Source organism: Trichosurus vulpecula, chromosome 4, assembly GCF_011100635.1.
Source record: "Trichosurus vulpecula isolate mTriVul1 chromosome 4, mTriVul1.pri, whole genome shotgun sequence".
Taxonomy (NCBI): domain Eukaryota; kingdom Metazoa; phylum Chordata; class Mammalia; order Diprotodontia; family Phalangeridae; genus Trichosurus; species Trichosurus vulpecula.
This window is the reverse complement of record NC_050576.1, coordinates 139,108,765-139,169,738: the sequence shown is the minus strand read 5'-3', so window position 1 is coordinate 139,169,738 and position 60,974 is coordinate 139,108,765. Positions and strand designations below refer to the sequence as shown.

At 37.8% G+C, this 60,974-nt stretch overlaps 1 protein-coding gene across 1 annotated transcript; it reads left to right on the top strand.

Moving 5' to 3' along the window:
• Nucleotides 1–2,754: 2,754 nt before the first annotated feature.
• EXO1 (exonuclease 1) lies at nt 2,755–31,346 on the top strand. The gene is made up of 14 exons (XM_036757249.1): nt 2,755–2,822; nt 4,002–4,175; nt 8,069–8,188; nt 8,644–8,767; nt 9,613–9,750; nt 10,316–10,528; nt 11,747–11,934; nt 12,740–12,836; nt 15,549–15,774; nt 19,134–19,380; nt 22,172–22,733; nt 26,985–27,089; nt 29,527–29,720; nt 31,146–31,346. Exons 2-14 carry the CDS (start codon nt 4,015–4,017, stop codon nt 31,291–31,293), a joined length of 2,523 nt encoding a protein of 840 aa, XP_036613144.1. The 5' UTR covers nt 2,755–2,822; nt 4,002–4,014; the 3' UTR covers nt 31,294–31,346.
• The last annotated feature ends 29,628 nt before the right edge of the window (nt 31,347–60,974 follow it).

Here is a 60,974-nt window from a genome sequence, read left to right as displayed (position 1 = left end):
GTCTTTGGCTGCTGTGTTGGGATCACTGACATATTGATGTATATTTCATTGCTTTAGGTTAGATTTCACACAGTCCTTGAACTGTCCCTTTCTGTCCATCTGGTGAAGTATTGTTCTCCATCAGCTCTGCACACTGTAACTTCCTAGAGAATGGTGCATTTCATGCCCTCTCATGAAGAGTATAATAAAGGATGATTATGGTAATTATGCCATGTCTATGGCATGACTAAGCCCCCAAGCCCACAATTAAAGTTCCTGTGTCACCCGCTTACATTTACCATAGTATGTAGATATCACTCTTCAGATTGTTCAAGATGCTAATGCTAGTCCAAGTCAGTTTTGGCCTCCATGGCCTATTATCTCTTTGAGAGACCTTTCACTTCCACACACCCTACTGCCTAAAATAATTGGTAATCATGAAGTAGGGCAATTAAATTTGATTCCATGGGTTATGATAAGTAGTTTTTATCATCCTTAGAATTTCTGGATTTATTTGTTGCTGTAGCAATAAAAGAACTTGTTCACTGATACAATTGGCCCCTGGAAAGTAGGGTAGACTGAAGATCTCATAGATGAGTGACATTTGGGGGCTATCAGGCTAACTGGTTACTGTACCTTTAATCTATCTGGGATAGCAGCTGTGCGCCAGCTGCCTTTTGTTTAAAACATCCTTCCTGTTTCATGTTAGGGAAAAAACCATACAGAGACATCTGGCTTTCTATTGTGTGCTGCACTGGAAAGAACCCTAGATTATAGATTTAGAATCATAGAATCAGGGTTCAGTAAATCTGTTACCAAGCATTTATTAAGCACCTACTATGTACCAGATGGGGCAGTTAGGTGACACAATGGATAGACTTGGATCTAGAGTAAGGAAGATTCGAGTTCAAATGTGGCCTCAGACACTTACTGGCTATGTGACCCTGGGCAAGTCACTTGACCCTGTTTGCCTCAGTTTCCTCATTTATAAAATGAGCTGGAGAAGGAAACGGCAAACCATTCCAGTATCTTTGCCAAGAAAACCCTAAATGGGGTCATGAAGAGTTGGACACAACTGAAACAAGTGAACAACAACATGTACCAGGTACTGTGCTAAGCACTGTGGATAAAATAAAGCAAAAATAAAAATAAATAAAAATAAAGGTCCTTGCTCTCAAAAAAAAACTCACAGTCTAATGAGGGAGACAATATGCAAGCAACTAAGTACAAACAAGTTATATACAGGATAAATTGGAAACAATAAAAGGAAAGCAATAGTATTAAGGGAGATTAGGAAAGACTTCCTGATGGGATTTACCTGGAACTTTAAGGAAGCCAAGGAATATAGGTGACAAAAATGAGGAGGGAGAGAATTCCAGGAATGAGAGACAGGCAGTGGCGGTGCCTTGTGCAAGGAACAGCTAGGATCGAGTGTCACTGGATTGGGGGGAGAGGGAGACCAAGTAAGAAGACTGGAAAGGTGGGAAGGGATGAGGTATTATTCGATCCTGGAAATGATAGGGAGTCAATGTAGTTAATTGAACAGGAGGGTGACCTAGTCAGACCTGAGCTTCAGGATGATCACTTTGACAGCTGAATGGAGCATGCACCTAGAGTGAAGAGAGCCTTGTGGCCAGCGTTCAAATCTAGAGCACCTAATTACTACCTGTGTGAGCTGCATTAAGCTGCTTAACCTGCTAGACCTCGGTTTGCACGTCTGCTAAATTGGAGGTCTAGATCTTTAAAGTCCTTTCCAGCTCTAAATCCTATTATCCTACTGCTAGTAAAGCTTTATGAACCGACAGCTTTCCCGTGTTCCTGACGAAATCACATTCAGGTAAACTGTTAGCTGCCCCATTAACTGGTGACTCAGCTCTTCACATACACTCAGGTTCTGAGACTGCAGATAACTGAAGATACAGTCTCAGTATACCTCATAGAGAGAGAGGCAGCACAGCCCAGTGGAAAGAGAACAGAGACACCTGCATTTTTCCAAGACTGAGATACCAAATTACAGATAGTTTAAATGCGCGGGCAGTATTCAGGGAGGTGCTGGAGCCAGCTCGAACTAGCAGCCAACTGCTCAATTCTCAAACACTACAAATCAAGGTTTGATTTTGTTTTCTTGGTTTTTGTTGAAAGTGATAGAGAAAATGTTGATAATGTCGATTAAACTTAAAAGTGTGTCCTGTGCATTTTTTTCCTGGAGAGCCTGTTAAAAGTTTACCAGCACACACACTTCTAGATGGAGAAGTGATGAATACAGAGGCGCACCAAATCCTTTTTGGGTTTGAGCTTTTTTTTTTTCTTGCTTAAAAACAAAACTCTAAATACAAATGAGCCATCGCGGGCTCATCTTTAAATGCACCCACCTGCATTCAGGTTTCATGTACTCTCCTGAACAGCATTTTCCTGGGGACTACAACTACCAGAAGCCCCCGCGCAGCTGAAAACTACAATTCCCAGGAGACCACTCGGGTCTTTCAGGCGCGCTAATTTCCCTCACAGGGACTAAATACTGCCTCCTTCTGGCCGAAGTGAAATCTCCCCTGACTTCCTCCAGAGAGCCTAAGTCAATCAATAGAAAACTGATCCCGGTGGATAGGGAAACAGACAAGAGGAGATTGACAACTAAGTGACCCACGGGGGGCGTAAAGAGATGCGTGCAGAGAAATTAGAAAATGATTCGCCGGCGCCGCCTTGACGTCACTTCCGTTAGGGGCGGTGCCCCGCCTGCTCTTAGACGCGCGTAAATTGAAAGCGGGCTGTGGAGGTTTGGCGCCTAGTTGTGAGTCTGCTGAGCCGCGGCCCAAGCCTCGGCTCTGGTGCCAGGCAGCGGGAAGGTGAGAGACTGGGACCGAGCCCCAAGCTCGAAGAGGGACTGCCCGGTCCCCACGCTCTGGATGATCCTGGGGCGGGGGACGAAGGCGAGGGCGGGGAGCCAGCCCCGGTAACGCGTACTACCCGGGATGCCTCATTGCAGGGCCTGGGGCCTCTGGTTCGGGCCGGGTGAGGACGTGTAAAAATGCAGGCCCGGTGACCCAGTGCATAGAGCGCAGGACCTGTCGTCAGGAAGACCCGAGTCATGACTTAGTTCCGTGACTTCAGAAAAGTCACTTAACCTCAGCCCGTTCCGAGCGTTGTGGGGATCTAATGAGACAAAGCTCTTTACCAACCTTAACTATCCGAGGCCTAGCTATTGTTATTATTAAATGCAAAATGGTACCTTTCACTGGGGTGCCCTAGCCTAATATGTGAGATCTGATTGTGGGGAGAAGAGAAACCCATCAGTCAATGAAGCCTTTGATTGTCAAGCGATAGATGCCTTAGCATGAGGCATCCTGACAAGGAGGAAACATTGTGAGAATGTAAATATAAAATTAGATGTAATATATAATCTCTACATGTTTGTGAAATAAACTATATGTGTGTGTATGTGTGAAGATATGTATAAATTCCATTTTACATATATATGTATATATAATGTAATTGTAATATGCATATGTATACTTGTGTATGCGTATGTAATATACATATGTATATATGTATGCATGTGTAATATATATGTAATGGAATCTATCACCATACTTAATTTGCAACTATAGGAGAGGCAATCTGGCCTCCGGGCTCAGGAAGACCTGAGTTCAGAGCACATCTCTTGATACACACTGGGTGGGTGACCTGGACAAGTGATTTCGCTTAGCGGTGCTCTCTAGGCACCTTCCTAAGACAAGTTGCAGAGAAAGTTCCAACCTGCCCTAGTAGAGTTTCCTCTGGGGCATGTTCCCTTTAGCAAGGAAATCATAGAACCAGTCCTCATTCCTATGGAACTGGTAGAGCCTGCTTGTGAAAGGGAAGCCCTTTTAACACATTTAAACATTGATAATTTTCGGAAGTCCAGAAAACAAATTGTTTTTTAAATGGCAACCAGAGTTCTCTCTTGTATTTCTTGAACTTTTTTTGGTAAGTGCAATATATATTTTAAAACTTTCCATGTTTCAACTTTCTTCTTTATTGTGCAGTATAACTGGCAGGATGGGGATACAAGGTTTGCTTCAGTTTATCAAAGATGCTTCTGAACCCATCCATATAAAGAAATATAAAGGGCAAGTGGTAGCTGTGGATACGTACTGTTGGCTTCACAAAGGAGCCTTTGCTTGTGCTGAAAAGTTAGCCAAAGGTGAACCTACTGATCAGTAAGTATGAATTGATCTATTTTTGTACTTATTGCTTATTTCTTAATTATAAATGATGATATTTTCTTTAAGTTGTAACATTGAATGGGCTTTTTGTTGAGGGTACCCTCTTCCTAGTCACCTAAGCTTGAATCTTCAATATCATCAGCTCTTCCTCCTCACTAACTCCACGTATCCAATATGTTGCCTAACTTTGTCTTTTCTATCTTTATAACATCTCTCATAAACTCCACTTTGTCACCATTCACACAGTTGTGACAGTAGGTCATACCTTTATTACTTCTCACCTGGACTACTGCTATTGCCTTTTAACTGGTCTCCCTACCTCAAGTATCTCCTCAGGCTAATAATCTATCCTCTCAGTTGCCAGGGAAATTTTTCTAAAGTGTAAGTTTGACTGTGTCATAAAGCTCAAGGGGCTCCCTGTTATTTCCAGACTCAAATATAGAATAGGTATTGTTATCCTCATTTCATAGACTAGAAAATTGAGCCTCAGAGATGTCAAATAACTAGTAAGCGTTAGAAGTGGAAACTGAACTGAAGTCTCTCCTGATTCCCACTTAAATACCCTTTTACTATAACATGCTTCCTTTCTCAATGTGTCCATTAACTTTGAAGATATGAGAAAAAAAAAACAGGCAGCTTTTTGTGGACAATTTTCCACAGCTCTTAACAGCTTCATAGTCACATGACTAAAGTATAGAGATAAAAGGTCCTACCATATCTCTTGTTTATTGGCCAAACCACCTGCCCCGCCCCCCAACAAAACATTTGACGTGGTAGAACAAAACACAACCTTAAAGGCATTCTTCAAACAAGATGTCTCCCACATATGATGTTAAGATTATACAAGATTCCTTGATAGATGCAACCACAAAAGCTATCTCTGTTGAATGTTTCTTTGCTTATCAGTATATATATACTGTATACATATATATAGTAACAATGTCATGGAAGATGTCTTATACAAAAACAAATAAAAATCTCCAGAGGGTATGAGCTTACAAATTTGCTAGAGTAATGTGTTACTAATGGGAAAGGGTGTGAAACATAGGAAATGATTTTTAATGTTTAAGTTAAAGCCCTTTTGGGGATCTTTAAATTCACTTCATGTGTTACCGGATTATCACATGAATTATTGTTCATTGTCAAATTATCAGCATTTCTGGATTATTCATATCCGGTGTTGTACCTTTTCTTTTGGCTAGCACCTTCACCCCAAAGGTGGAGAAGGAAAAGAATCATTAAACTAGAGAAACATTAGGGGCCTACTAAGTAAAGAATGCAACATAGTAGAGAAAGACAAACTTAGCTTCAGCATGATCCCATTATTTGGACAGCTACGTGGCACAGTAGATAGAGTGTCGGGCCTGAAATCAGGAAGATTCATCTTTTTGAGTTCAAATCTTGCCTCAGACATTTACTAGATTGTGACCTTGAACTTAGCTTAGCCCTGTTGCCTCAGTTTCCTCCTCTGTAAAATGAGCTGGAGAAGGAAATGGCAAACCGCTCCAGTATCTTTGCCAAGAAAACTTTAACTGGGGTCATGAAGAGTCGGACACAACTGAACAACAATAAATGGTCCATGTTCTTGTAAATCTAATTGTTTAATAAAGGGACAAAACATCAAACAGAGAACTATATTATATAAGCTCAGTAGAGAACTTCAAAACCAAAGTCCTATGTAAGGGATCAGGGAAGATTTCCTAGATTAGGTACTTTTAAAATGTAGGTTCAACAGGCAAAGATGGGGAACATTCCAAACATGAGCAAGGGAACAGAGAAACATGGCAGTTCACTGTGTGTTCAAGAGGTAAGGTTGTCTAGTTTCACTACAAACTACATTCACTACAATACATAGAGAGGAGTAATGATAGACACAGATTGGGTCCATAGTCAGGAAGACCTGAGTTCAAATCAGGCTTCATATAGTTACTAATTGTATGACTTTGGGCAAGTTACTTAACTGCTATCTGCCTCAGTTTACTCAACTGTAAAATGGGGATAGTAACAGCAACTACTTCGTAAGTGAGGTGGGTGCTATTGAGTTAATATTTGTAAAGCATTTAGTGCCAAGCCTGGCACATAGTAGGTGCTTAATAAATGCTTTTTCCTTCCCTAATATATAAGACAAGAGTGGAAAAATAGGATGATGCCGTATTGTGGAAGGCTTTTAATCTTTAATGCCCTGAACAAGAAATCTGAACTTTACTGGGTAGGGAATAGGGAGCATACTGAAGGTATTTGCACAGAGTACTAGGTCTTTGCGTAAGGAAAATTATTTTTGTAGCCAGAAAGATTGGAGAAGGGAGGTAGAAGAATTAGAAACACACGTAAGGTTGTATGACTGAAGCTGTGAAGAGCTGTGGAAAATTGTCCACAAAAAGCTGCCTATTCTTTTCTCACATCTTCAAAGTTAACTTTGAAGTACATGGACACATTGAGAAAGGCAGCTGGTATAGTGTAAGGGTATTTAAATGGGAGTCAGGAGAGACCAGTTCAACTTCCATTTCTAATGCTTACTAGTTATTTGACTTCTCTGAGGCTCAATTTTCTAGTCTATCAAATGGGGATAATAATACCTACTTCATAAGTTTGTGAGGATAAAATTAGATAATGTACATTAAAACACCCTACAAACCTTGTTGTTCAGTTGTGACCGACTCTTTGTGACCCTATTTGGGGTTTTCTTGGCAGAGATACTGGAGTGGTTTGCTGTTTTCCTCTCCAGCTCATCTTACAGATGAGGAAAGTGAGGCAAACAGGGTTAAGTGACTTGCCCAGGGTCACAGCTAGTGAGTGTCTGAGGCTGAGTTTGAACTCAGGCCTCCCTGACTCCAGGCTCAGCACTTTATCCATTATGCCACATAGCTACTGTCATTTATCTTTTTGTTTCTTTAATACTGTCTGTGGGGTTTTGGTGGGGAAGTGGGGAGGGTGCAGGGAGAGATGGGGAAAGCTTATATTCATTGAGATATCTTCAGTCCCTAAGTGCTTTTTAAATTACATTTAGCAATTCAAGTCAGCAATCATTTATTAAGTGCCTTCTGTGTACCAGGCAATATGTTAGGCTCTGGAGATATAAAGACAAAAATGAAAATTGTCCATGACCTCAAGGACGTTACATTCTGCTGGGAGAAACAACATATGCACAGTTAGGTCAATATAAAGTACATTAAGAAAATAGAAGCTAACTGGGGGAGAGCATTAACAGTTGGAGGATCAGGAAGGGCTTCATATAGTAGTTAACCCTTTAATGGTACTGAGAATTCCGAGAGGGCAGTAAAAGTGAGAAAGAAGATCATTCTAGAGTTGAAGTACAGCATGTGCAAAGGCATGGAGGTGGGAGATGGCATGTGTGTGTGTGTGTGTGTGGAACAGCAAATAAGCTAGTATGGCTGAAATGAAGCATTCTCAGGGGCAGTAACAGGACAAACAGTAAAAGCTTAGTAGCAGTTCCTTATGTGTATCTGGTAAGTTGCAGCTGCTGTTACTAACTTTGTTTATTTAAGCACCATTTTTGCTTCCTCAAATAACTAACACATCTGGCATATGGTATAAAATTGATGTGTTCCACTGTCTTCAGTGATTATGTATTGCTGTACAAATGCCAACAAATGTGTTCCATTTCATGTGCATTTAGTCACATGTTTTGGGAACAATCTGGTTTAGCTCACTTTAAGCTCTCTACATATTCTTTTCTTCCTTCACTTTTCACTGTTTTATGAGGTGACAATTCACAATCATACTATTTTCTTAACTTGTAAATTAATTTGCATGGCATAGTCTTTTGAGTGAAAAGCTTTTATTTTCAATAATACTTGATTTTTAAATGTGTTTTCAGTATTAAGGCAAACAGTGTATGTGCTAAGCTATTTTGTTTCTCCTTACAGGTATGTAGCATTTTGTATGAAATTTGTAAATATGCTTCTATCTCATGGAATCAAGCCCATTCTGGTATTTGATGGTTGTACCTTACCATCTAAAAAAGAAGTAGAAAAGACTCGAAGAGAGTAAGTGATTTCCTGTATTTTAGTATTTCCTTTTTTCTCCTGCTATGCTTCATTTATTTCCCCAGTTCTGATTTTGGGAGCCTTTGTCCTTTGGTTGTTCTCTCTTGACTGGGCTTAATTTAATTCCAAATTAAGCAATCAATAGTGGAACAGCAACATTGCCAGAAATAGCAGATTATTCATTGTGGAAGATGGTTGACTAATTTAGGGTCTTATTTTTTTCCTTGCCTGACAGAAAAATGACATCAAGTGATTTTTTTCCCCCTGAGATATATAGACTGTTGTGCTTAAAAGGCACTTATTGAATGTCTGCTATTTGCTGTACTGTTGTGCTTTTGAAAGATACATAAGAGATACAAGACATTGTACCTACCCTCAAGTTGTTTTCAAGTTGTTGGGCATGTTACAACCTGGTGTAATGAAGGTTATTGAAAATGTATCATATTCACCTGCAGGAGACGTCAGTCCAACCTTCTAAAGGGGAAACAGCTCCTTCGAGAGGGAAAAGTTGCAGAAGCCAGGGAATGTTTTGCCCGTTCTATCAATATCACACATAACATGGCCCACCAAGTAATTAAAGTAAGCTGTACTATTGCTAATAAATGGGTTATTATGCTGATTTAATTTTAAAATTAACAGTTTATATTGTTGGAATTTGTTGGAGGGTGAGGGTATTAGAAAAGAAGATTAAAAAGTGTCCTGGGAGTATCCTCTAGGAAAGAAAGGTTCTTCTAACTGACTTTCAAAGACAGGTGTCCAAAGAAGAAAGACAATTGAATTTAGCAAACATCTATTAAGCCCTTAATCTGTGTGAGACTCTGTGTTGTACATTGAAGCTACAGGGGCAAATTAAAGTTATTGCATAAAAATTATTGAATATTTTGGAAATCTTTTGTCCAGTTGGACAAAACTATCTGGGGTCTTGTGCTCTGGGAAAAGAGTGGGCTATAACAACTGAGGCCAAGAAGCCCCTTTTATCTTATTCTGTTTATTTGTAATTTGAATAATTAGAAACAACTTTTTATTTAATTTTCTTTTTAAAAGATCACATACTTAGTAATTTCCCTTTTCCTCAAACATATATATTGCTTTAATTTCTTCATTATTGGTGATAGAGAAAGAGAGGAATTTCCTTCTGCAGACAACAAATATGGATAATTTCTACTCCAAAGGCAACTGTCTCAAAAAATTACAATAATATTGATATCTAGACTGATAATAAAATGATCTTGTGTTTGATAGGGATTATACTATACTTCTGTACTACTATGTACTGTACTATGACCTCTCAGCTCCCTTCTAACTCTAAAATCATCTTGTACAGCTTGAACATTGAATTTTTATGGTTATTGATACAATCAGTATTGAGGACCAGGTAGGTGCATGGTGCCTTGCTAGCTCTTCACACTAATCTCTTTGTTTAGGCTGCACGGTCCCAGGGAGTGGATTGCATAGTTGCTCCATATGAAGCTGATGCACAGTTGGCCTACCTTAATAAAACTGGGATTGTACATGCTATAATCACGGAGGACTCTGACCTTCTAGCTTTTGGGTGTAAAAAGGTATTTAAAAATTCATCCTAAGATGGCTTTTATTGTCAAGGTTGATAGTATGAATATTGAAGAGAATTACTTGATTAAATACCAGCACTTAAAGCATCTGTTATAGAATGTTAATGAGGAAAATTCAGAATAGGTCTTTCTGCTTTAATTTTGTTGTTGTTCTCTTGAGAATTAGTATAGTTTTGGTGCTTTTTCTAGTATATCCTCAAGGTTTAAGATCTGTTATCTTATCGTGCTTTATGTTCTTTAAAATGTCTTCACATATTTTATTTGATTTTCAAAATAATCCTATGAGGTAAGAAGAGAATCAGCATGGTAAGTTTTAAGGAGTACTAAATGAGTCAGAACATCTGGATTCTAGTTCTAGCTAAAGCACCAGCTGTGTATCCCTAAGCAAGTCACTTCTGTCCCTTGCTTTCCCTTTCTACATTTTAGTGGTATTGTGAATGAGGTTTAATTGCAATAGGCAAGGTAATAAAAGATTGTCCCTTATGACTAGTTGATAACCTATTGAAAAATGGCTGTTTGAAGATTAACAATTTTTTTTCTTTCTGCCTCACTCAAGGTGATTTTAAAAATGGACAAACTTGGAAATGGATTGGAAATTGATCAGGCTCGACTAGGAATGTGTAGGCAGCTTGGAGATGTGTTCACTGAAGAAAAATTTCGTTACATGTGCATTCTGTCAGGCTGTGATTATCTCTCATCACTCCATGGAATTGGCTTAGCCAAGGCTTGCAAATTACTAAAAATAGCCAATAATCCTGATATTATAAAGGTATGCACCATTTTGCTCACTTCAAATTTTAGTCTATGGGACTAGTTCATTTTTTTTTTTGGTAATGGAATAAACCAGTTGAAGGAAAATACATTTTAAATGTTCAAGTACATCTGAGGGGCATTGTGATGAGCTCCATAGAACCTTGGAATCAAGGCTTTTTGGGTTCAAGCCTATTGACATATGCTGCTATATTATCCTGGGCAAGTCACTTAACCCCCTTTCCAGGAAACTTCTTAAGTTTATAAGTTACAGACCATTTGCCTATTATTAAGCAATTAGTAGAACATTAGAAAAGGGGGTTTCTTGACTGAAAAGTTCCCTGCACTGATGAAGTCATAGGTCCAGATCAGTGTATTGATAACCTATATCATTTCCTTTATTAATGTTATATATTAATTATCAATAGGTAATGGCCTTATGCATTGGAATAACTTTATCTCCTTTAGAAAAATATGGTACTGCATTTTTCTAAAGCTTCAGATTCAGGCATTGTCTTTATCAACATAATGTATCCCAAATTAGTTGTCAGGAACCCTTTAATGTTTTTAACATTAATTTATGCCTGAGTTTGAGATGAAGTGTTTTCTGTTTTCAAAAAATGTGGTATCCAATACTGAAAGGACTAAAGGTAGATAACTGTAGAATCAAGGGTAGAATTGATTCCTTTCTAATTACAAATTCTTTATTTTCTTTGCTATTTCCTCTTACCTTTATAAAAATTCTGATTTGTTAATTTTTCCCTAAAAAGACTAAATTCATCTGTCTATCCACTAAAGAAGTTTTACTATTTAAGACAGTACAAATAATCTTTGGGGATTCAACAGATTAGTTGATTGTTTTTTACCTAAGAGCTTTTGGGTATGGAAATTTTTTTTAATATGTTAATTTGTTTATTGAAGAAATGTAAACGGAGGGTAGATGTTATCATTTTGATGTTAGTTTTCATCAATTTCTTGTTATGTAATTGAGAAAGAAAGGAATGAAATAAAACATTTTAGTTCAGCTTACATTCTTTTCTTGTACCTTAGTAGAGAGTCATTTGGACTTGTCCATCTATAACTGTTTATGCAGGAATGTGTCGTTTTTATTTTCTTGTCCTTCCCCATTACAGTAAAATACAGTATTTAAAACCTCAGAGGTATTTGGAGAATGTGACATTGCTTTCTTGCTTAATTTAAGATAACTCACAAGTAATGTTTTGATGTCTATTATTAGGTTATCAAGAAAATTGGGCACTATCTTAAGATGAATATAACAGTACCAGAAGAGTATATCAACGGATTTATTCGAGCCAACAATACTTTTCTTTATCAGCTAGTTTTTGATCCCATCAAAAGGAAACTTGTTCCTCTTAATGCCTATGAAGATGACATTGATCCAGATACATTACACTATGCGGGGCAGTATCCTTTGTGATTTGAGTGGTGGAATTTTACTTTGTCCTTCTTTTATGGTATATATTTTTATGTGTAACTATTATATGTTTATTTTATTTATTACTTATAATAATATTTATTGTATTATGCATATTTACTTTTATACTTTTATGGTAATGTTTTCATTGTACCATGGTAGCACAAGAGAAGTTAGGTCTTAATTTAATTTTTATTTTTTATCTGTTTTAGTTACTCTTTCAGGGAAACATTTTAGAGGAAGCTTTTGGTTTATAAATAATCACTTATCAACAGTTGCATATGAATCATTTTTGCATTTACTTGGAATTGGACATGTAACATTTTTAAAAATGAAGACAAACTTGAGAGTAATATTATGTAGCTCTGAGGTCATTGATATAGTTCAATATATATCAAAGGCAATATTGCTTTTTAGTAGCATGGCAACTAAGATGACCAAGAGAGTTATTTGAGGGTGTGGGGATTACAGTAGGAAAGGCCACCTTCACCTGCCTAGACTATCCTTTTTCATTCAGGAACTCATATATCCGGTCCTCCAGGGCTCTAGAGCCTGACAGCCTTCTCCAGGATATCCTTTCCTTCCATTCTCCTTCATCTCACTCATTTGTAAATAAACGAACAAGAACTTGGCATAAGAAAGCAATGTTGTGTGTACTGAGCTTGGGATTTTTGTCATATTTATAGGTTTTTCAGTTACAGTCAATGCAGATAGTATTTTCACCTCTTGCATTATAGAATTTTCTGTAGTGAATAATGAGGCCCAATATTTTTCCTTAATCTGATTGACTTTTAGATATATTGATGATACCACTGCCTTTCAAATTGCACTTGGTAATACAAATATAAATACAATGGAACAAATTGATGACTACAACCCAGATACTGCTACGGTAACATTTTTTTTTAATTTAGTACTTTGCAAAAGAATACATTTCAAATACGTTTCTGGAGGTATACCATTGTCTTCATTTGGAAAATATTTACCAAAGTAGGCCCTAAGTTTGAGTGGCAGTAAAAAGCATTTGGTTTGACCTCAGTATTAGGGTAGCTGAAGGGAATATACATGTATATATATATATATATATATGTATATATATATATATATGTGTGTGTGTGTGTGTGTGTGTGTGTATGTTTATGTATATATATGTATATGTGAGTGTGTATGTATGTATATATGTACGTGGAGAGAGAGAGCGGGTGGGCACAGGGTGAGTTGAAGATGAAGGGAAGATATCTAAAAGAAATAAAATCAAATGAAGGGATGAGAGAGGAATATATTGAGAGAGGGAGAAAGGGAGAGATAGAATGGGGTAAATTATCTTGCATAAAAGTGTCAAGAAAAAGCAGTTCTGTAGGAAGGGAAGAGGGGGCAGGTGAGGAGGAATGAGTGAATCTTGCTCTCATCAGATTTGACCTGAGGAGAGATACTACACACACTCCCACAGGAAAGAAGGAGGAAGAAGATAAAAAAGGGGGGATGATAGAAGGAAGGGCAGATGGGGGTGGAGGTAATCAAAAACAAACACTTTCGAAAGGGGATGGGGTCAAGGGAGAAAATTCAATAAAGGGGGATAAGTTAGGAAGGAGCAAAATATAGTGAGTCTTTCACAACATGGGTATTGTGGAAGGGTTATACATAATGATATCATGTGGCCTATGTTGAATTGCTTGACTTTTTAGGGAGGGTGGGTAGGAAGGGAAGAGGGGAGAGAATTTGGAACTCGAAGTTTTAAAAACAGATGTTCAAAAACCAAAAAAAAAAGTTTTTGCATGCAACTAGAAAATAAGATACACGGGCAATGGGGCATAGAAATTTATCTTGCCCTACAAGAAAGGAAGGGAAAAGGGGATGGTAGGGGAGTGGGGAGACAGAAGGGAGAGCTGACTGGGGAACAGGGCAACCAGAATATACGCCATCTTGGAGTGGGAGGGAGGGTAGAAATGGGGAGAAAATTTGTAATTCAAACTCTTGTGAAAATCAATGCTGAAAACTAAATATATTAAATAAAAAAAAGAGAGAAAAAAAAATTTTTAAAAAAGCATTTGGTTTTTTACTGTAGGATTAGGAGCCAACAATTCTGTTTGCTTTGTCACATCTTGTTTTTGTAGAAGTTACATTGTCTATCCTTAGGAAAAGAGTAACCTTAAGGCACCATGTGGTTATATTATACATTAATAAAGATGTTTTTGAGACCACATTTTTACTTGAGTTTATGCTATACCACAGTTTTTTGTATTTTTGTCTTATCCTCATCTTGACTTCTTTGTGACATTTGATACTCTTGATCTGACTACTCCTTTTTGAAATTTCCCTTGTCTTCTGTAACTTTGTATTTTGCTTTTCCTTCTCTAACTTCTCTGACCAACAAGTATTTAGCACAGTTCCTGGCACATAGCAGGTACTTTAAAAATGGTAGTTGACTGACTTCTGCCCCCTTGACCACCCTTCTTATTTTCACTCCCAAAAGATGTTGCCTACCTATATTATTTTGATCTATATATTAATTTATTCATGACTTGTATCCTCACTCTACCTTCGCATCTCTGCCTCTTGCCTTCCCTGGCTTCTTTCAAGGCCCAGCTAAAATTGCACTTTATACAGAAAACTTTTCCCAATTCCCCTTAGTGTTAGTGTTTTTCCTTTGTTGATTATCTTCTCTTTTCCCTATATATATCTTGTCTCTCCATTAGACTCTTAAGCTCATTTGAGACCAGGGATTGTGTTTTGTGTTTCTTTGTATTCCTAGCATTCAGCACAGGACCCGGCACATAGTGGGCACTTAATAAATGCTTTTGACAGATGGACTCACCTGCAAAATGAGAAGAGTGGTTTAGATGATCTTTAAAATCCTTTCCAACTCTATATTGCTGTTGACATTTAGGGGGTTTAAAAGTTACTTAAGGTTTGCTCTTGCCCCAAGAACTCTAAAGTGTCTTTTTCTCCCTTTTGTAGGCTCAGAATGTCAAATTTGTAAGGACATCAAGTAGCCTGGTGTCCCCAAGTATTGTAGTTTTATTGGAGCCACAAGTATTCAGAAATCCAGAATTCTGCACTTCCTCCTCTTCTTCCTACACGGATACTTAAAAAAAAAATTCCTTCTCCTTATATATGTTGCTTTATGATGTTAGTTTTTAGAAGAATAGAGTAGTCATATTCTGAAATCTATTCCAAACTGAACTTAATATTTAAGTAGCAGTTTGAATGTTGTTATGTTTAATATTTTATCTAAATTATTCCTCAAATTAAAAAAAATATTTTCAGGCCATCTTTTTCCAATAGCATTTAAGATAAGATTCTTTCTGTACTGCCATCTTAGGCAGGCCTGTTTTTTATTTCTTAGAGATGAGCAATCAAGATCATTTACACTTCATTGAAGAGAAACAGACCTAGGAACACACGATATTTAATGGAAAGTGTAGGACTACCAAAGTAGAAAATATTAATAGAGGGCGGATGTATCCTCAACAGCTGTTCTTTATAAGGGTAATTTATCAAATTTATATACTTTATATGTAATTTATGTTGATCACAGAAGGAAATTAAGTTGAGTTTTTTCCCTTCACATGGATGTCGTGTTTTTTGTTTTTTAACTTTCTAGCCTCACCAGCCAAGAAGTCAAGGGTGGAATGACAAAACATCTAATCAGAAGCCAGTGAATGTGAATAGCATTTGGAATAGGAACCATCGCCCTACCCCTAAATTAGATGTTGTTTCAGATACTCCATCTTCGGAGAGATGTACTACTGCAGGCACCGAGAGAATTATTAGTACTAAGGGACTAAATCTGCCGAAGAAGAAGATATTTATAAAAAGACCAAGAAGTGGTAAGTATTTTGCTTTTGTAGAACATCATTTCTAGAAAGAGTGTAATAATAGTAGGGTAAGGCCTTATTGATTTTTTTGGTAACCAGTTAGTTTTCTCTAGTTGGTTGAGATTATTTTTGGATGTTTTTGTTTTACGCTTTAAGCCCCATATACCGCCTGGTCCTGTTTTCTTTCCCTGAGTGATTTGTACTTATTAACCATATAAGCACTTAAATAAATCCTCTTAGATAGCTTTTACTTTTGCTTTACAAATCTAAATAATGAACATATTTTCTATCATCATTTAACTGTATGCTAATATATTAACTTTATTATTGTTTGGCCCCAACTCTTCATCATTTATTGTAATCTCCTTCAGGACTAGAGTGCTTATCACCGTGCCTGACAGATAGCAGGCACTTAATAAAAGTTTATTGATTAGAGATCTGTTTTAGGATTAGATCATCCTTATTTAAATACTCACAGAGGCACAAACACATGCACAGAGTAAGAACTGCTATTCAAATGTTAATTGAATGTAACACAAAATAATCCAAATACATTTGTTTAGATTTTACTTCTGTGCCCTGAAGTCATTGTTAAGTCACGGAATCTTAGGGTTGGGAGAGAACTTAAAATTCACTCAATTCAGCCTTCTACTTAAAGCAGCAATCTTCTACAGTTATCCTGTCATAAGAGTCATCTGGTCTCTTCTTGAACAGTGCCAGTATCAAAGAACTATTTCAAAATAGCCTTTTTCATTTATAGGTGGCCCTAACTTTGCTAAGTCCTTTCCTTTATTGAGCCAGAATCAGCCTGCTTGTAACTTAAACATATTGGCCCTGGCTTTTCCTTCACAGAATTAAACAATGTCTAACCCCTCTCCATGTTCAGATATTTAAAAATGACAATGATGATCTGTGTCATGCCCATACCCTTTCTTCACTTTTTATCTAACTTTCAGAGCTTGTTAAACTGGTAGAAGGAGTAAAAAATAAAGGGAAAAAGCAATGGGGGAGTAGGGTTCTTCATGTATTTTTAGTCCATCTTTTCAGTGATTCAAGGGGCCAGGCATTCTCTTAGTACCAGAGGAAATCTACCTCATTCTCATTCCCCAGAGGAATCCACATGGCAAAAGAGAAGAGAAAACTTTTATATCCTGTTTCCATGAGAAAAATGTAAAAAGCTTTCATCTTGTTTGAGGGTGGAATATAATCATGATAGCTACCATTTATATTGCATTTTACAGTTTGCAAAGCACTTTACAAATTTGTCTTTATCCTCACAACAACCCTAAGAATTAGATGCTGTTATCCCCATTTTACACTTGAAGAAACTGAGGCAGGAGGGTTAAGTAACTTGCCCAGGGTCACATGTAATAGAGTCTGAGGTCCTATTTTAACTTAGGTCTTCCTGACTCCAGGTCCAGTGTTCTATCCATTGGGCCAACTGCTCTCTGTCCCCTGTGAGGGACAAAATTGAGATTTAGTTATTGTCATTAATTTGTTTTTGTCCCTGGTACTAAGTTGTACCCAGTGACCAAATCCAATTGCATTTTCTCAGTTCTCATCTTTGATAATTCAACGGTATTTTACACTGTTGGCTATACTTCCTTTCTTCTGAAACTCTTCCCTTAACTTCCTTGATGCTGAACTCTCGCCTGCTTTCCCCACCTCTGATTATTCTTTCTGACTCCTATGTCTCCTCTTTTTTTCTTCCTAAATTTCCAGTTGTGTCCTGGATATTATTTAGATGTTTCACTAATTCCTCAGATTTTATATTACAGTTACTTATTATCAACATGTTAAATGCTTTTCCTTTCCAAACTGTCTCTGAAAGGCTCCAGACCGCATATATGCATTTTTGACTAGTTTCCTGAGTCACCAAATCCTGACAGTTCTGCTCTTCTGCACATTGGTGCATCCATTCCTTCCTTTGCAGTCCCGTTACCCTGATCTGGTTTAAAGTCCCCTTATCCCAGTAGCTTGGACTACTGTAAGCATCCCTTAACTGATCTTTTTAAGTCATAGAGTATCAGTGTTGGAAAGGGTCTTGGCAGTCATCTAGTCAAACTGTCAGATTTTACAGACGAAGAAACTGAAGCTCGGAACGGTTAAGCAATATCCCAAGATCACACGGCTGGTGTCTCGTTCAAGATTCCAACCCGGGCCTCCTGACTCCAGATCTAATGCTCTTTTAACTACACGATATAGCTTCTTCTTTTTAGTTCATCCCACACCATGTTGCCAAATTATTATTTCTGAAGCACAGTGCTGATCCTTTTTGCTTCTTTATTCAAAAAATGTTTGACTCTTCAGAGTTTTCAGAATAAAGTCTAAGGTATTACTTTGACCTTCAAGGTCTTCCATGATTTAGCCTTTATCTGCCTTTCCAACTATTCAATTAAATTCCACAAACATTTATTAATCCCCTAGTGTATGCTAAGTGCTGGAAATATAAAGGCAAAACCGTAATAGTTTGTATCCCAACAATTTCTTTCTTTGCCTCCTCTGTTCCCTCTGCCTAGAATTCTCTTTTCCACCTTCGCTATCCCTACTCTGTCCAAATCCTACCTAGAATCCATGGTGCAGCCTAAATGCTACCTCCTCTATAAAGTTTTTTCTGATCTTTTCCCTACCCCAACTAGAAGTAATCTCTACCACTTTTTCCCATCATACTTTATTTGTATATCTTAAGATGTTTACTCTCTTTCTTCATTGAGATAACAGGTCTTTATATACATGTCATCTCCTCCATTAGTCTATAAGTTCCTTGAATCCAATGGCCTTATCTTGATATCTGCCTTTTACCTTTTCACTGTTCACTTGAGGTCAGTGCACACACAAATAAATATTGACAAATGAATAGATTTGAAATTGGAGGTGTAACTACATGATGTAATCATACTGTGTACTTTCCAAAGAAATACACTTAAAATACAGCATATGGCATCCAAAGCTGCTGTTATGAAAACCGTCCCATTTAAATTAACCAGACGTTTGCTTGTAAATTATTATGTTTGTGTTTTCTTTATTTAGACTTCTCATTACCATGGAGCCATTTATTTGTATGTGGAAAGTTGCCTCCAACAGAGTGCCTAAAGGATTCATTCAAAATTTTAAAATAGTACAGAATTAATTATGTATTCAGTTTTGGCTTGGGTCATTCATTATGTAATTGCAGATATAGTAGGCATTAAATGTTTATTTACTCATTTGTGAAATTCAGAAACTCTTGGGACTTTTTATGTAATCCATTTAACTTAGCTGCTAGAAGTGGGTCATAAAAAATTAAGCAAATTCATTCTAAGAACATTTTTTTTACAATGCGATATTTTTGCTCCAAGTTAAACAAGTGCACAAATTATGTTTGTATTTAGAGGAACTATCAGAAGATGATCTTTTATCCCAGTATTCATTTTCAATTACTAAGAAAACCAAGAAAGAGAACTGTGAAAATAAAGAGCCACAGAAGTTTTCTGAAGCATCCATCCCTGACACAGGACATACCATTTCCTGTAAAGAAACCTCGAATACTCTGCCTAAAGTGAGAAACAAATTTGCATCCTTTTTGCGGAAGAGAAATGAAGAAAGTGGTGCAGTTGTGGTTCCAGGAACTAGAAGCAGGTATAATCATATTAACAGAATCAGTTACCTTTTCAACTCTACTCTGTTAATCATTAACAAGCATTAATTAAATGCCTCCTACGTACCAGCCACTATGCTAATAGCTAGGGATACAAGGACAAAGATAAAATGGACTGTTGTCCCCAAATCACTTACAGCATGCATATTAAAGTGTATACAAAATAAATACAAGGTAATGAGGGTGTCACCAGCCCCTGGGAGCATCTGCTGGAGCAGAATTTTGAAGAAAACTAGGGATTCTAAGAAGAGAGGAGAAGGCACTGCATCCCATGTATGGGAAAGAGTAGTACAAAGGCACAGAAATGGGAGGGGAGGATCGTATGTAAAGACCAGCAAGGAGGTCAGTTTAGATCAAGAGTGTGAAGACTTGAAAGATAGGTTGGAAAGGACTATAAATACTAACAGAGGAGTCTCCATTTGATCCTAGAGGTAATAGGGAGCCACTGGGGTTTATTGAGCAGGAGAATGCCATGGGCAGACTTGCACTTCAAAAGAATTTCTTTGGAAGGTATGTGAAAGATGGATTTGAAGGGGAAGAGATTTGAGGCAATAAGAACAGTTAGGAGCCCCTTGCAACGCATGAAGGAAGAGGTAATGAGCACCTGAAGTAGGGTAGTGGCCCTGTCAGTCGGGCAGCAAGCATTTATTAAGCACTTGCTGTGTGCCAGGCACCCTGCTGAGTGTAGGGTATGCAAAGAAAGACCAAGAAAGGGTGAGGGGGGACTCAAATTTTAATGGTGGGGGAGGGAACAATATGAAAAAGAAATTCTGTAGAGACAAGCTATGTATGGGATAAGTGGGAAATGATGAACGGAGGGAAAACACAAGAATGAATAAGGATCCTTGGAACAGGTAACTATGAAAGTTCTTTTGTAGTACATGATACTTAAGCTGGATCTTTAAGGAGCTTGGGGAATTTGAGAAGTGAAGGTGAGGTTATAGAGGACGGCCAATACAAAGATGTCAACAGAGCCAAGATAGAGTCTCATACATGAGAACAGTAAATAGGACACTATGGCTAGACTGTAAAGTACAAGTACATTGGTGAGGTCAGATGGGGGCAGATTCTAAAGAATTTTAAATGCTAGAGTTTATATTTTATTCTAAAGGTATTGGGAGCCACAGGAATTTACTGAGCAATATTATGTTTATTTAGTTCTAGATGCCACATTTTAGAGTATTGACAAGCTAAAAAATATCCATAGGAGGGCATCCGGGATGGTGAAGCACCTTGAGATTGTGCCATGTAAGGATCGGACAAAAGAACTAAATATGTTTATCTGGGAGAAGCTAAGAAGAACGAGAGGAGGTGGGAGGCATGTGACATCTGTGTTCAAATATTTAAAGCATTGTCATGTGGAATATGGATCAGACTTGTGTTTGACCCTTGAGCGTAGAAGTAGAATTTTCAGTGTAAAAATTCCAGAGAAATTTGTGCTTCATATGAGGAGAAACTCTAGTCAGAGCTGTCCAAGAATGGAGTGGGCTACCTTCAACACAGGCTTGTTGACCACATGTTGGGGATGTTGCAGACAATATTTTTCATCAGACACAGATTGACTAGATGGCCTCTGGGATATCTTTCTACTCCTAGATATAGTGATAGCAACAAATACTTTCTGCGAACAACCACATGCAAAGCACTGGGCTAGACATTGGAGGATACAGAGAGAATTATTAAGTGCTTACTATGTTCCAGGTGCTGTGGTAATTCTTGTCTTCTACTTAGGAGGCAGAAAAACAGTTTTGTATTGAATAAGATAAAATGTGTGTTTTATTCATTGGAAGTAGACAAAATACACCAAACAAATTTATAAATTGCCTCGAGACATAAGAACACCACCACCAACAACAATAACGTCATAACAACCCAGTCGTGTAAGCAGTGAAACTTGCATTAGTCCCATTTTACACATGAGGAAACAAAGGCTTAAAGAGGTTAAATGATTTACTTGTGGTCACATAGATCAAATATCAACCAGGATCTGAACCCAGGTCTTTTGACTCCCAAGTTCCACAATCCTTTCACCAAACTACCCCTCTTCTCAAATGATTAGTTGTGAGAAATGACTCAAGTTTTATTTTTTTTCCCTTCTCTAAAATATATTTCACTTCAGAAAGTCCTTGATTTTATGATTGTGGGTGTCCCCCACCCCATCAGAAGAGATAATCCCTTCGAAGGCTTAGTCTTAATGATTTGATGTAGTGCTCAGAATTCATCAGCTCATTACCAGGCTTCTGAACTTGGGTAGGCTGATCTTCTTATGAGACGATTAGCATTTACTCAGATGCTTTCCATCTTTTTAGAACCTTCCAGAGCCTAAATTCCCCTGAAATAACATCTGCAGTGAGGTATTGGCATGGCAGAGGGAAAGGAACACTAACTGGATTCAAAGGACCTGAATTCTAATTCTGACTTTGATAGATAATACTACTGTGAACTGTGAACAAATTCATTTAAATCTCTCTGACCTTAATTGCCCTATCTGTAAAATGAAGGGTTGGATTAAATGGTTTAGTTCTTTTTTTTTTAATGGTTTAGTTCTATTCAACTCTAGATCTATGATCTAAAAATGTAACGCTCAAATAGTCATAAAATATGTTTAGTTCCTAGAACTATATAAATTAGAAGAACTAAAGTTCAAACTTTGAATGTGACCCATAATCACTATTGCTGTTATTTTCCTAGGACTAATAAGTACAATGAGTTTTGCTATCTGTTGAGAAGGAATTTTGCGATAAGCCGGATCTCATGTTTCTAATCTTTTAGGTTCTTCTGTAATTTTGTGGATGCAGCTGACATCACTGAAAAAAACAGAAGCAATCAACCTTTATGTGAAACTACTGTCCTAGATGTACAGACTGAGCAAAATGAATCAGATGATACAGGTAGCCAGAAGCCTGCTGATACAAATGTAGCTCAGGATCCAGGGGATCGGAATGTGGATGATCTAAGTGAAGCATCTGATCCTGATTCTCAATCTTCTGAGAATAAGTTCACAAGGACAGTCTCACCACCCACCTTAGGAACACTAAGAAGTTGCTTCAGTTGGTCAGGAAATCTTCGGGATTTTTCAAGGACTCCTAACCCATCTCCAAGTGAAGTTTTGCAGCAATTTGCGAGAAGGAGTGAACCCTCAACCCCTTTGATTAAGAATAGTAATGAAATGTCCAGTTTGTCCCAAGAAAACAGTAATGATTCAGATGGTGAAACATGTCCCATTCCTGAAATGGAATGTTCTTCACAATCTCAGGAAACCTTGGAACTGTCACAAAACAGTTTGGATTCCTCAAGGCTCTCTCAGCTATCAAGCAAGAATTCTGATTCAGAGGTATGTCATTTAATAAAGCCTTTCTTTTCATATTAATCCATGAGAGAATATGATTTCGTTGTCTATAAAGACTCATTTCTCTTGTAGTTTTCCTATGGCTTCCTTTGTGTGAAAGACAGAACATTTCTTAATACAAATATATGTCTGTTCTATGGAAAGATATTAAGAATCCTAGAATGAGAAGGATATGGTGTGGGTGGTTTGTGATCTCCATTGGTAGATGGAGTAACCATGTGGATGAAATTGTAATTCCGTCAAAGTATTCTTCCTAGACTAGCATGTGCTTCCCTGTTTTAACTGCTTATACGTTTCCAGAATTATGAAATCATTGGATACTAAGCTGTGTGTGAATTTTTTGTTGGAAGATTATTATGTGCAGATGGATGCATAACATATTTTATTTAGTTAGCATTTGCTATTCCACAGGGGCGTGTTACTGATAATTTTATGTTATCTTTTGTAGCTGCCAGAACTTTAAAATTTATTTTCACCCATTTGTCTTCTTTTGTAATCCTTCCGTCAAAGAACAAACATACTAGTTCTGGTCATTTTTCTTTTCTTTACCCCATGTGCGCAAGCGTGTGTGTGTGGGGGGGGGGGTACAGTTTTCAATTAAGCTTATCATTGTCTCATTCCTGGTAATTATATAAACAGAGAGCATAGAGTATATACAGAGTGCCTTACACATTTTGTTTTTCAAAATTGGAGTGACTTAGTCCATTTTTATTTCTTCCAATACAATATACTTTTCTTCTATATAAGATGATTGAGAAGAGAGGTTTTTTGTAAATAAAATATTCTATTTAATTTAGTTGCCATACATCAGTCAACTTCCATTTCTTAAGCTAATTAAAATTCAATAAAGTAAACCTAACGTTAAAACTATACTCAACCTAAATTTCATTGATTCGCATGGCACATAAGTATTATTTGTTGTCTCCATATTGTCATTGAACTTTTTTCTTTTGACTATCTTCTATTTTTGTCTGTTTTGTCTTTTGTCTATTTTCTTTTTGTCTATTGTTTTTATTTTCATTTAACAAGTTTTTGTTAATCTGTACCTCACAGTTTCCTACACCGAGCAGATTTTTAGAAAGCAAACCAGAGTACATAGCTTTATAGTCCTACCAAACAAATTTCATATTAGTTTTGTCCAAAAATACATGCTTTCTGTATTTTAAGTTCATCTCCTCTCTGTTAGGAGATGAGTGGTGCATTTCATCTTCATTCTTTTGGACTCATGGTTCATCATGGCATTGGTCAGTTTTCAAGTCTTGAGGTGTTGTTCTTCTTTGTAATGTTATATGATTATGTAATTTTTTCTCCTACTTCTATTCACTTTGCCCTTCATTAGTTCATAAAGATCTATCTAGTTGCCTTCAAAATGATCTATTTCATCATTCCTATGGTACAGTAAAAATCCATTTTGTTCACATACCACAATTTGTTTAGTTATTCCCCAATAGGAAGATAGCTTAGTTTGCAATTTGGGGCTACCACCAGAAAAAAACTATCACTTTAATTTTTTTTAAACATTTAGCTCCTTTTTAACTTACTTTTGATTTCCTTGGGTCATATATCTACTAGTGTTACAGTCTATATAAATGGCTATTGTCCCAAATTGCTTTCCAGAATGACTAGATCAGTTCACAGCTCCACCAACAGTGTAATGTGAAGTGGACTCTTAAAGTTGTATGAATTGCATATTTCTAATCATTGATGATTTAGTACATTCTTTTATCATTGTCGATAGCTTGGATTTCTTCTTTGAAAACTGTCTCTTCATATGTCCTTTGACCATCATTCAGGAATGGTTATTAGTCTTATAAATTTGAATCAGTTCCTTATGTATCTCAGATGCAAGGCATTTATTAGAGAAACTTGCTGCAAAGACTTTTTTTCCCCCAGTTTTTGGGTCCCCTTCTAATATTTACTACATTAGATTTGCTTATGCAAAAACTTTTTAATTTTATGTAATCAAAGTTGTCCATTTTAACTTGTGTGATCCTATCACTTGTTTGGTCATGAATTTTCCTCCCTTTATATATTCTGTATCAGTACAACTGAAAGGTAATTAATTACCTTGCCCCTCTAAGTTGTTGGATGCAACCTTTTTTATCTATGTCATGCATCCATTTGGAATTTATCTTGGTGTATGGTTTGAAGCATTGGTCTAAACCTAATTTCTGCCAGATTTCTGACCTGTTTTGTTAGCAGTTTTTGTGAATCCTTTGGGTTTATCAGACATTATGCTACTGTGTTTATTTACTTCTAATCTATCTCATTCAGTTACCCCCCATTCTCTCTCTCTCACCAGTACAAAATTTTAATCATTACTGCTTGGTACTTCAATGAAATAAATCTTCCCACTTTTTTCATTATTACCCTTGAGATTCTTGACCTCTTGTTTCTCCATATGAATTTTGTTATTATTTTTTTCTTTTTATTTTCAGTTTTCAGCATTCATTTCCATAAGTTTTAAATTTTCTCCCCCTCCTTCCCCAAGACGGCATGCAATCTGATATGGGCTCTACACATACATTCTTATTAAACTATTACTTTTTTTCCTTTATACTCTTTTGGAAGTTTGTATAGTATTGAGTAAAATTGAAGTAGTATTGTCATTTTTTTTTTTAAATTGACTCACCAGTTAATATTTCTCCAATTTATTTAGGTCTGTCTTTATTTCTGCCTGTTTGTTTATCCCACAATCACTGTCATTGTAAAAACTTTCGTCACGTCGTATAGCATTGGGAAAATTTTAATTATTTGAACTTTCTGATGGCTTAGATTCTGGACAAAAAAGAAATAGCAGAGGCTATAGATATCTTCAAAGTAATGATCCTACTTGATCTGAGTTTTGTAGCAGTTTTTATCAACCATATTTTATGATTGAGCGTTAATTTTTTTTAAGTTTTATTAGCATTTCTAGATATGCTTCTCATCTCACCCCCACCTTCTTTTCACATCACTCATTGGTTCATCTTGGTAGGTGTGTGTCTTTCTACTCCCATAGTCATTCAATCAACAAGCATTTGTTAAGCATTTACTATGTGCTACACTGTACTAAGCACAAAAAAGGGCAAAAAAACTCTGCCTTCAAGGAGCTTACCTTCCCATCCTTTCAGCTTAAGGAAGGTGGTACATTTCACTGGCATGAATTTATTCCCAGCCTTTCTTTTTTAAATATTTAGTTTATCTTTATCTCTGAATTCCTCTCATGATATTATTGGGACAAGTAATGGTATAACTTCCCTTGCTGTGACTTTTGTTGGTAAGTTTTCTTTGGCAGTGAATTGTGCTGCTCTGTTTGGAGAATTTAGATTTAGATTTTTGTTTTCTAGTGCATAACATTTTACAAAATGTTATGAAAATTAACATGTGCCCAAGGAACAAGGGGCCAGGCCCCATGAGAACCAAGTTGTAAAGCTAGGAGAAATTTTGTGAATTCTGATCATTTCAGAAACTTTTTTTGTTTTGGGAACTATTTTAGGACTCTTTGTGAAAACATTTCTATATATTTGCCATAGGTAAATACTTATATTTTCTTTTTACCCAGTAACATGACAGACAGGCAAAAGTAGTTTCTTGGGGCAAAACTAGTGACAATTTTGCAAATTTGGTTATTTATGAAAACTATTAGCCAGGTTGTAACAAAGCAGCAGTAAATGCAGAAGGCAATATTGTTCTGAGTAGGCATTTTAGCAGCCTGTTGAAATAGAACTGACAACAGAATTGTATAAGAGAGCTTTCACATTTATGGAGAAAATATGCTCTTAGGATTTACAATTTACTTCTCCATCTAAGACTTCTGCCATTTCCCTAAATGAAATCACTAGAGAATGTCTTTTTTCTTTCTTTCAGATATTCCTTCTCCACTATTGTTATTTTTTATAGCTTTTCTTATGAAATTTCATGCAATTGGGGCCTCTAGGTGGCGCAGTGAGTAGAACACCGGCCCTGGAGTCAGGAGGACCTGAGTTCAAATGCAGCCTCAGACACACTTACTAGCTGTGTGACCTTGGGCAAGTCACTTAACCCCAATTGCCCTGCCTTCCCCCCTCGAAAAAAAGAGAAATTTCATGCAATTGTTACATGAGAGTTTTCACTTTTATAGTTATATAAATTACTCACATCATATGATGTTTTTGAACTCCTTGAGTAAGGACTGTCTTGCCTCTTTTTGTATTCCCAGTACAGTGGTTGGCACATAGTAGGTGCTTAATGTTTGTTGACTGATTTTTTTTTAAGGACTCTGACTGTAGTTCCAAGCCATCTGATAATCAGAGGTTACTGAGCTCGCATCTACATTTGTCTTTGTTTGCAAAAAGAAAAGACTCAACCCTGGAGAACAAGGTAAGTTGCTTTTTTATTCATCTTATCCAGATTCTTGTGGCATTGAATAAATGAGGGCTTGAAAGTCTAAGAAAAGAGGAATAAGAATCAATATCAGCTTGTTAATGCTAATCATTTAATAAGGTAGTTCCCTAGGTTTTCACTTAATGAAAATTTAAAAAAGCTCTTTAATAATCAAATGTAGCTGTCATAGTAACCTTGCATTATGCTCTCTGTATACTCTTTTCCTAGTTAGAGATCTTGGCTTCCACACTAATGGCTTAGACCAGAAATATCAAACACTAGACCTGCAACACTCCCAAGTACTGCTGGAACCAGATTACAATGTAATTGGGAAATATTTAACCAAATAAACAAAACTACAATAGAACATATATAATATTAATATGTGGTTTTGTAAATCAGTGTATGACCTGCAGGGATTCTTGTGTATTAGCCCATTTCTATTTAAGTCTGACCCTACTGCCGTAGACTATCAACACCATGTGACTTACTCTCAAATCTACTGTAGCTCTGACCTATTTCCTGAGTTTCAATACTGAATTTCTCCACAATTCAGCATGTTTAAAACCAAATTCATTATCCTTCCCATAAAATCAGATTCCCCCACCCCAGAAAACTTCCCTATTTTTCAAATATCATATTCTCCCAGTCAGCAGTCTCAAAACCTTGGAGTTTGCTTCTCTTCCTTTCTTTGAAAGAACCTTCCCATCCCTCTAATCCGGTCTATTAGTTTATATCTGGTACAATGGATCACCCAGAGCCCAAGGATTCAAACAGTCTTTTTATTAAAATCATTGTAATACCCTCAGGTATAAGCACTTCTCCAAGCAGTTAAAATGCAATTCAGAAAGATAAAAAGATATAAAAACTGTTAGCCAGAGTTTTAAAAAGGTCATGAGCTCCCCACCAAAATCCCAAAAAACTGCTTTTATACTCTTCTTGCCCAAGTGCCCTGAAACTGGGTCCCAGATCAATCCACCAGTGGATAAAATTAACACCAACCTGCCCCAGATATATATTTGACATATAAAAAGTCCAAGAGATATAATTTCTGGGTAATTAATCATTTTATTAATAATGCTAACGTATTATTAATAAAAAGGGTCAGTGACATTCTTGAATGGCAAAGACTCCTCATGGAACCCATTCAATACTTACATGCCCTTGGATAGTGGGTGCCCCTGAGGGTGGCAGTTGACTCTGATTGGTTAACAAATAGAGAGAATGAGTGTTATAATGAAAGGTGTATCTATTCTAATAAGGGGCTGAGGGATGTGACTTTGATCATTTACTTCCAAGTCACCCCCAGCCTTGGGCAATTTAATCAAAGAATTTATCCCTACCCAAACTTGAGTAGAACACAGTGGGCAGGAATTCACCTATATAAGATGATCTAGGAGGGGTAGATTTTTGGCAGAGTTCACCAAAGCCCTTCAAAGGCTAAGACAGGTGAAAAAGACTGGATTTCCCCCATAATTGGTTATTAATAATCATTTCTCTCAAAGACCTTCCACGATTCTATCTACCTGTTTTTCCTCTCACTATTTTCTGCTTCAATCAGATTAGTTTTCTTATTGCTCTTCAGGTATGCTTTATATTCCCACCTCTGGGTTTTTACTCATTCTGTTCTTATCTAGAAGGTGATCTCTTCGTGTCTTGTCTGCCTTGTTATTTTCTCAAAGCCTAGCTTAAGTAAGCTTAAGCTTCTTCCCTGACTGCCCAGCCTTTAGACATAAGCATTCTTTCCTCTGAGCTTGAGTATTTCTTTTCTGTACTACTTATTTTTATGTTTGTATGTATCCTATCTTCCTCAGCATAATTCCTTGAGGGCAAGGATCATATTTTATGCCTCTATGTTTCTCCTAACAACATCATACATTGATTTACAAAACCACATATTAACATTATATATGTTCTATTGTAGTTTTGTTTATTTGGTTAGATGTTTGATAGTAGTGATGGTTGTGTTTAACTTAAATGGATTTATTTTTAAGCAAAATATTAAATGAATGCAAATACTAAAATCCTAACACCGGAGCACTCCTTTCCTGAGAGAACAGTGACATCTTGTGTTTGTTAAGTTACTCTTTCTGAAGAAGCCTACCGTATTATTTTTTTTTTGTCTCCATCTCAGAATATGACTTGAAATCCAATTTGTTAGGAAATTTGCAAAGACCTAATGAATGCTGCCTTTTAAAATTTGTAGTCAAGTAAAATGAATCATTAGAATGTCTATTTAAAACAAAACAATATATAAAATATTAACTTGACCTTGATAGGATTTATAAACAGTTATGGCGGCTTTGCACACAGATTATGAAATATATTTTATCTCTTTGCTAGCCTGTGAAGTATAGTATGAAATAGATTGAAGGTAGTTATAGATTTTTAGGAAGGAGCTATTCCTAATATTATGTGTCGTTTAAAACTGTAGGTTCTTGGGCTTTCTAAATCCAGTTCAGTGGGATCTCTTTCTACAAATAAGATCAAGCCATTAGTGCCAGCCAAAGTCAGTGGACTGAGCAAGAAGCTCCTGAGTGTGCAGAAGAGAAATCATCACGATACTGAGAACAAGCCAGAATTGCAGATCAAAATCAGCGAACTCTGGAAAAATTTTGAATTTAAGAAGTAAGTGTATATCTTCTGTCCCTCGATAGTATTTTGTCCCCTTTTGTTATTAGGGAAATTTATTTTTCTTACTTTTTCTAAGAAGCACCTGAAAGGGATACAAACTTCCATAGTGACACTACCATCTAGGTAAAGATCACCATCAGAAACTTGACTCCTTATCCTCGCTCTTTTTAGACTTTTGCAGATCACTTATAGTGTTTATAAACCAGATGAAAACTAGGGAACAAAATAATTAATGCTTCTACCTTTCTCATGGTGCAGCTAGGTGGCACAGTGGATATAGTGCCGAGCCTCAAGTCAAGAGGACTCATTTCCCTGAGTTTAGATTTGGCCTCAGATATTTACTAGCTGTGTGGCCCTGGGCAAGTTACTTAACCCTGTTTTCCTCAGTTCCTCATTTATAAAATAAGCTGGAGAAGGAAATGGCAAACCATTCTAGTATATTTGCCAAGAAAACCCCAAAAATGGGGTCACAAAGAGTCAGACACATTAAAATGTGAAAATACCTAGAAAGGGGAAGTACTATGGAAATATAAAATTATATTTATATCTTATTGCTGTGACTCAAATAATGTAAACTTCATTAATCATTACCTTCCACTTCACCTCACATTTTATGGAATCTAACAGTGGATTAGCAGATGTAAGCCTTTTTCTAATATTTTAGAAGAACATCTTTCTGATGCTGAGCATGTATAGACTTGATATGAAAATAACATGCTACCTTCATTCTAAAATTGTGTGTTTTAACATGTATTTGAGAGGCAGTGTAACATACAGCGCTCACCTCACAACCAAAAGGACCTAGGTTTAAGTTTCGCCTCTGGCACATACTGGCCTGGGCACTTAACCTCTCAGTTTAGGTCTAGACAACTCTCTGAGACTATAAATTACAGAGAAGGTGCTGACCTGCATTGGTTGTGAGTACTTCCTCAACCAGGGTTCCCTATCCCAGTGAAATTCCAAGTCCAGTCCCTCTACCATCTGGGTGTTCTTCCCCTTGTGATTATAATTCTCAGAGAAAACCACACAAAGAATGACAGGGTAAAAAACTAATGCCTGAACAAGTAGCCCGAAGCAAGATTCATGGTGGTATTTAAATATGTTCTTCAATAGAAAGAGAACCAAAAGCCCTTAGACCTGTCATTCTGTGCCAGATCGTATGTGCTGTTTCCCAAGAAACCTGAATTAAAAGGTAAACTCTTAGAAGCAGACCAAATTTGTAGGTTCGCAATGAGGAGTATTCTTCCAGTGAATCAGATGGAATATAAAGTACAGATCATGGATATGAGTGGAAAATTAGTTTTACCCAATTTGTGTCCCTTGATTTTTCTAACTGATCAATATCTTTTAAGTCATTGATTGCCCTCTCTAAAAATCTAAATACACATTGTCATATGATTATGTTCTTTTATTTTACAGAAATTCTGAAAAGCTTCCTTCCTGTAAGAAGCCAGAGCCACTTTCTCCAGTCAAAGATAATCTCCAGCTCACTCCAGAAACAGAAGAGGATATATATAATAAACCTGAATGTAGTCATGTTCAGAGAGCAATATTCCAATCAATATAGACTGCTGTTTGGCTCTTGTATGCTGTGAAACCTTAATGTATTGAAGCTGCCTGTTATAAGAACAGGGAAACTAATACACAATAAAATGGACCTATTCCAGGTTAAAAATGTACATTTTGTGTATGAATTATGCCCTTTGTCTGAATTAGTATTTTGGGGTGAGGCTAACTCAAAGAATAACTTAATTACTCAACAAATTAAAAGAAAAATAAAAGTTTTCAAAGCCAAATCCTTAAAACTTTAAAAATCTGCTCTGGGGGGTATGTCTTCCTTTTGGGGTGATGATGGTTTGAAAATTCCTACTCAGAGCTATATTTGAAACCTTTCCTTGATAAATTTTTAAAAATAGACTTCCATTTTTCTAAATGCAATATTCCAATGAAGCGTGTAATTATAACTGTCAAATACTCTTCAACACTTTAAACTATTTGATGTCTCAATTAAAATTCTCTCAGGCTCAGGTGCCCAGTTCAAAGTGAATGTCATGTATGCATAGCAAATGAATAGGTAAGTACTTAGAAACAGGAGCACCTGCATAATTAGAGATTTGAAAGGTGATCCAGGAAGAAGGGAGGGACAAAAGTATCTGAGGGATCACAGATTGATGAAAGTTTGTATATGGTTGATTATAAAGAGCAATGTATTTTGAGTTGGCAGACTTCAATTTGAATCCTGGTACAACTGATCACCCAAGTCTTTTAGCTTTTTTCGTTCCTTAATCTTGAACCAGATCTTCCAGGTTTTCACTGTCCTGAACACACTTTTGAATTGAAATCACCAAGTGTCACTAAGAGCTGACAATATAGAACTGTTGGTGGAGCTACAAATTCTAGAACTAACTTCATTTACTTCTGAGAACCTGTAATATCAATTAAGGTGGGACTTTCTTACTGTTTTAAAATGATTAAGTGTCTTTGATTGAGCCTTACTAGGTGCAAAGCCCCAGGCCCAAACCCCTATCTACTAGGTGCTTAAGCCTATGTGGGCATGAAGCCCTCAGGATCCTAAGGGGATTTGCTAAGACCAAAGCCAATAGTAGGAGCCTCAGTTCTGGTCCCTCAGATGATGTTTGATGACAGCTAAAGAGTGTATAAAAAGAGAGAACAGAGCTATTTGTGAGGGCGAGGGGTGGCTCTCACTCTTGGCAGAGTGCTGATGTGAAGACTCTGGGCAGCTGTAGTTAGGAGCCCTCCAGCTTATAAACCCGGATGTTCGGACTTTGTTAAATTCTGGTAACTATGAATCAAGATTTGAATTAGAGGAGATCTGTCTGTTGATGTTTGTAATTTGTTTGTGTTTGCTCTGAAGCTCAGGGTGCTCGCTTTTCCCCCTGAGCTGCGTGAATAATATATGTTGGATTAAAGTAAGATTGTTAACCACTTAACATTGCTTTCCTTAGTAAAGCAGATCAAAAGAACCTGTGTTGGCAGCTTTCTGTGAGCCTTCCATCTATCAGCAATATCTTTATGCTTGGTTTATTTTATAGGTGGTCTAATTTATAGTGACTGTTAAAAGAGTTGTGGTTCAGTACTTCTGGTAGTATAACAGTTGTCAGACAAAAGGTGGCACATTAACTCCTCGTGGCTAAATTGTCAAAGGGCTAAGAATTGTGATTCTTAGGCCTACTCTTCCCTCCCTGCTTCCTGCCACTGTCGAAGCAGAAAGGAGCCATACAAGATTGAAGAATATTCTTTATTTGTTTAGAGTGTTGGGAAAGTCACCTGGTTGCCCACCGAGTGGTGAGCAAGCTTTGCACACTTATCTAGGTTAGTCATCAGACAACAGGGATGTAGTCTTAATTACTGGGCCTTTGGGAGTCTTGGGCCACTTCTACATGATATTGAGTCATTAGAAGAGGAATTTCATCTTTTTTGATGGTAAATCCATATGTTCCTAAGGTTCTCTGGGAAAAAGTTATCTTGTTTTGCAGTGTCTTCCCTTTAAATAACAGCTTCTGCTTTAATAAATTTACAAACTACTTTCCTCAACAACCCTCCAAGGTAGTTATGACAGATATCATTACCCCCATATTCTAGATGTGGAAACAGGTTTAGTAACCCTAAGTGACTTGCATAAGGTCATACAGGTAGCAAGGGGCAGAGCTGGCATTTGAACCAAGGGTTCCCCTGACTTTACCTTCTCCTGCACTGTCCACTACATCATGCCTGCCTCCAAAAAATTAAAATCAGACTATTCCCATCTTCATGGCTTTGACTTAAAAAATTCCTCCAAACAAAAAACCTATGTTTTGTTGTGATTTTTTGATCCATATAATTTTTTTAAGCTTTTGCACAGAAGCCTCATACTTCATAGAATGGTTAGGCACTGTGTGTGGTGGACACAGTTGAATTTGAGATTTGGAAGAGGGTACAGGAATAGGCTAGAATGGGAATATGCCACAGAAAAATGTAGACTACCCTGAGTAAATGTAAAAAGCAAAAGAAGCTCCAGCTATCCCAGGGGAAGACTTGCACATGACCCTGGGCCATCCTGGCACTATGCCTTCTTTGTTCTATTTCTATATAACCTATTTCTATATTTCTATATAACCTATTTCTATAAGACCTGGCTCAAGTTTGGTGCAAGGATCCACAATGCTACTTTGTCCTGCCCAGAAAAACTAGCTTATTGTGAGTATATTCCCCTAATTAAGCCTAATATCTATTGATAACCAAACTGGTGTGAGCTCCTCTTTGGTATCTCAGTATTCTCCCGGATGGTATACCACCCCATAATTGGCATATTTAGAACAGAACAGATCTTGCCCCCTTACAGTTGGCATCGTTGGCAGGATAGTCTGCCCCCTTACAAAGAGACTTCAGCTTCATCTAATTTAAACTCATGCCTGAAAAGAAATCTCCATTATAATCTATCCTCTACTTGAAGACCCCCCAAAGGGGAGGATCCCACAGCCCACTCTACTTTTGAGCAGCTCAAATTGTTTCCTCTTCCATCACGTCTAAATTTGGCTCTGTAACATCTACCCATTGCTACTTGTTCTGTCCAATGGGGACAAACAAAACAAGTGTGATTCCCTTCTCCACAAGTCTGTTCCTCAAATACTTAGAGTCAGTTACCCTATTTCCCCCAAGTCTTTTCTCCAGGATAAACATGCCCAAATCCTTTAAGTGATTGTCATGGCAAGGACTCAACCCTTGACCATGCTGGTTGCCTTTGTCTTGATTGTTAACAGTTTGTCGATGTCCTTAAATCATGATGTCTAAAACTAAATAGATGAGGCTTGGTGAGGGCAGAGTACAATGCAACTGTCACCTCCCTGGATTCTTGGAAGCTACAGCCCTCTTAATGCAGCCCAAGATCACATTAGCCATTTTGGCTGGAACATCACACTGCTGACTAATATTAAACTTACAGTCTGCTGAAACCCTCAGATATTATTCAGAACAGCTGATATCTTCTCACAGCTCTCCTCCCCCACCCCCACCTCCATCTCCACCTCATCATCTTTAGTTTTTGTGAAGCTGATGTTTATACCCAAGTGCTAGACTGTGTTTATCCCTTTTGAGTTTCATCCTATTAGATTCAGCTTAATGCTCTACCCTGTCAAGATCCTTTTGGATACTGATGCTGTCATCCACTGTGTTAGCTATCTCTCCCAACCTCGTGTCATCTGCAGATTTGATGAACATACCATCTGTGCCTTTATCTGTTAGTGATAAAAATGTTACAAAACATGAGATATACTCATAGATCCATGAGGTTCTCCATTGATGATCTGCCATGTTGACAGTCATTAATAACTGAGTCCACCCACTCAACCAGTTCTGAATCCATGTAACTAGTATCATTTAATCCATATCTCCATCTTTTCCAAAAGAATAGTATGAGATACTTTATGAAAAGCTTTGCTAAAATCTATGTAGAGTAGGTCCACAGTATAAGTAAATACAAAATAATTTGAAGAAAGAGAGCACTAATAGCTGGGAAGAGGGAGCACAAATCAGAAAAGGCTTCCCATAACAAGTGATATGTCAATTGGGCTAAAGATTGTAAGATGCAATGAGGAAAGAGTGCATTCCAAGCATGCTGGTTTTGGGGGGGATAGTAAGTAGGTAAAAAATGGCTAGAATGTAGGACATGAGAGGGATTAGTGTGAAATAAGTCTGGAAAGGTAGACTGAAGACAAAAGGTGAAGACTTTAAATGCCAGATGTTTTGCCCTAGAAGTGTTAAGGAGACATCAAAATTCTTGAGGGGAAAGGTATCATTAAGACTTAAACTTTAGGAAGATTTTTTTTTTTTTGGAAAGCTATGTGAGAGATAGATTGTTGGAGGGAGAGAATGAAAGCAAGGAGGCCAGTCAGGAAAATATTAGAATGGCTTTGGGGAAGAAGGCATTGAGGGGGTCCTAGTCACTGATATTCAGAGGACTCAGCAGTCTTCTGAGATATCTTTTCACTCTGCACCCCTCATCACCTCCCCCACTGCCTTCCACAGACTGTTTCCTCCAAGAGAAATTTTGTGCAAGTAGATAACTGATTGGGGTGAGGGAGAGTAAAAAGTGAAGGATGATGCCAAGATTCTGAGTCCAGGTGAGTAGAAGAATGGTGATCCTCTAAGCATCAGTGGAAAAGTTTGGAGGATGGATAGGTTTGGGGAAAAAGATAATTTCATATTGAACATAAGTTTGAGATGCCTGTGAAATGTTCAGATGAAGACGTCCTGCAGGCAGGTGGTGATATGGACCTTGAGTTCAAGAGAATAACAAAAGTTGGATAGATGTGGGAGTCCTCTGCATAGAAATGATAACTGAACCCATGGAAGCTATTGTTATCACCAAATGGTATCGAGAGTGGACTGCCACTGAAATCAATATACTATGGGAATAAATGTCAAAGACATATAAGTCCTAAAGTTAGGAAAACTGACTAAATCTGACTGAGTTCATTAAAAAAAAATCCATGTTGGAAATGACAAAATTTCAAATCAGGGATCAATTCCCAATATACCACAGAGGGGAAGATTCCAAAAGAGTAGAAAAGATCATGGATAATGCTTTATTCAAAAGAAAAAAAAAAAGGCAATAGAAGGTTTCAGCAACTATACATGTGTCCGTTTGCTCAGCTCTATAAACATTTTCGTGAAAATGGTTCCACAACCTTTATTACATTTAATTTTTAATTTATTTTTTCTCAGTTACATGTAAACAAAAACTTTTAACATTCATTTTTTAAAATCTTGAGTTCCAAATTCTCTCAGTCTCCCTCCTCTCCCTCTTCCTTGAGAAGGCAAGCAACTTGATATAGATTATACACATGCAGTCATGCAAAACATTTCCATATTAGCCATGTTGCAAAAGAAAACACACTAAAAAAAAACCAGTTATTTTTAACCCCCTTTTAAACATAAGAAAACTAAGGAGTCAGAAAATCTAAGTGAATTTACCCATTTTACCCAATTTACCCAATTTACACAAAGCTTAGTTAACTAAGTTCTGTATTCAAACCTAGATCTTTTTTACTCTTGTGCCTAGCTCTACTACCATTATATTATGTTGCTTCTTAAACAAACTATGGCCATTGAGGGTCTCTGTAGACAGGAAGGATGCAAGAAGGATTTTATTCTATGCATACAACAAAATACAGGAGGTTCAGTGACCTAATAAATGTTAAAATAGAGATATAAGGCAAGGAGACATATTTGGTTAAGCAGTGGGGCTGAGCCAAGATGGTGGAGTAAAGGAAGCACTATAGGCAAGTTCTCGCAACATTCCCCTCCAAACAATTTTTAAAATAATGTCTCAAGGCGGAGCCAAGATGGCGGCTGGAAAGCAGGGACTAGCGTGAGCTCCCCGCGGAGTCCCTCCAAAAACCTATAAAAAATGGCTCTGAACCAATTCTAGAACTGCAGAACCCACAAAACAGCAGAAGGAAGCAGGGCTCCAGCCCAAGACAGCCTGGATGGTCTCTGGGTGAGGTCTATCCCACACGGAGCTGGGAGCAGAGCAGAGCCCAGCCTGAGCGGCACGGACCAACCAGTCCAGGAGCCAGGCAGAGCGGGCCCTACCACACTGAATCAGTGAGCTGCGGCAGTTACCAGACTTCTCAACCCACAAACACCAAAGACAACAGAGAAGGTTAGTGGGAAAAGCTGCGGGAGTGGAAGGAGTTCGAGGTTCAGCCACCGCCCCCGGGGCAGCGAAGGTGGGGCAGCTACAGCTGCAGTTGCTTCCAGCCCCAGGCCCACCTGGTGGGAAGAATTAAGTGGCAGATCAGAGCAGGAGTGCACAGCTTGCTGAAGATCTAAGCCCAGTCTGGGTTGGGGGTTCTTGGGGAAGGAGGAGTGCTAGTGTGGCAGAGCTGGTGCATCCCCCCCAAATGGGGAACATAGAACTCTTTAGTCTACAAACAGTCATACCCCCCTGAAAAACTCAAGGGTCAAATTAGTTGGTTGGGAATATGGCCAGGCAGCGAAAACACACCCAGATTCAGTCTCAGACTTTGGATTCTTTCTTTGGTGACAAAGAAGACCAAAACATACAGCCTAAAGAAGTCAACAAAGTCATAGAGCCTACAACAAAAGCCTCCAAGAAAAACATGAACTGGTCCCAGGCCATGGAAGAGCTCAAAAAGGATTTGGAAAAGCAAGTTAGAGAAGTAGAGGAAAAATTGGGAAGAGAAATGAGAAGGATGCAAGAAAACCATGAAAAACAAGTCAATGACTTGCTAAAGGAGACCCAAAAAATACTGAAAAATACACTGAAGAAAACAACACCTTAAAAAATAGATTAACTCAAATGGCAAAAGAGCTCCAAAAAGCCAATGAGGAGAAGAATGCCTTGAAAGGCAGAATTAGCCAAATGGAAAAGGAGGTCCAAAAGACCACTGAAGAAAATACTACTTTAAAAATTAGATTGGAGCACGTGGAAGCTAGTGACTTTATGAGAAATCAGGATATTATAAAACAGAACCAAAGGAATGAAAAAATGGAAGACAATGTGAAATATCTCATTGGAAAAACCACTGACCTGGAAAATAGATCCAGGAGAGATAATTTAAAAATTATTGGACTTCCTGAAAGCCATGATCAAAAAAAGAGCCTAGATATCATCTTTCAAGAAATTATCAAGGAGAACTGTCCTGATATTCTAGAGCCACAGGGCAAAATAGAAATTGAAAGAATCCACTGATCGTCTCCTCAAATAGATCCCAAAAAGAAATCTCCTAGGAATATTGTTGACAAATTCCAGAGCTCCCAGATCAAGGAGAAAATATTGCAAGCAGCCAGAAAGAAACAATTTGAGTATTGTGGAAACACAATCAGAATAATCCAAGATCTGGCAGCTTCTACATTAAGAGATCGAAGGGCTTGGAATACGATATTCCAGAGGTCAATGGAGCTAGGATTAAAACCTAGAATCACCTACCCAGCAAAACTGAGTATCATGCTCCAAGGCAAAATATGGATTTTCAATAAAATAGAGGACTTTCAAGCTTTCTCAGTGAAAAGACCAGAGCCGAATAGAAAATTTGACTTTCAAACACAAGAATCAAGAGAAGTATGAAAAGGTAATCAAAAAAAAGAACAAGAAAAAGAAACTGCAAGGGACTTACTAAAGTTGAACTGTTTTGTTTACATTCCTACATGGAAAGATGATGTTTATGATTCATGAGACCTCAGTATTAGGGTAGCTGAAGGGAATATGCATATATATATGTATGTTTATGTGTATATATATATATATATATATATATATATACACACACACATATATATATATATATATATATAAGTGAATGTGTATGGATGTATATATGTGTGTGTGTATATGTATATATATATAGAGAGAGAGAGAGCGGACACAGGGTGAGTTGAAGATGAAGGGAAGATATCTAAAAGAAATAAAATCAGATTAAGGGATGAGAGAGGAACATATTGAGAGAGGGAGATAGGGAGAGATAGAATGGGGTGGATTATCTCACATAAAGGTGGCAAGAGGAAGCAGTTCTGTGGGAGGAGGGGAGAGGGCAGGTGAGGGGGGAATGAGTGAATCTTGCTGTCATCAAATTTGGCCTGAGGAGGGAATACCATACATACTCAACTGGGTATCTTACCCCACAGGAAAGAAGAGGGAAGAAGATAAGAAAGGGAGGATGATGGAGGGGAGGGCAGATGGGGGTAGAGGTGATCAAAAACAAACACTTTTGAAAGGGGACAGGGTCAAGGGAGAAAATTCAATAAAGGGGGGTGGGTTGGGAAGGAGCAAAATATAGTTAGTCTTTCACAACATGAGTATTGTGGAAGGGTTATACATAATGATACACATGTGGCCTATGTTGAATCGCTTGACTTCTTAGGGAGGGTGGGTGGGAAGGGCAGAGGGGAGAGAATTTGGAACTCAAAGTTTTAAAAACAGATGTTCAAAAACAAACAAAAAAAAGTTTTTGCATGCAACTAGAAAATAAGATACACAGGCAATGGGGCATAGAAATTTATCTTGCCCTACAAGAAAGGAAGGGAAAAGGGAGTGAGAGGGGAGTGGGGTGACAGAAGGGAGGGCTGACTGGGGAACAGGGCAACCAGAATATACGCCATCTTGGAGTGGGGGGATGGTAGAAATGGGGAGAAAATTTGTAATTCAAACTCTTGTGAAAATCAATGCTGAAAACTAAATATGTTAAATAAATAAATTTTTAAAAAAATAATCAAAATCTGGAGCAGTAGAGCCAACAGCAGATTGGGGTACATTTTTCTAATCCAAGACAACTTCAGAGTTCAAAAGGAGAGGTCTGTGATACTGGGATAGGAACTGGCCCACAGCCCATGTGGTAGCAATACCAGTTGTGGGACTGGATGGTGGGAACAGCAACAGCATCTTCAGGAGCTCTCAAATCAGAGATGTTAAGGGGATTAGGCAACCAGTTAGAAAGGGACAATAAGGAGTCCCTGTGCTAGGACAGGACACTGTTTGACAACTTCATTGCCTATATTCCCAGGTCACATTTTCAGGGCAGAGAGGAGCACTTTGGGTCATGAAGGAGCAGGGACCTTTCCCGGATAAAGACCAGAGTACAGACCAGAAGAGCAGTGACCATACCTCTCCCAGGATCAAACAATCTTGGAAGCACCAAAAACTTCAAAATCCTCAGAACTAGCCATGCATTAAAAAGTCTGAAGCCTGAGACAGTACCCACACCCACCCATTCACCCATCAAATTGCCCACCCTGGAGAACAGAGCTTAACTTTAGCATAAAGTTCAAAATCAAGAAACAGGCTGGGGTAGGTGGCGGGGAGGGGAGGGAAGCAAATGACAAAAAGAAGGAAGAAGAAGGAGGAGGAGAAGAAGAACAAGAACAAGAAGGAGGAATAAAAAGCTACTATAGTGACAGGGAAGATCAATACAAAATCAGAAGAAAATAATGATGTCAAAATGACTACACGCAAAGCCTCAAAGGAAAAAAAAGCAAACATTATGAATTGGACAGAAACACAACAAGAATTCCTGGAAGAGCTAAAAAAAAATTATTTTAAAAACCAAATGAGAGTAGTAGAGTTAAAATTGGGAAAAGAAATGAGAGTGGTGTAAGAAAATTATGAAAGGACTATTAACAGTCTTTTTTTTTTTTAAATTGAAGAAAATAAAACTTTAAAAAATTGAATTGGCCAAATGGCAAATGAGGTACAAAACTTTGCTGATGAAAATAACTCCTTAAAAAGAAAAATTGGCCAAATGAAAAAAGAGGAGCAGAAGCTCACTGAAAAAAATAATTCCTTAAAAAATAGAATTGGGCAAGTGGAAGATGATTCCATGAAATGACAACAAACAAAACAAAGTCAACAGATTTTTTTTTAAAAAAAGAAGAAAATATGAACTATTTTATTGGAAAAACTGACCTCAAAAATAGATCAAGGACAGATAACCTTAGAGTTTATCTTGCTTCTTCTCTGTCCCTGTCCTCTCCTCTTCCAACTGATCAGCAACATTCTGGTCAATTCTGTTACTATATAACCTCACACTTCATTTATGAAATTTTCTCTATATCATAAGATACTCCATGTCATACATACAATGACTTCAACTAAAATTCAGTTGCAAAATTCATCATCCCATTTTACACCTGCACACAAGTTTATTAATTCAGGATTGAGTCATAATTTGATTTTTTAAAAATAGGCACTACTTTTTAAAAATATGTACATTTTTTCATTGATTTTTTTTCTTTTTCTTCTCACAATGATAAAGTTTTTATGTACAATTTTACTGTTGATTTTCTGCCTATTGATGCTTTAGGGAAATTATGGCCTACAGAACTCTTCATCTTTATACACATTGAAGCAACAATGTCGTAGGAGGATATGACAGAGAAAATCTGAATTTTGACATTTTACATGCCCTGTGTTTGACTGCTAGCTGATTTGTATGAAATTTTTATGAGTTAGTAGATAAAGCTTAAAAATTCAGATACAACAATTAAAACAGCAGACCAGAAAGCATGTATTACAGAAATCAAGACATTACAGCAACTGTGCTGGAAAGAAGATGAGACAAGAGGAATGGTTCCTGCTTAGTAAATACTTGTTGTCTGACGTACTCAAGCAGCCAGAATTGTTGTGCCTCATTGATACTTTCATAGCTTGCATTATGAGGCTGTGTGGATCAAATTACATTTTGGGGGTATGGTAGGGTCTACATTGAGAAGGGAGAGCTAGGCTATAAAGACTTCATGTAATGCAGTTGCTCTGGAGATAACAAAATTAAAAAATACCAAAACTTCAGCTTGAAAGTTAGTAATGATGATGATGAATGTGGTGGTGGTGATGATAATGTTAGAAACATACTTAGTCTAGGAATAAACAATACTTGTTGGAAGGCCAAGAAGGTTTTAATTATATCTTACATTTATTCCTCCTGAATAAATGGGTACGTCCCCTGAACAGAGTAAGGGGAGTACAAGGGACTTGGACAAATACCAGTCCTTTTATTGGCTCATAATTCAAATCTCCTGCCACGCTCTTCATTGGTCAGATGTAACCCCCTGAACTGCCCATGTCATGCCTCCCTCAAACAGCTCCTTAAGCATGGGTACAAGCTTCTAACCTTCAACCTGATCAAAAGCCTGGTCTCTGCTAGATTATAGCTCTGATTAAAACTGGTTCTAATCAGTCACCTGACTTACATTCTGCTAAATCTTGGGGAAGAGAGGGAGGTACTTTCAACTCTGTGGAAACACAACTGCTTCTACCATTTCTCACGATAATAACTAGCGTTTCTATAGTGCTTAAAGGTTTACGAAGTGCTTTAAAAATACTGTCTTAATTCTCACAACTAACTTGGGATGTAAGTGCTATTATTATCCCCATTTTACAGATTTGGAAACTGAGGACAGAAGTTAAGTGACTTGCCTAGGATCACACAGTGTCTGAGGTCACATGTGAACTCAGGTCTTGAAACTTGGCACAGCAACCTATCTATTTTATCAGCCAGCTGCAAAAATAGGAAAAAAGTCTAATGAGACAGATAATGAAACATACTTCTCTCTTCTCAACAAAGAAGTGGTGAATGTCAGATGTGGTCATTGTGTTAATGCTGCTTAAGTGTTTCTGTTTTTCATTGTTACATGGAGGGTTCTGTGAGTAGGGGTTGATTAGAAATGATTAAGTGTGTAAAAAAAAGTCATCAATAAAATTGTTATAAAGAAAGATCATCTGTGAAAGCCTGCTTGTTTCCTTCTCATTTTTTCACCAAACATACTGTGCATGCATGCATAACCCTTTCTCATAATGATATCTCAGAAATTTAAAAAGTAGACATATAGATTGGTAGTCGCTGGTTTTTAGATCATAGCTTTAGAGCTTGAAGGACCTTAGAGGTCATCAAGTCCAATCCCCTCACTTTACAGATGAGGAAATTGAGACCTAGAGAAATAAAGTGACTTGCTCATGGTTACACAGATGAGAAGTGGCAAAGGTTAACTCTAGTCACTGTACTCTATGACTTCAAATCTCTTAGTCACTACCCCCTCCTTTTTTTGGTAAAAGATGCTAGTTTTCATCCTTTTCAATTCAGCAATTAGATAAGCGTTTATTAAACACCTATTGTTCACCAAGATTTGTTCTAGGCTTGTGAGATACAGAGACAAAAAATAAAAGAGTTCCTATGGGAATAGAATAAGGACAAAGAAATAAATGCAATATATAGACAGTAATTTGGGAGCATACAACAGAGGGAATAAGAAAAGGGCTCTTACGGTGACATAAACTGAACTATTAGGGATTTCAAACTCATTCCTATTTCCTTACCCTCTAACTTTCGCCAACAGCAGCTAGGGCACAGCTTGTATCAGAAGCCAAGGACAGACAAGACAGAGATTCATCACGCTTTGTGGATGAGTGGAATGAGTGAAGACCTCTCATAAAAGGAACAAATTGAATAAATAGGAATAAGTAAGATAGTAAGGCCTCTCATGAAATCTAAGCTTCGGCTTTCTACTTTTCAGTAAGACAAGTTAATGGCTGTGGGAAGAAAAGTTAGTAACCATAGAAGCCCCCGAGAATAAAAATAGGACACAGGATGTTCCCATCCTGTGTATTTACCTAAGGGCGAGAGGCCCGAATGAAAGAAGGGTAGAGGTGAATAAGTCAGCAAGCAGAAAATCCTCTGAGAATAAGGATAGGACACAGGATGCTCACATCCTGTGTATTGACCCCAGGATAAGGGACCCCTGGCTCAGAAGAAGAATGGATGAAAAGCCGGAAAGCCAGGTGCAATGTAGATGTGCAAGACCAGTTAGGTATAAGAATGATGGGAGACAAATGTAAGGGTGCTGGGGGATATCCATCACAGATGTAAGGGTGATGGAAGGCATCTGTTGCAGAAGCAAGGGTGGTGGGAAAGGCTAGTTTGCCACAGATGTGAAAATGAGGTAACCAACGACTGGCTTCTGCTTGTCACAGATAACCAAAACATTTGTTCATTGTCATTGTCACTGTCACTGAGGTAGATTTATCACTCAAGGTGTAAGAATGGTGCATCACCTGCTTGTCAAAAATAACCATACCATTTGTTCTTTGCCATTGTCACCAGGGTAGATTTATCATGTCCAGATTGTACCCTCAAAACTTGCATCTTCAAGCCAAGAGGAAGGAGGTTGGGAGGGTGAATTGCGGTTAGGGACCCATATAAACACCCAAATTTCCTGTGTCCAGTGCGCTCTGACACTGAGAGGACCCCTAGTGTGCCTGGTGCCTGAGTTGCCCTTTCCCGCGGAATTGTAATAAAATTTCCTTTCTACTTCCACCCAGTGGACATTCCATGAATAGCATCCAGTATATCAAGGACATAATGAAAAAGAGTATGAAGGAAGGTGGAATAGTTTTTCCAGGCATAAAAATACATAAAGTTGCAATCAAAACCATTTTGTAGTGGTTAAAATATGAAAACAGATCAATGGAAAAGATTAGAGAAGAATCAGAAATAATTGAACTCAACGATCTAGTGTTGAATAAATACCCTAACATTAATTACCTAGGAAAGAACTCTCTTGGATAGAACTCTGTTGGATAATTACTGCAAAGCAGTCTGGTAGAAATTAGACCACACCTTATACTACATTCCACAATCAATCCAAAATAGATGTACGTCCTGTGATATATAACAGGTTCAGGAGACAGATTCTGGGTAATTTTTATTATATACAAATAACAAAAATAATCATTTTATTAATTATTGCTATTGGACAATTAACAAAAGGGGTTAGTAGCAGTTTCAAATACCAAAGACAGATCATGGCAGCTTCTTGATGCTTATATGCCCTTGGAAGAGTGGTGTTCCCCAACAGGCACTCAACTACAATTGGCTAACAATTGACTAGAAGAATGAATATTATAATAAGATATGGAACTGTTCTAATGAGGAGCTGAGGGACATGACTTTGATTATGTCACTTTTACTCCCAGCCCTAGGCCATCTAGACAAAGGATCTACCCCTCCCCCATTCCAAGCCTGAATAGAACAAAATGGGCTTCCCCACTTGGGTGGGGGCTGAACAAGATTGAAGAGAAAGGCTCTCCTTATCAGCAAGGTCCTTCAGATTCTGATTTGACCTAGTAAAGAATGAAGAAATAGGAAGGGAAAAAAACCCTGGATCTCCCCAATAATTGGTTATTTAATATGAGAGAGATAATAATTTCTCTCCGTCCTGAAAATTAAGGAACATACCATTAAAGAATTAGAAGAGAAGCAGATCATATACCCTCCATAGCCAAGGGTAGAGGATGCATTCTTGATTAAAAAAGAGATAGAGGTAATTACAAAACATAATTACGCTTACCTGAAATTAAAAAGCTTTTGCACAAACAAAATTAATATATATAGTATAAGAATAAAAATTATTGATAAGGCAAAAATCTTTATTTGGTACAGTTTGCTATCCAAGATATGTAAACAGCTAACAAAAATATGTAAAACAAAAAGTCATTTCCCAATAGAGAAGAATAAGGTCAAAGGATATGAACAAAAAGTTTTCTGGGAATTCTGGGAATGCAAAAAGAGATGTCTTACTGACTATTGATGTAACTTCTAAGAGCCTAGACATCCCAGCCATCCTACATGTCATTAACTATGTTATTCCTGAGGAGTTTGAGAATAATGTGCATTAGATTGGCTGCTAACAGGTACTGCTCCCACGTTCATTAACAATGCCAGTGGTGAGTCTGTGCTAATGGTGTTTGAGGCTGCCATTTGAGGCTAAATAGAAGGTGTCATTCATGTTGTAGGACCTGTACTGTGGGGATGGGTCTATGCTGGACATTGGAAGATTGGGGAGGGGCAGTCCATAGCGGGGTGCAGAGCCAAGATGGTAGAGAAAGGGCAGGAGCTCGCCAGAGCTCTCCCCCAAACTCCTCCAAATACCTTTTAAAATGACTCTAAACAAATTCTAGAGCAACAGAATCCACAAAAAGACAGAGTAAAACAAATTTCCAGTCCAGGACAGATGGGCTGCAGCTTCTGTGCTGACTTGGACCATCACAACAGAGATTGCCCCAAGCTGAAAGCATTGTAGACCATTTCAGCAGCACTGGCTAAAAGGACTACTTGGCCCACAGTTCCATAGACTTCTGAAATCACTGGCGAGGCTGGAGCTTGGAGCTCAGAGCACACCCCTGTTGGGAAGGCCACTTGAATCATCTGCCCATATTGGTCCTGGAATGTTGTATACATTGTCATACATCACTACATTGTTGGTTTTGTTTAATTGCTCTTATTTGTTATAAGGGAGAGTTCCTTAGCTGGAGTGGAGATGAGGGGAGGGAGGGAGTGGGAATGGCATGGTATATGTAGAAATGACTGATATAAAAACAAAAAACATCAATAAAATTTACTTAAAATACATATTACAGATAGGAAAAAAAAAGTTATATGTGTTAGTTTTGTTTTTGTTTCAGTTTCAGGGCTTCTACCTTATCTGAGACATCTACATATCATTTATCCCCTTAGTCAACTAGCACTGGAACTCACACCTCTCAGTACCCTCTGCCCCTAGGACCCCTTCCTCCCTCTGATTGGAGGGCAGATAGTTCTTCTAGGACCTCCAAGTAAGGAAGGTGTTTGGTCAGTCATCTCTTCATTTCCTACACTACTGCATGCCCTCCTCTAGTCTTCACTGTCACGCCCCCAGCACCAGGTAACTTACCTCCCCACTCTACTTCACAGCTTCCTCTTGTGTGAGTGGTCTTCCCCCATTAGATTATAAACTCCTTGAGGGCAGGGACTGTCTTCTGCCTTTGTATCTCTAGTGCTCACAGTGCCTGGCACCATGTAAGTACTTGACAGTAATTAAGGCACTTAATTAATAAATGTTAATTGACTGATTGGTTTGGGTTGCCTTGACTCTCTTTCCTTTAGTCCTAATTCAGGCTAAGGGAGAGAATCCAGCACACATCTATCCTAGATACCAAGGCACTAATCTGACTAGGAAATGGAACAAAACAATTCAACAAGGATCCTGGAATTCAGAAAAGGCCTCTGAGGAAAGAAGACTAAAGGGCACACAAAGACTCCTGACAAATTTAAAGATTCGTATCTGGACGAAATATGGTTCTTCATGGCTGACTCCTAGAGAGGAGGTAGCAGCACAGAAGTAACGACAGAGAACATTTGTATTTCACCTTAAAGTTTGCAAAGTGCTTTATTAAAAGTTTATTTTCACCTCTTAGCAGCTCCAGGAGGGAGGTGCCATGATTATCTCCATTTACAGATGAGGAAAATGAGGCAGGGTGAGGGACACATAACTTATAGGTTTCTGAGGCTAAATTTGAACTAAAGTCTTCTTGATTCCAGGCCCAACAATCTAGTTACTGCAGCACCTACCTACCTAAAGAACTATGTAGAACTATGGATTTCTTAGGGCCCATCCTCAGTATCCTCATGTATATTTCTATTGGGTTACTTTTAAAGATATATGACTAAAATCATTCTGGCCCGTCATAGGAATTGTGAGGCTATTCCTCAAGCTATAGTTTGAATGATACTGATTATTTGATAAGCAATTCTCTTGGAAAACGCTAATACCATAGTTCGCCAGCACTCCAAGCAAAGAAGGGAGGTATAGGTCCTCATCTCATCTCCAGGATCAAGACTGGTCATCATAATTACACAGTGTTTAACTTCATCTTCTTGCCCTTTTCATTTCATTGTTGTAGTTATTTTATAAATCTATTTTCTTGGTTCTACCATATCCCCTGAGAACATCTCTATTTACTAGTTTGAATATAAGTTCATTGAGGGCATGGATTATCTCACTTTGTATTTGGTGCATCGATCCAGTAAATAGAGGATCGGGTGTGGAGTCAGGAAGACCTGAGTTCAAATCTGACCTCAGACACTTACTAGCTATGTGACCTCTGGACAAGTCATTTAACCTCTGTTTGCCAGTTTCTTCAACTATAGGATGAGGATAATAATGAGAAAGGTTGTTGTGAGGATTAAATGAGAGATTTGTAAAGTGCTTGGCACAGTGCCTGGCACAGAGTAGGTGCTATATAAAGATGAGCTATAGCTAGTATTTGTTTTAATTGAAAATGGAATTTTAGCTGTGAATATATTATCAATCTACAATTGAGAAACATTTCTTAAAGTCTACCAGGTCCCTTGGTATGTATACATACAGGCTTGGGTTTGGGCAGAAGAGAAAGAACATTCAGGGAAGAAGAGTCCAAGGAACAGAAGGATTAGAACTGGAGTGTCTTTGAGGCCTTGAGATGACATACTCTATTCTTAATCATACTCTATTCTTAATCATTTCAGTTTTATTACCATGTGCAAGGCATTGAACTCAGTGTGTAGGATACAAGATGAAATGAGTTTTTGCCCTCAAAGAGCTTACAGTCTAGTAGGAAATAAAAATTTTTATAACATACATACATATGAGCATATATAATATATAATACATATATCCAATCTGTTGCAAATACTAAGTGGTTATTTGAATGTCAATAATTATTCTTGAGGAAGATGAAGCATATACAAGTAGCCATAATACAAGTTAGAACATAAATGTTTTATGATAGTAAAGAATTGGAAATAAAAGAAGTTTCCCATACATTGGGGACTGACTGGAAAAAAATGTTACAGGAACATAATGGAATATTATTGCACTAAATTATATCACTAAAAAAGGTGATAAATGGGAAGAAGATAGAGAAGCACAGGGAAATTTAAATGAATTAATGCCAAGTGAAGTCAGCAGAACCAGGAAAAAGTAGTGAATGACTATACTAATGTAAATGGAAAGAAGAGCAATAAAACCCCAAATAAATATTATATAATCATAATGGCCAAGATTAAAATGAAGGAAAGTTGTCGAAAAGTACTTTCTTCCCTCCTTTTCAGGGAATGGGGATGTATGGGACGGGTTCTTAAGATGTGGAACACAGAACATACAGCCAAAATTTGATATGTGATTAGTTTTGCTGATCTGATATTTCCTTCTTTCTTTCTTATTCTTAAAGGTACTCCTTCTGTTTAGCAATTAAAACTCTTCACAACTGGGTTTAGTCTTTTTACACATTACTATCTTCCCTGAATTTTACATCCAACCACATCTGTTGTTCCATCCAGACTATTCTTACTTATACTTGATACTCCTTTGATTTACCCATTCTCCATACCTGGAATGTTCTCCTGCTTCATCTACAACTCTTAGAATCCCTAACACATTTGAAGATGAGGCTGATTAAGTGCCATCACCTGGAGTCAAATTCTACCTCAATCCACCTTCTTCCATACCCCTAATACTTTCAACATTTCCCTAGTTTCAAGTTTGTTCCAAGGTCAGGTCAGGTTACCTTCCAACCACTTTGTATGTCCTGTGTGTACATGTTTCTGTTTCTGTTGTCTCCTCCTCTAGTACCTCTTCTTGGAATGGAAGCTCTTCTAAGGTAGATACAGTTTATGTTTATTTATGTCTCTAGCTTTGACCTAGTTGTGGTTGTATGGTTTGTCCTTCATCCTTGAAGAAGACCATGACCTCAGGGAGATGATGACATGACTTGCAAATGACTTTGATTTGAGTGAGGGAGAGCTGTGCAAAGTCACCAGGCTCACTTTCTCCTCTAGAGCCATCTGGGTCCAATGGCCTGATATTGATCTTGATGACTGAAGATGGCCCAGAATGCAGTGCAAGACCTTGGCCCTTTTAAGCTAGGGTCTTTTCAGGTTTTCCCTTTAAGTGAGGCAACACTCATTCAGTGAAGAGGCCTCTTTAAGAAATGAGCCAGGGAATGGACCCTTTAATAAAGAAAAAAAAATAAAAATGGCAGAAGAAGACCCTCAGGTTGCTAGGCCAAAGAGAAACAGTTACTATTGACATTCACTCTGAGCTGGGAGGGCCCAAAAAATAACCATTAAGTGATGCTTGGGCAGGGACTTACAGTAAACACTTAAATATTTGTTAATTTATTGACAAAGTTTGTAACTTATTCTGGGGACAGTAAGACCCCATTGGGGTAGGCTGGGCAGGGAATTAAACATGGTATGTATGTTATTTTTTTTTTCATCTCTTTTTCTAGACTTGGGGAGGGGTGGGCATAGGAGAACTGAAGTCCAAGAAAACAAATAAACAAGCTCAGAGAGACAGAAGAACAAAAAACTCAAGTACTGTATTTAACAGTGGCAAGTAAACCTCCTGGGTCAGGTCTTGGATGCCTCAGGGTGGTGTACTTAAGGATGGATGAGGTTATTTCCAAGCTCTAGTATCATGGAAACTTTTTTTTTTTTACTCCCCAAAGGAAACAACAAATTTTGACCTAGTTACTAGATTAGTAGCTTAACTGATTTCTTCACTAGGAAGGGGTTAATCAACCATTACTTGTTGATTGGTTTGATAGGATAGAGCAAGGAAATAAGCTTGTTTTAAGGGGCTACAAAGTTAGCTACTAGGAGTCAAGCATAGAGAAAAAGCTAAATAGTCCCTGCCCTTAAGGAGCTTATATTCTATGCTGGAAAGAACCAGCAAACATACAAGTAAAAACAATGCATAAATGTAAATATTAAGAAATTTGGTTGGGGGACCAGTAATGATAGGGAGGGGTGGGTAGGAAAGACCTCCTGTAGAAGATGACACTTAAGCAGAGTCCAGAAAGAAGCCAGGGATTCAAAGAGTACCAGGTGAGGAGTGAGAACATTGAATGTATGGGGGACAGAAGAGTGCAAAAGCAGTGAAAAGAGTTGAAGAATCTTCTGTGAGGAACAATACGTAGACCAGTATGGCTGAACCTTAGAGTTTGTGGAAGGGGGCAATGTGAAAGAAGATTGAAAAGATAGAAAATGTCCATGAGATGTATAGCTTTAAATGCCAAATAGAGGAATTTATGTTTGATCCTACAAGTCATAGGGAGCCATGGGATTTTATTAAGTTGGGAAGTAACATTGTAAAACATGCACTTTAGGAAAATCATTTTGGTAGATGGACTAGGCTGGACTAGAGTGGGGAGATACTTCGGGTAGGGTGTCTAATTAGAAGGCATTGGAAGAGTGTAGGAAGAGCTGAAGGATAACATTTCTTCACAGAAAGAACTCCATACCGACGATACTAATTGGGTAAAAAAATTGCTTTCTTCAACCTCCAGGGAATGCCCACTAATTCTAACCTTCAGACTTGAAAAATAAGTCACTATTGCCACTCTTCAAACCCTTCACAACATTAAAGTTTCCAGTCATACCCCTTTCTCTTACTCATTTTTTGTCTTCTTTATTATTTGATCCACATTGGAGACTAATGTTTGGAAGCCTTCTCTCTTTCACTTCTAATCAAGACAAGAATAGAAACAATTGTCCTGATGCTGTCAGAACAGCTGCAGGGTTTCCAGGATTTGGGGACCTGGAGCATTAAGTAGAGGTGGGAGCCCCTCTTTGCCCAACTTCAGCAGTGCTAAGGATTCTCTAATCTGTGTATTTTCCCTCAAAGGGAGTAAATTGGAGTCAGTTTCAGCCCCACAGTTCTAGATCCATAAAGCAGGTCTATCCCTGGTTACATGGGAGATTCTTAATGCCTCCAGATTCTTATTGTCACCTTGTTTGTGGATACAGATTAGTAACAGTGGCAACCACATTTAGTCCCAGCCCAGAAGGGCAGAAAGGCCAGAGTAGCACAGGGTGGGGAGTGGTTTAGTACTAGAGATTAGTCCCAGCTTCCCTACTCATCAGCTTGTTCTCTTTCAAGAGAACAAAAGCTCTGTTCTGCCATTGGCTGAAGCACAGCTCCAGAACCATATTAAGTCCCTGCTTCCCAGAGATTCCCAAAATCCTGACTCCAGAGCTGATCCACCTCTAGCCTTTCATCTGAAGCCAATTTAAGTGATTCTAGCATTTTTCCTTCAGCTCAAGGACTCTGCTCGGCACTTGGAAATTCTGAAAGAGCTCCCCACTGAGCTTTTGTGTTCAGTGGTCACCAGAAGAGAAGAAGGTACACCTATGCATAATAGACAGGATAAGTTCTAAGACTTTTGAACCTAGAGGATGGGGAAAAAACAAAGGTCCTTAGTGGGGAGGAAATAATCTTTTTTATGTGTTAGGAGGGTGGCATGGGTCTGCTGGCAAGTACTTTAGAAAGAATTTGGGAAAACCTGGGGCAATAGGTTTCCTTTCTTTCTAGATCCTTCCACTCCTGAGGTCCTCTCCTCTATTTACAGGATTTTTTCCAAGAGTAATGAATTAGAGGATCCAGAGTTTGCAAAAACCTGTGGTTCTTAAGTCAATGGCTTAGAGGAATTTTTGGCTAACTTTTCCTCATATTGTAGGGGAGAAATAAGGCAGGTCCCATTCAGCAAAGGCATTCCCAGAGTTTTTTTTAAGGGCTGAGTGGATAGAATGGGGGAGAGGTTTCCTTAGCTCTTTGATGTTGGCTCCAGGCTGCTTGAAGGGATATCATTTTAACTCTCCTTCCTATCTCATTCCCACATACACAACTTCATTCTTTTGGTTCAAGATAGGATTGCAGTGTATGCATACTCTCACATACACTCCACATCCATTGTTTTACTGACTCGATATGTCTCTTTGCAGTGCTTAAGTTTGCACTTTCACATCTGGATATGAACTGCCTGTCCTGTGTTTTCTCTAACACAAAGCACGAAGTAAAACTAGATTTTCTTCATTGGGGGTGTTAGGTTTCCAGGAATTCTGAGGCTCAAGGAGAATGAGTAGCTGTCCTTATGAAGCTTTAAAAAGAAAAAAAAGAATAAAAGGCAGTGAATGGAATCTCTATCTTTCAAGGGTGGAATGTCACCTTAACATTTGACCAAATTTGTGAAACATTAACTGTGGGAGGATAGTATAGGTGATCAAAGGCACGAAGGCCTGGGTTCAAAGTATTTGTTTTTGGCACATACAAGCCATTGGGCCCTGGGCGAGAATCTTAACATGGCAGTGCTCCAGGAAATAAGATGAGAAGATTCAGAGAAGGGGCTAAATTTCCTTGGTAGACAAATTTTACTCATTTAGGAATTCTGAAGAATAATGAAATCACAGGCCCAGATCCATGACCTGGTATCTGCAACAAACCTAAGAGGGAATGAATAATTATTTTTGAAATCATAGTATCAGAGACTTAGAACTGACAAGTGTCATCACCTTGTCCATTTTCCCTGTAAGAAAACTAAGGCCCTGAATGTAACTTGACCAAAGTCAGGCAGCTTCTGCCTAACAAAAGGCAAAGGCTCACATTTGAGCCTAGCTCTTCACACTCCAAAAGATAGCTAGGTGGTGAAGTGGATAATGCTGGGCTTGGACTCAGGAAAACTCTCCTCCTGAGTTCAAAACCAGCCTCCGACATTTACTAGCTGTATTACCCGGGACAAGTCAGTGTTTGCCTCAATTTCCTCATCTGTAAAAAGAACTGTAGAAGGAAATGGCAGACCACTCCAATATCTCCAATATCTATTTGCCAAGAAAACCCCAAATGGGGTCAGGAAGAGTCAGACATGACTCAAATGACTGAACAATTTCACACTCCAGATCCAGCCTCTGACCAAATCGTATGTTTGAATAGAAGCCAATAGATTATTAGCATGTTCTAATCTGACTTTGTAGTTTACTTGCTCTGTTTCTTTGAACAATCAACTCTCTGGGCCTTAGTTTCCACATAAAAAGTCAAGAGGTTGGGGTAACTAATTTCTAAATTGCATTTCAGCTCAAAGTTCTAGGATACTATGAAACTTAAATGACATCTAAGGACACAGAAATGCTTCAAGTCTGATTTGGGAAGCTTAGTAATTATCAAACTTGTTGTTCAGTCATTTCTATCATGTCTTGACTCTTCGTGACCTCATTTGGAGTTTTCTTGGTAAGCATTCTGGAGTGGTCTGCCTTTTCCTTCTCCAAATTATCAAATTTAGTAGTCAGTATTTAGAGATTTGAATGAATGAATAGGAAACAGGGCTTTCCCTAATGGAGAGGGGGTGAAATAGGTTCTTATGATTTTATCAAAGAGGGTTGTGGCGGCAGATGGGCATAATCAACCAAGGAATAGGAGATCACTTAAACTAGGCTTTAAAAGGGTCTTAGCACTTGGAGGACATCAAGGGATGTCAGGCTGTTTTCAAAATCTTTTTATCAGTTTGTCCAGGGATAACTTGGCTTGAGATAATCTGTTTTTCTCTCTCCCCTAATACCTAAGAAACTGTTTCATGACCAGAAAAAGAAAAGACTGATATCAACAATGAAATGAAGGTGACCTAGAATTTTCTCAGTTTGCTGTTCTGGTGCATAGGTCATTCAATGTACTAAATGACAGGTCAAAAGGTCTATTACTGTGTGAGAGTAATAGAATGGGGAATACTTTATCTTGTCTTTTAGATTGTTAGCTCCTTGAGGGCTCCACGGAGAGTCTTTCTTTTTATTAATTCTATCCCAGCATTTAGCAACACGTCTAACTCATAGTAGGCAGTTAACAGATTTTTATTAGATTGGATTCTCAGCAATTTGGAGATGATTTCAGACAAGTAGTACTTTTTATCTTGCCCCTCAGATAAGGGAACTTAACCAGTTTGAGGCCTGAATTGCCCATGTGCTGGAAAAGGTTAAACTTTTGGAGATATGAATGGCTGTTCCAGATCTTATCACTGGCCAAGTGTCTTGGGGGAATTGAGAAGGAAGTGGGATGGTAAGCCTCGTGAATCAGTCCTTTTCACACTCCCTCAGGTAAAAACCAAAAAGGGTAAAGGCTGCTTCAGGAGTCGTCAACGTGAAAATCCCATATCTTGGAGGAAAAGGGAAGAGCATTCCCAGAATCCTTCCTGGAACTATGAAACAGTCTGTAGGGGAACGGTGGTCAGAGATTGCCTCAGGATCAATTTCTTTGAAAGAATGGGTCTTATTGCAGCATGTATTAACCAGCACCCCAAAAATATCCTTTATCTGCTATCCAAGATTCTCTGGGCATTGTAGTTGGGACCTCGAGTGTGAAGAGTAACAGACACAGAAGCCCTCCTATTGGAGACAGGAGTCTAATTCAATGGAAGCAGGGTCTGAAGTATAAATCTGGCTAGTGGCTTTGGAGGTTGGGAAAACCTCCTTTGGAGACAGGGAAAAGGAACCTCAGTATATCCGGTGGTAAAGTGAATAAGGTACCTTCTTTTATCCATCATGTTACAATGGTTGGAGATTTGAAGGACTTGAGGAAAACATTGGTTGCAAGTAGAGTGTGTTTTGTTTTCACTGTTAGTAGCTAGAAGGAAATTCTTAATTTTATAAAAGGTAGAGAGAGGGAAGCAATTTTCATCCACCCACCCACTGAAAAAGGATGTGAGAAGCATGTTTAACACTAAGACACTATGTTTGAGTTCCAGTCCTGGCCTTAAGTTTTAAAACTTTTCTCAGTTTCCCTGTTCTGAGGTGAACAGGGAAATCAGATGACCCTACCTCAAATGATAAGAGAACGATTGATTTTCTAGCAGACTGCTCTGATCAATCAATCCATAGAGGAAGATAACTGAATTCTAGTCATTTGCACATAGTCACTTTCTCTTCCTGGGTTGATCCCACATAGAAATTTAAACTACCTGTCAGGTTAGTTGGTGAGTAAGACCAAGAACGCAGGGATTCCAGGTCAGGTTGCTTCCAGAAATTATTTTCCACTCAAATTTTATTTTCTCTTTGAATGGCCTCTGCCAGTCACTAGAATCAGCTGCTTTTATCCCATGGAACACTAGGAGTACTGACAGATTCCTGTGATATATTTATTCTCATCTCATCTTTAGTACTTACAGACTCTTGGACACTTCCTTCTGTCCGCTGATGTCAAATGGTTTGGGCGTCTCCTAAATGCCACCTTCTGTTTTTGTAATTTTTTTTTCAATTTTTAAACACTTTTATTTAAAGTTTTTTGAGTTCCAAATTCTATCCCTCCGTCCCTCTTCCCCTCCCCTCCTCTCTGAGATGGTAAGCAATCAGATAGAGGTTATTATACATGTGCAATTATGCAAAACATTTCCATATTAGTCATTTTGTACCAGAAAACTTGAATAAAAGAAAAAAGTGAAAAAAAAGTGAAAAATAGCATGCTTCAGTCTGCATTCAGTCAATATCAGTTCTTTCTCTGGAGGTAGATATTATGCTTCACCATCAGTCCTTTGGGATTGCCTTAGGATCATTGTATTGCTGAGAATAGCTAAGTCCTTCACATTTCTTCATTGAACAATATTGCTGTTACTATGTACAACTGTCTGTTCTGTTCACTTCACTATGTATCAGTTCATGTAAGTTTTTCCAGGTTTTTCTGAAATCATCTTGCTTGTCATTTCTTATAGCACAATAATATTCCATTACAATCATATACCGCAGCTTGTTTAGCCATTACCCAATTCATCGGCATACTTTTGATTTCCAATTCTTAGCCACCACAAAAAGACCTGCTATAAATACTTTTGTACAAATAGGTCCTTGTCCCTTTTGTTTTGATGTCTTTGGGATATAGACCTAGCAGTCTTCCTCTGGTTTTAACCTAGGCCAATGAAGAGAAAGAAGAATACTGCTCCCACTGTCCCCAAAGCCTCAAGTCCTTGGGAGAAGGGGATGCCTTTGGTGGGGAGGGAAATGTCTGTGAGGTCAAGAAGAAAGCAGGTGATCTGGAAGATGCTGATCACCTTTTTCAGGAAGGAATATGGTCCTTGATTTTGACTCCTCTGATAAGGAGCTACCAGAGGAACTCTGGATTTATGATAAAACAGGTACAGTAGATTTCTTTTTTTTTTATATTAATTTTTTTTTTTTAGTTTTAGTTTACAACACACGGTTCTACATAATTTTGAGATCCAGATTTTCTCCCCTCCCTCCCCCCTCCCTCCCCAAGACGGCATGGAATCTCATATAACTACCATGTATAACTTCGCATTGAATTAATTTATACACTAGTCAAGTTGTGGAAAAGAATTATGACCAATGGGGTGAATCATGAGAAAGAAGAGACAGAACCAAAAAAAAAAAACCCAAAAAACAAAAACAAAAGAGAAGAAAAAAGGCGAGCATGAAGTGTGCCTCAATCTGCATTCAAACTTCACAGTTCTTTCTCTGGATGAAGATAGCATTCTCCATCGTGAGTCCCCTGGAGTTGTCCTTGCATCTTTCGTTGCTGAGAAGAGCGAAGTATGTCAGGGTTGGTCCTCACGGAATCCATATATCTGTGGTTGTGTACAATGTTCTCCTGGCTCTGCTCCGCTCACTCAGCAGCATTATATCGTGTAGGTTTTTCCAGATTGTTACGAAGTCTGTATCATCCCCATTTCTTATGGCACAATAGTATTCCATTACTTTCATATACCACAGCTTGTTCAGCCATTCCCCAATTGATGGGCATCCCTTTGATTTCCATTTCTTGGCTATCACAAAAAGAGCTGCTATAAATATCCTTGTACATATGGGTCCTTTTCCCGCTTGTGTGATTTCTTTGGGATACAACCCTAGAAGTGGTATTGCTGGGTCAAAGGGTATGAACATATCTACAGCCCTTTGGGCATAGTTCCAAATTGCTCTCCAAAATGGCTGGATCAGCTCACAACTCCACCAGCAATGTAGCAATGTTCCAATTTTCCCACATCCTCTCCAGCATTTGTTATCCTCTTGTTTTGTTATTTTAGCCAATCTGACAGGAGAGATGTGGTATCTAAGAGTTGTTTTGATTTGCATTTCTCTAATCAGTAGTGATCCAGAGCATTTTTTCATATGCCTATAGATAGCTTTAATTTCTTCCTCTGAAAACTGCCTGTTCATATCCTTTGACCATTTCTCAATTGGGGAATGGCTTGTATTCCTATATATTTGGCTCAGTTCCCTGTATATTTTAGAAATGAGGCCTTTATCAGAGAAACTGGTTGCAAAGATTTTCTCCCAATTTTCTGCTTCCCTCCTAATTCTTGTTGCATTGGCTTTTTTTGTACAAAAACCTTTCAATTTGACATAATCAAAATTATCTATTTTGCATTTTCTAATGCTCTCTATCTCTTGTTGGGTCATGAATTCTTTACTTTTCCATAAATCTGATAAGTAAACTATTCCTTGCTTTCCCAAATTACTTATAGTATCAGATTTTACTCCTAGATCATGAACCCATTTTGACTTTATTTTGGTGTATGGTGTGAGATATTGGTCTATGCCCAGTTTCTGCCCTACCATTTTCCAATTTTCCCAACAGTTTTTGTGAAATAGTGAATTATTAGCCCAGAAGCTGGCCTCTTTAGGTTTATCAAAGAGTAGATTGCTAAACTTGTTGATTTCTCCTACTTGTGTGCCTATCCTATTCCACTGATCCACACCTATATTTCTTAACCAGTACCAGGCAGTTTTGATGACTGCTGCTCTGTAGTACAGTTTAATATCTGGTATGGCAAGGCCACCTTCTCTAGCATTTCTTTTCATTAATACCCTAGATATTCTAGACCTCTTGTTTTTCCAGATGAATTTTGTTGTTATTTTGTCCAGCTCAGTAAAATAATTTTTTGGTAGTTCGATTGGTATGGCACTGAATAGATAGATTAATTTAGGTAAAATTGTCATTTTTATTATATTAGCTCGGCCTAACCATGAGCAACTGATATTTTTCCATTTATTTAGATCTGATTTTACTCGCGTGAAAAGTGTGTCATAGTTATGTTCATATAGGCCCTGGGTTTGTCTTGGCAAATAGACTCCCAAATATTTTATAGTGTCTATAGTAACATTGAATGGAATTTCTCTTTCTGTCTCTTGCTGTTGGGATTTGTCAGTAATGTATAGGAATGCTGAGGATTTATGTGGGTTTATTTTATATCCTGCAACTTTGCTAAAGTTGTTTATTATTTCAAGTAGTTTTTTACTTGATTCTCTAGGATTCTCTAAATAAATCATCATATCATCTGCAAAAAGTGATAATTTAGTTTCTTCTTTTCCTATTCTAATTCCTTCAATTTCTTTTTCTCCTCTTATTGCTACAGCTAAAGTTTCTAGTACCAAATTGAATAATAGGGGTGATAATGGACATCCTTGTTTCACCCCTGATCTTATTGGGAATGCATCTAGCTTATCCCCATTACAGATAATGCTTGTCGATGGTTTATAGGTAGATACTATTTATAATTTTAAGGAAGGTTCCACTTATTCCTATGCTTTCTAGTGTTTTTAATAGGAATGGGTGTTGTACTTTGTCAAAGGCTTTTTCTGCATCTATTGAGATGATCATATGGTTTCTGCTAGTTTTGTTGTTGATATGGTCAATTATGCTAATAGTTTTCCTAATATTGAACCAGCCTTGCATTCCTGGAATAAATCCTACCTGGTCATAGTGTATTATTCTCGTGATGATTTGCTGCAATCTTTTTGCTAATATTTTATTTAAAATTTTTGCATCAATATTCATTAGAGAAATTGGTCTATAATTTTCTTTCTCTGTTTTGACTCTACCTGGTTTGGGTATTAGTACCATATTTGTGTCATAAAAAGAATTTGGTAGGACTCCTTCTTCACCTATTTTCCCAAATAGTCTACAAAGTATAGGAATTAGTTGTTCTTTAAATGTTTGATAGAATTCACCTGTAAAACCATCTGGCCCTGGAGATTTTTTCCTAGGGAGTTCGTTGATGGCCTGCTCAATTTCTTTTTCTGAGATGGGGTTATTAAGAAATTTTACTTCCTTTTCTGTTAACCTGGGCAGTTTATGTTTTTGTAGATATTCATCCATATCTCTAAGGTTGTCAAATTTATGGGCACACAGTTGGGCAAAATAATTCCTAATTGTTGTTTTGATTTCCTCTTCATTAGAGGTGACCTCATCTTTTTCATTTTTGATACTAGTAATTTGATTTTCTTCTTTCTTTTTTTTAATCAAATTGGCCAAAGGTTTATCAATTTTATTGGTTTTTTCATAAAACCAGCTCTTTGTTTTATTAATTAATTCAATAGTTTTCTTGGTTTCAATTTTATTAATCTCTCCTTTGATTTTCAGTATTTCTAATTTGGTATTTAATTGGGGGTTTTCAATTTGCTCTTTTTCTAGCTTTTTCAGCTGTATGCCCAGATCATTGATCTCTTTTTTCCCTATTTTATTCATGTAGGCATTTAGGGATATAAAACTTCCCCTGAGAACTGCTTTTGCTGCATCCCATAAGTTTTGGTATGTTGTTTCATTATTGTCATTCTCTTGAATGAAGTTATTAATTGTTTCTCTGATTTGTTCTTTGGCCCACTCATTCTTTAGAATTAAATTATTTAGTTTCCAATTAGTTTTTAGCTTATTTTTCCATGGTTCTTTATTAAAAATGATTCTGATTGCATCATGATCTGAAAAGGATGCTTCGACTACTTCTGCTTTTCTGCATTGGATTGTGAGGTTTTTTTGCCCTAGTACATGGTCAATTTTTGAGTATGTGCCATGTACTTTTGAGAAGAAAGTATATTCCTTTTTTATCCCCATTCAGTTTTCTCCAGAGGTCTATCATATGTGCCTTTTCTAAAATTCTGTTTACCTCCTTAACTTTTTTCTTATTTATTTTGAGGTTAGATTTATCAAGTTCAGAAAGGTGGAGGTTGAGGTCTCCCAATATTATAATTTTGCTCTCTATTTCTTCCTGTAACTCCCTTAACCTCTCCTCTAAGAATTTGTATGCCTTACCACTTGGTGCATATATGTTAAGCAATGATATTGCTTCATTGTTTATGGTGCCTTTTAGGAGGATGTAGTGTCCTTCCTTATCTC

What these genes read in the sequence shown, in the direction of transcription:
- EXO1 (XM_036757249.1), top strand. Translation starts at nt 4,015, where the DNA reads ATGGGGATACAAGGTTTGCTTCAGTTTATCAAAGATGCTTCTGAACCC. An exon ending in TATAAAAAGACCAAGAAGTG is followed by an intron (nt 15,775 to 19,133) that starts GTAAGTATTTTG and finishes GTTTGTATTTAG; the next exon opens with AGGAACTATCAGAAGATGAT. An exon ending in GCAAGAATTCTGATTCAGAG is followed by an intron (nt 22,734 to 26,984) that starts GTATGTCATTTA and finishes TTTTTTTTTAAG; the next exon opens with GACTCTGACTGTAGTTCCAA.